The sequence below is a fragment of the Rhodamnia argentea genome, chromosome 3, assembly GCF_020921035.1.
Source record: "Rhodamnia argentea isolate NSW1041297 chromosome 3, ASM2092103v1, whole genome shotgun sequence".
In the NCBI taxonomy this organism is placed as follows: Eukaryota; Viridiplantae; Streptophyta; class Magnoliopsida; order Myrtales; family Myrtaceae; genus Rhodamnia; species Rhodamnia argentea.
In genome coordinates, this window is record NC_063152.1 from 3,938,005 (window position 1) to 3,998,952 (window position 60,948).

At 39.1% G+C, this 60,948-nt stretch overlaps 5 protein-coding genes and 1 pseudogene across 7 annotated transcripts in view; 3 read left to right on the top strand and 3 right to left on the bottom strand.

Annotated features, from left to right (window-relative positions):
- The window catches only part of LOC115728107 (inositol transporter 4), a 5,541-nt gene extending 3,553 nt beyond the window's left edge, over nt 1-1,988 (top strand). For all 3 annotated transcript variants that reach the window (XM_048276148.1, XM_030658440.2, XM_030658441.2), the window contains exons 6-7: nt 620-1,225; nt 1,331-1,988. In XM_048276148.1, coding sequence (XP_048132105.1) covers nt 620-1,225; nt 1,331-1,804 — 1,080 coding nt within the window. In that variant the 3' untranslated portion in view covers nt 1,805-1,988. The remainder of the gene's footprint in view (nt 1-619; nt 1,226-1,330) is intronic.
- A 10,135-nt stretch (nt 1,989-12,123) lies between these two features.
- Nucleotides 12,124-14,915, top strand: LOC115728115 (cytochrome b561 and DOMON domain-containing protein At5g47530). The gene is made up of 3 exons (XM_030658450.2): nt 12,124-13,104; nt 13,754-14,008; nt 14,282-14,915. Exons 1-3 carry the CDS (start codon nt 12,487-12,489, stop codon nt 14,615-14,617), a joined length of 1,209 nt encoding a protein of 402 aa, XP_030514310.1. The 5' UTR covers nt 12,124-12,486; the 3' UTR covers nt 14,618-14,915.
- A 575-nt stretch (nt 14,916-15,490) lies between these two features.
- LOC115728116 (inositol-phosphate phosphatase) lies at nt 15,491-19,606 on the bottom strand. Its single transcript, XM_048275909.1, has 13 exons — nt 19,588-19,606; nt 19,487-19,551; nt 19,322-19,377; nt 19,146-19,196; nt 18,644-18,724; nt 18,418-18,521; nt 18,222-18,306; nt 17,925-17,979; nt 17,803-17,846; nt 16,359-16,427; nt 16,168-16,268; nt 16,022-16,078; nt 15,491-15,740 (listed from the first exon to the last, which is right to left on the bottom strand). Exons 2-13 carry the CDS (start codon nt 19,497-19,499, stop codon nt 15,644-15,646), a joined length of 813 nt encoding a protein of 270 aa, XP_048131866.1. The 5' UTR covers nt 19,500-19,551; nt 19,588-19,606; the 3' UTR covers nt 15,491-15,643.
- A 4,076-nt stretch (nt 19,607-23,682) lies between these two features.
- LOC115728112 lies at nt 23,683-26,759 on the top strand (annotated as a pseudogene).
- A 16,677-nt stretch (nt 26,760-43,436) lies between these two features.
- LOC115728106 (putative MO25-like protein At5g47540) lies at nt 43,437-49,035 on the bottom strand. The gene is made up of 11 exons (XM_030658439.2): nt 48,597-49,035; nt 47,890-48,051; nt 47,636-47,754; nt 46,929-47,003; nt 45,872-45,965; nt 45,289-45,348; nt 44,785-44,853; nt 44,363-44,461; nt 44,080-44,124; nt 43,889-43,991; nt 43,437-43,802 (listed from the first exon to the last, which is right to left on the bottom strand). Exons 1-11 carry the CDS (start codon nt 48,714-48,716, stop codon nt 43,726-43,728), a joined length of 1,023 nt encoding a protein of 340 aa, XP_030514299.1. The 5' UTR covers nt 48,717-49,035; the 3' UTR covers nt 43,437-43,725.
- A 5,332-nt stretch (nt 49,036-54,367) lies between these two features.
- On the bottom strand, nt 54,368-54,954 carry LOC115732943 (cysteine proteinase inhibitor 1-like). The gene has a single exon (XM_030663628.2). The coding sequence runs from the start codon at nt 54,812-54,814 to the stop codon at nt 54,446-54,448; it is 369 nt and encodes a 122-aa protein (XP_030519488.1). The 5' UTR covers nt 54,815-54,954; the 3' UTR covers nt 54,368-54,445.
- Between the last annotated feature and the right edge of the window lie 5,994 nt (nt 54,955-60,948).

The following is a 60,948-nucleotide window of genomic DNA, read 5'->3' on the forward strand; positions in this document are numbered from 1 at the left end:
GTTACACAGCATTTTCTTGTTTGAAGAATGGTTTTGCTATCTATGCATCCACAAAATTGTGGAGAATAGTTAATTCATATTCTTCCAGGCCGTGTGACGTCCCTATTGCACACGACATGACCTGATATAATTATCTTGACTTCCATTTTGTTTTCCTTTTGCAAGTCTTGGAGTCCTTGACTATCAGTTTTCAGTTTTATGTACTTTGTTGACTTTTGCAAACATTATCTAGACTTGATCTTGCATAAAAACATTTGTATGTTAGACACTTATTTCTCTACATGGAGCACGAACCCAAATATTGTTCATCTTGTGTTGTTTGATCTATTTTGATAAATATGTATTATCTCAATTATATATGGTTTATCAAATTCGGATGCTGATTCTTTTACATAAGATGCACAAAATGATCGAGTTAAGAGCTCGTCTTGGAACTATTTATGATGCAAGTCATGTCTATATTATGCATACGCATAATACATTTTAGTCAAAGTTAGGGGGAACATGGGGGATGACCCAATCCAATTTCCTATTTTTGTATTCTGACATATAGTCATGTGACTGACACATTGGTTGGTACATTATATTGTCTCATATTGATATATCCTGTATAAAACAGAACAAGATCAATGAAGCTAGGAGTATCTTGGCCAAGATTTATCCTGCCAATGAGCTTGAGGACGAAATGAGAGCCCTGCAAGAATCTGTTGAAGCTGAAAAAGCTGATGAGAGCATCGTTGGAGAGAGTATGATCGCCAAAGTGAAGGGTGCTTGGAGTAACCCAATAGTCCGAAGAGGATTATATGCTGGAATTACGGTTCAAGTGGCTCAGCAGTTTGTGGGAATTAACACGGTCATGTATTACAGTCCGACGATAGTTCAATTTGCTGGGTTTGCTTCGAACAGGACCGCTTTGGCTCTCTCTCTCATAACTTCCGGCCTCAACGCGGTTGGTTCTATTGTGAGCATGGCATTTGTTGATAGATATGGACGGAGAAGGTTGATGCTCATCTCCATGTTTGGCATTATCTCTTGCTTGGTCGTATTATCTGCCTTATTCTGGCAAGCGTCTGTACACGCCCCTGCTATTGGTAAGCTGGAATCTAACCACTTTGGTGGAAACACTACGTGTCCCGCTTATTTGTCGGCTCCAGATGCAGCCTCATGGAACTGCATGTCTTGCTTGCATGCTGATTGTGCATTTTGTTCCGATGGTACAAGTAAGGTAAGTTTGCTTCAATTATTCTTTTTGCGAATTTGTCCGGAGTATTTTTGTCCCGTTATATAGTGCATAAACTAAACTCGTGTATTTTGTTCGTTTGTTATTTAGTATCAACCTGGAGCATGCCTGATTTCTGACAAAGGAATAAAGAGCATGTGTCGAGACGACCGAAGGATATGGTTCGAGCATGGCTGTCCAAGCAAATTCGGAATATTTGCCGTCCTTCTTCTTGGGTTGTACATCATTTCTTATTCGCCTGGGATGGGAACCGTGCCGTGGATCGTGAATTCGGAGATCTACCCACTGAGGTATCGAGGCACCGGGGGAGGAATTGCAGCGGTCGCTAACTGGTGCTCGAATTTAGTCGTGAGCGAGACGTTCTTGACCTTGACGAAGGCTCTTGGCTCAGCCGGCACCTTCCTCCTTTTCGCCGGGTTTTCCTTCCTCGGCCTCATCGCCATCTTCCTCTTGGTGCCGGAAACCAAAGGGTTGCAGTTCGAGGAAGTTGAGAAGATGCTGCAAGAGGGATACAAGCCCAAGGCTTTTAAGAAAAGGAACTCCAAAGTTGAAGGGTCTTCTTGAACTGTTCTCTTCTTCTTTATTAAAGGCAATTTGGCTTGACTGCATTGGTGTGGATCTCTTAGGAGAACTCTCTTATCTTTCAGTCAGTAAATAAACAACTGGTTTTGATTATATGGTAATTTAGCAAGTAAGGTGTAAAATATATACCTTTAGTTGAAATAATAATATTTTGATTTTATGGTAACTTAGCAAGGAGGTGTAAAATCTTGATAGCTTTAGTTGAAATGATAGTTGTCTCATAATTACCAATGCAGATTTTTCGGAGACTAGTTCTGATTATGTGGTTAATTTACTTCTTTTTTTTTACCATTAAAGGGTCATTCATGTTGTTAGTCATCGCAAGCATTTCGAGATTATGTGTTTCTATGAACGCATGCAACTTTCGACGAATGGAAGTTTTTTAGGCCCATTTCCCTTAAGAATCATAAAAACGTAACAGTATTAATCCGAGTCTCACTTCTACTCTATTTTTATTTATTTTTGTCTCACAAAAAACAGCAATTTTTGCTTTTTTGTCTCATAAAAATGGACAAACTTTCGATCGATACACTAATTTAACCACGTGAAGTTTCCCTTCAATGATGCCGTTGATGATTCGACGGTGTCGTTCCATGTATACTAGGCAAGTCACGGTTGTTGCCGCCGAAGCTACCGGCTAGAATCTAAACAGTTTTGAGTCAAGCAACGGGAGGGAACTTGAAAATTTAAGATTGGATTTTGGTGACAAAAATCGAAACCGACTTCAAGAAATTTGACAGGAGTCGAATTTTGGGTATCGACTAAAAATTGATGTTTCTTTTATGAGACAAAAAAGCGATGCATTATGTTATGTATCAAGCAATAGTTGAGCTTTAATTTAGCGGACCGCATGTGACATCCCACATAATCTGCTAGATAACTTTGCAATATACATATCTTCATATGTCTAGCACTTTATGTATTTAAGATTGGTTCATCCTTTCGAATTAATGTCTTTGTCCGAGAATAGTGTCAAAAAGGTTCTAAATTTATGCATTGGTGTTAATTCAGTCCTAAACTTTTCATTTTACATTTGTGCCGATTGAGTCCATCCGGTCAATATTTGGTTGAAAATTGCTAACGTAGACGCCGGTTATCTCACGTGGCATATCTAGCGCCGATGTGAACATTTTTAATATAAAAAAAAAGTCATCAAAACCCCCATTGCGATACATTTACCCTAATTTTTTTTAGACATGAAGAGTCCCAAACTATGCCTATTGTGACACGTTTAGCCTAATATTTTTTTTTACACCAAAAATCCTAAGTTTATACCCGTATAACACATTTACCCTATATTATATTTCCATCAGAAATCACCGTTAAAAGTCCTACGTGGCCTTTGAGTTGGACGATCGACTTCAAACGTCGCTGATATTTTCCATCTATCTTTCTCCCTTCTCCATGTTCGAAAGCTCTCCGTGCTCGAGTTCTCTCTGCCGAAGCTCCCTGCTCTCTCTCTCTCTCTCTCACTTGGTCCATGTTCAAAGCTTCATTGCTCCGTGCTCGAGGGCTCTGTCTGAAGATCCATTTGTCCACACGAACGAACGTCGTTTTCCTCTCTTGCGATTGCTCCACAGAACTCGTTTTGGGACTCTAAGGTTAGTATTCCGCCTGATCTCTCGGCTAAGCCAGAATTGGCGATGCCGATCCATGTGACCTCCTTTGTCGCCGTCGACACCAACCCACGACCTTCGTGAATGGTGAAAGACAGAATGGCGGGACTCAACAAACGGCTCAAGTGACGTGGAGCCAGTATTTGACGGTGGCTGGAGGCGCGATAGCGAGGCATCATCGCGGCCTTGAACGGGGACGGCTCTCCCGGACGGCTTCGGCCAGGCGAAAATAGCCTCGCTGGGCCTCGTCCTCGCGCAAATGATGCTCAATGAGGTCACTGTGGCCTGAACGTGACAGGGGGAGCCCTCGCCGGCGCTAGGCCAGCAGTTTGGGCCGTGGCTGGCCACCAAGAAATTTGCAAAACAGGAGGAAAAAAAAAAAAAAAGGAAGAAGAAGAAAGGAAGAAAAGGAAAAAATTTATACAATTATTTAAAATTTAAAAAATATTTATAAAATGTCATGTTTGTGCCGGCTGTGCCACGTGGGACGATCGGCGTCCACGTCATCGATTTTATGCCAAAATTGATCGCATAGACTTAATTTGCACAAATAGAAAAATTTTAGGACTAAATTGACACCAATAAAAGATTTATGATCCTTACCAAAAAAAAAAATTAAAAGATTTATGATTGAATCGGGTATCAATGCAATAGATTTATGATTTTTTTGGGCCTAATACAAAAAAAAAAAAAAAACCTCTAACTTTAGCATTTGTGATAAGTATATCCAAATTTGTTTGTCTCATAAAAAACTTCTAACTTTTACTTTTGACCCAATTCTACCCCAAACTTTTACTTTTATTCAAATTCTACCATTCTAGTACAAAAAAAAACCTCAACTTTGGCATATGTCCCAATTATATTTAAAACTTTTTTTTGTCTCATAAAAAATCTTCAACTTTTACTTTTGTCTCAATTTTACTACCGTTAGCCTTCCATCTATAATCACAATTAGTTAATCCTACGTGGCATTTTTTCATCATTAATGAATTAAATCTCAGGAAAACCGACATGAAAAAACCCTTCAAATTCTCTTCTGTTGTTTGCGTCCTCACATATTATCGAAAAATACAGAGTCACTCAAGACAGCGCGTTTAGTAGTCTCTTCGATACCAAACAGCCCAAAAAACGGTCGGACACGGAGATATTTGGATGAACGATAAAGTTACTATTTCTAAATTTTGAAGATTTATTAGTAAGTTTAGCGAGAAAATTCGAGTCACGTAGGATTAAGTAATGATGATTATGGACAGAAGGCTGGCGGTGGTAGAATTGAGATAAAAGTAAAAATTGAGGGTTTTTTAATAAGACAAAAAAAAGTTTCGGATATAATTGTCACAAATATTAAAATTGGGGGGTTTTTTTTTTGGGTATTAAGTCGATTTTTTTTAGACCTTTCTCGTCTTTATCCGTCTGTTTCAAAATTGTTACGAGGCTCCAGATTCCTGATTTCTTGAGGTGGGCTAGAAAGGCCAGAGAGAGTTTATATGCTTTCAATCATTGGGCTTTTGATTCCTCATAACTTCGGCTTGTACTCTCTCTCTCTCTCTCTCTCTCGATCTCGAAAAGTGCACTTAATTAAATATTTGCAAATTTTAATGAGGTTTGAGACTTTGAGTTAGCCACAAAATTCAGTTTAAGACAAAAAAAAAGTCAGAATTTGTGATCGTAGCATTAATTTTATCTAGATGCTCTTGAAGAGTTACGATATATATAGTGTGTTTGTTCCCTTTCATTCCAAATTTTGAGTCCACAACCAATTTGACTTCTAAGGTAATTATGTATTTTCCGATGTTCATTTATGTATTCATTTGTTTATTTACTTTTGTTTGTTTCCTATGTAATAAATATGTTTAAGTCCAATTTTTCTTTTATTTCTTTAGAGGTATTATTAGCTACAAAGATAATCGCCTTTAATTAGTTTGGTATTTGTTTTTGCTTGGTGGCAACCCTTTTAACCGGGCCGAATATACAATGTGAACAAACTTTGTCCATACAACTTGAGGGAAAATTCCAAATAAGAACTCAAAGTGCTTTCATTTTTTCAAATAAGAACTTGAAATACCCTCCTTATTTCAAAGAAAGGCCTGACCGAAGGGCATCTTCGTCCTTTAGTTTACTTACAATATTTTCATTTTTTTTTGTTTATTTGTTTTCCTTTCCTTTCCTTTTTTCTTTTTTCCTCTCTTCCCTCTTTGGCCATTTTTAGGCGAAAGCCCTTGCCTAGCCGGGGCAAGGGCCGCCATCGCCCGAGGCCGACGATTGCCGGGGAAGTGCGAGAGGAAAAAGAAAAGGAAAAAGGAAAAAAAATTGCAAAAAAGTAAAAGATGAAAATGCCCTTCGGCCATGCCCTTCCTTGAAATAATAAGAGTAGTTCAGGTTCTTATTTGAAATAAAGTGCATTTCGGGACTTTATTTGAGAAAATGAGGGCACTTAAGGCCCTCATTTTTTGACCCAAAAAAAGCCCTTATTTAAGCAAATAAGGGCATGATTTTTTACAACTTAATCAAGTACTACATTAAAAAAAAAAAAAATCAAGGGCTACATTGAACAATCGATAAATGTTTAGGGACTGATAGTGCCTTTACACATTTGAAAAATTGATTATCAACCTAGAAAACGTCGCACGGATGCTCTAAACCGAAGCATACCATTCGGAAAAAAGTTAACGAAAACGAAACCTCGGTTAAAAAGTAGGAAATGGTAGCTGAGGAGTTGAATTGCAGTTCGGATTAGAAATGGATTGTTGAGGACTTGCTTGACGTTCCTAAGCTAATTGACGCAATTTGCAGGTCAATAGGTAACCGGAGTGCCAATGAAACAAGTCATCCCGTTTCGCTCCCCATCATTCATCACCTAATTTAACATTTATATGTAGATGAACCCTTAGACACGTACTGAGATTCTCAAAAGTCATGATCTCACCAACCTTTGATGATGTCGACAATGTATCCTATTGAGATGATCAATTCTAGCACGTCTGCATAATGCACAGTTAATTGTATTCGCCTTCTCCGGCCGAAGCCGGCGTACCGAGCGATCATCTCGCCGAGTCATTAACACTATCTAATAAAAAGGTTTCGGAAATGTTGTGACCGCAACGAATGTTTCCGTTGATATCAGTCATCACATAGTCGCTCCTTCACTGAGAAACCTCTGCGCTGAACGGGAGGCGTTAGGGTTTGCCGCGGGACGGGTTTTTAAATTGTCGTTAATTTGTATGTCTTTGACTCGTTGCTAGATTGTCTCACCCATCGTTTTTCACATACTATACCTCGAGTCTAGAACTACGTTGCTAAAACGAATCGAGTGCAATTCTAAAATCTCTCGACAAGGATTATTTGGTACTGGTGTTGATTAGTTAACCAAGTTAGAATATACTAAACTATACCGGTTTAGCCTACACGGGCATCACTGCGCCACCCCTGTCCATGGCCAACCTCGCGGCTCTCGTTGGCCTCGCCGTGTTCTCGTCGCTCTCCGACCTTTTACTCTGCCGTCATCGAACGAACAATTCCCATTCTCTCTCTCGATTACGTTCTCCCTGTTTTTTTTTTTTTGGTCACTGTGCAGCCTCATATCGTGGTCATTGACCACAGATGGATAGGGATTTGATGTCGCCGGAGGGCCACGGCCCACCTCAGATATAACACCGTTGGCCTATCGAGGAGAGAGAGAGAGAGAAGAGCGGGAAATCGAGGCGGCGGGCAGCGGTTGGACGGACCGCTAGAAATTATGGTGCATGACTATGGTGCGCCGGTGGCGGAGCCACGGTGCAATGGACGAAGGAAAATATGGTTTTAAAATTCGGCATTAGGTTCGGAGGAGAGTGAAGTCAAGGCTAAAGAAATCAAATTTCACTCCAAATTGTAAACAAAAATAAAGCAAAAAAAAAAAAAAATTGTTTCCATGACGGCGACGATTAGATTTTTTTTTTTAAATTTTGGTATTTTGACACTAACGTATACTTTTTTTTTTTTTGGTCCAAACACTAACGTATACTTAGGCGTCATCATTTGGCGCAATTTACAAGCAGCATGCGTATAATCCAAAGAGTCAAAAAAGATAATTTAGTCATTCTAGTTATTCCTCTTTATGAAACAATTAAGTATGATGATGGAGCGTCGCGAGTGACGCAAGGATGACGTCATTATGACGCGGAGTTGACCCAAGACCCTAGGTTTCAGTTCAGTCAAGACTCCCCACCAATTATGCTATCAAGCTAATGAATCAAACTCCGTACATTTTCCTTCTTGGTTTTCTTCAAGAAGTTAGGTCTTAGGGGCCAAATTTCATATGAGGATCTAATTTCGAAAATAGATCGAGATCCTCTTAATATCCTGCTTTATGGTTGTATGGCAGAGCTAAATTCGAATCAAGTTGTCGAAATTTCCGATTTGAACCGACCCGGTAAAAGTTACGAAGTTGCAATGTTTACAGGGATAAAAATTATAATGCAACATTTTTCTGACATAATGAATATGCTACGATTGTGATAACACAATGAGAAACATCATATGGAAAAAAAAAAAAAAAACAAACTCATCTTAGCACATTGAATTCCCTATAGAACTCGATATGAATTCCTGACTCAATTTCGTTCAAGTGCTGTTCCGTTTTCTTCCATCGCTTAAGCCCCGAATCGAATTGAAATCCGACCGAAACCCGACTCATGCACACTTCGTCCAACACGACCCGAACTCTTGACTTGTAAAATTCAATTCGACTAGCGAAAACCGACCTAGTTTCTTGACTCCTTGGGTTATTTTTCAAATCGATGTCGGTCAATTCCAAGAGGGTTTAAGAAACTTCCCCGGAGAGCTGGACCGGTGACTGTAGAACATGTCTGCAGCTTCTTCAACGTTCCAAAAGCTTGTTCTTCTCTGAGAGAGAGAGAGAGAGAGAGAGGAAAATCCATGGCGACTGACGTTGCCAAGTTTTGTTGAGTTCTGCATGTAACTTTCAGGGTACAAACGAAAAGGAAACACGCAACCTCCTCCCCCTCTTTCTGCATTTCTAGGGTTTCTACATTCGATACGCCGCAACTCTTACGGAGAACTCCAAGCTCCCTCCAAGAGTACGATGATGGTGATGATGTCCATTTTCATTTTTTGAATACGCAGAGGTTTGATTTCCTTTCCAATTTTATCGTAATTGAAACTCCTAGGCGGAAAAACGGTCACGTTTTGTCCTCTAATTTACCCTTTTTCCGATCGCCGTACGAGAGGTCATTCATGCGCTAGCACGTGCATCGCAATGGCTTTACTAACATCAATGTACATATATTCGAAATCTGCAAAATTTTATGGGATAACCGCCAATCATTCTGAAAATTTAAACCGTTTGATGAAGGTATGATTTGATATATAAATACTTTAACACTCCCCTCTCCCCCCTTCTCTCGAGTATTCTTGACTTTTGCTTAAAGCTAAGGCGCGGAAACGTATTCTAAGGGGGATAAATAGAAGCCCGAGAAGATTCGAACCGAAGAACTATCCGAAAACTTCTATGGCATTCAAGCAAAAAAGTAACGTGCCGAAATGATCGAGGAGGAGGCAAGAGGTGAACAATGACGTGTGGGAGTGTATTATGACGTCACATTCACATTTTTTGTTTAATCTTTTACGTGGGCTTACAATAAGCACAAGACCTCGTAATACGGAGAGCTGTCTTCTTATAATTGCCCAAATACGCCGACCAAATAGGTCCAATTTACGACATCATAGAGACATGTCGGGAGGATCAATCGACCTAGCAATTAAAAAAAAAATAAAAAAGAAAGCCAGATGTTCCAACCCCCCACGAAAAAAATTAAAAATAAAGAAATTTAATATGCATAACTTCTTATTTTATTTTATTTTTTGAGTTTTATTTTGTTAGAGCAGACATAGCACAATCGCACTCGTCCGTGATCCTGCGGTGTTGTCGTCTTGCATGAAATAATATGCCTCAAGATGACGTGCTTATAAAAAACATATATATGATAATCACTTGATTAAATATTGAATTAATGTTAATCACGCATTATTATAATTATCGTCGTCGAACGCTTCTCGGAAAGTTGTCTCTTTTGTTTTGTTGTTTTTTTTTTTGGGCACGCACGAAGGTTCTCAAAACGCGGGGTCGTCTCTCGCGACACGTGTCGCGAGAGCGCGGGGACGAGGGGGACGAAAACGACAATGCGTGGCAGGTGAGGCTTTTGCTGCGACGGGTGCGCGTTCTTAGGATAGGGACCCATTTATTTCCCTATGTCTACGTCATTTAAGACTTTGAGACTTTGGTTACAAGAGTTGACTTTAGATGCAGAAGACCCGACCCGCTTGAACTCGGATTAGGGGTGTGCATCGCTCCCAATTCAACTCGGGAATCGGATCGGACCGGATCACACCGGTGGATTTTGAGTGGTTTCTATGGGAATCTGTTCCATTTTTTGTTCTTATGAATGAGTTGTACTAACCGAACCGACGAAATCAGCCCTGATTATTAAAAAAATTGAAGCTAACTTATTTATAGAAAAAAATAATAATAATATTGCTGGTTTCCCGAATCTGCATGTCCAATCTGATCTTATTCTGGAGGGAGGAGAGGGTGGGAAGGCTGGTTTCCGATTTCATAGGATGGAAATCAATTCTGTCTAATTTGATTTCAATTTCAAAATGAGTCGATTTCCACTTTGAAATCAATCGATTATGAAACTAGTTATGGTAGATTTGATTATCCGTGATCGAGCCGATTGTTGACGTAATTGATGCTTATAATCTTGGATTGGGTCACACCAAGTTTCGATTCCAAATTTCTACCTTCGGCAAATTCAACTTTGTGAGTTCGTAACGATGACGTAATAATTATTGACTCGATTGGATGGAGTGGAGCCGATGCGTGTTAATTCCTCTATTTCAAACCGCGTTCGAGTTCCAAAAATTCCAAGACGTGCCACGTGGCATTGGACCAGGCTGGTGGCGGATTTGGTTTGACCAAGTGGACGGCCCTCAATTAAGCAGGCCAACCGTGCACCTAATCCCCCGCCCCTCTCTTCTCGTCAGACCATCCTCTCTCGGATTGGCTCATGATTAGAAAAGCGGCGCCGTTTGGCGTTTGGTCATTTACCCTCCTCAGTTTTGACTTGGCCGATTACCAATTATTCAGGAACAAGATCTGAATGTTTTCTCTTGTTGCATGAAAAATTGGACCACGGAACAAAAAACAAAAACAAAAAAGACAAGATAAAAATATTTTTATTCGGGGAGTCGTGCCACGTACAACGGCCGGCATCGACCGAATCGCATCGTTTTCATTATTTCCAACCAAAATTGGCCGTAAGGGATATGCTGACAAATTGTCAGAATTTTAGTATAAAATTGTCCACATCCTTTTATTGGGTTTAAGATTATTTTGTTTGTCCGGTGATTAACGCGAGAAAATTTACGTGTTGAACACTCGACATCTAAAGCGCCCTTTTGCGTTGAAATTTTCGTTGAAATTTAACGGTGAAGACGGTGATTCACCAAACGCTTAACCCGACGTCCCCGTATACACACTTCCCCTTCGTATCATCACGTGGCCAATTTCTTCCATATACTTGTAGGAGTATTCAAATATTTTCAAGTCTGAACATCGTTTGAATAATTTAAATCGCTTTGACTAGGTACGAACATTGACTTCGTATCCGGTCGCTCGTTCAAGACGTACGTTTCGGGGTCCGTGCTCCAGGCAGACCCGTGCAGTACAAGCTCTATTGAATTGAATTCTAGTTGTTATCTTGTCTATGTCATACATTTTACATAAGCCCCTCGGATTTTCAGAATCCTAGGAATATTAGTATTTTAAGGTAAATCCCTATAATTTTAGAAGAACTGTTTTTTTTTTTTTTTGCGAATTTATGTGGGTTTTTCCTAGGAATCCAAAAAATTCTTTTATTTATTTATTTATTTGATCGAAAGAAAAATCTCCATTTCATATCTAAAATATTCGGTTTGAGCCGGTGCTAAATTGTTGGGAAATCTAGTTCGCGTCCAGGTTGTGATTTTAACAAGAATAGGAGTGTTGCGTATTATAAAAAAGAGCCCGACCTTCTTTTTTGGGAATTTACAACACATTTACCCAAAAAAAAAAAAAACCCAAGAAGAATTTCCAGTGAGAGCAAGGAGGCGAAGAGACAGTGATTCGTCCCAAGAGATCAAGAAGTTGCCTAAACAAGGTAATTTTGGAAGGAAAAAAAAAAACATAATTTCATTGTCAGAATCGAGACTCCTTAAACTCGGAAAACTTCATTGATTTGTTGTTGGTCTTGAATCGTTTTGTACCTGGTTTAGTTCTAGGCTGGTTTTTGATTGACCCGTGTCGGTTCCTAGCTCCTATAACTAGGAACCATTCCTAACATGATAGGTTTTGATAGGGTTTTTGGAACCTACCACCATGGAATCGATCGCCTTGCTTCCGACGATCCGAAAAAGGAAAGAAAAATTTCTCGGCAGCTGCGTGAATGAAAAGATGTCAAAATCCAATTCGGTCGGATTTACTTCCTAATTTTCAATTGGTCACCAACCGAAGTTTTCCCTAGCAGGGATATGAACTAAATTCTTGGTGATCTCTCGAACTTTTCCTCTTTCAGGACACCCCTCTAGGGTTGTGTCACGAAAGTCTCAATTCCGTGTGGAAAGTTGACCTTGGCCCCATTCCTGTGCTCTGTTTTCATAAGAAGTTTGGGCAGGGGAAGGGCTTGAGAAGAAACAGAGTAGGAAGGTGGTTGGTCGTGGAGGAGGAGTTCCAAGATTGGATTTTCAACGAGTCTTCCACATGAAAACCCCCATAAATCTTTAAAAAATTACAGTAGGGAGAACCGCCAACCACTCCCTCCGCCCGCTTTTTCAAGTTGGAAACATTCATCAAACAGACCACCCAACAACCTACCCCCCCCAAACCTTCTCCTTATAATAACCTTCCCTCCTCGTCAATCTGGTTTCATCCCCATTGCACTTTGCACTTAGCTCCACCGGAGAAAGAAAACCAGCACGAACCCAAGAAGAAGACCCGCGATCTGACCAGCCATGGATAGGTCTTTCAAGCAGCAGCAGCTTCTGGCTTGCGCCGCCCTGGTCATGTCCATGGTGGTGCTGTCCTCTGCTCAGACGTGCTCCAACTACGCCTTCTCTGGGAACAAGGTGTTCAGCTCCTGCACCGATCTGCCTTACCTGAACTCGTTTCTCCACTGGACTTACGACTCGTCGGCCAACACGGCCCAGATAGCCTACCGGCACGCCTCCGTGGCCGCGTCCACGTGGGTGGCTTGGGCCATCAACCCGACCTCGACCGGCATGGTCGGGGCCCAGTCGCTCGTGGCTTACCGGCAGTCGAACGGGACCATGAGGGCCTACACGTCTCCGATCAGCGGGTACCAGACCCAGTTGACGGAGGGGGATCTGAGCTTTAACGTATCTGGCCTCTCCGCGACTTATGCGAGCAATGAGATCATCATCTTCGCCACCATAAAACCCCCGAGCAATGGCTCGGTGAACCAGGTTTGGCAAGATGGACCGCTCTCCGGCGGGTCCCCGAGCGTACATGCCACTACCGGCGCTAATCTTCAGTCCAAGGGGACTCTGAATTTTGCCTCTGGTCAGGCTGGGGCATCTGGGGGTGGCAACTCTAAGACAAGAAAGAGGAATGTAAGTGACAGTCTTCCTTTCTTTCTTTCTTCCTCGTCTTGTTTTTCATGTTGGTTTCTCCTTATTTGAGTTTGCACATTCTGTTTTGGTAGGTGCAGATCATCTATCTGATTTGAAAGTAAAACAGAACATGTCTATTGATTTTCCCATGATGCTGGGGATAAATGAGCAGCTTTTGAGCTCTGGTTCTTCCCCTTTTAAATACTCTTTTTCGCCCATGTGGATACACATTAGACATGCCCTGTCTTAATATTACAAAGGGTAAAAGAGCAGGCGTAAAGGAAGGGAAAGAAGCAGGTGCCTTGTAGATGAAGTTCTTGTGTTCTTACATGCTGAAAGTCCGTTCCTTTTTAGCAGGAACTTTAGTTGGTATCTCAGAATTCCTTGAATTAAGACAGCCTTGAAAATCTGGCATAGAACTTTTGACTACAGGTGCAAACTTTATATGTTCTAGCTGTCATAACTGAAACTTTTGTTCCGCGGGGATGTCTTTGATCAGAAGATAGAAGTTTTCTTTCATATGATATTCCAAATCTTCCTGAGAGGCCTAACTGAGAACTTCATAATTTGAATCACTCTTCAGTAGCAGTTGAAGTTGTATAGTAGTTGCAACTTTACTCCTGACCATCATGAACATTGAAAATCTCAGAGACATGGAGTACTAAATGCTGTGAGTTGGGGGATTTTGATGCCTGTTGGTGCCATCATAGCCAGATACTTGAAGGTGTCAAAAGCTGCGGACCCAGCATGGTTTTACCTCCATGTCACATGCCAATCCTCGGCCTATATCATTGGCGTTGCCGGATGGGCAACCGGTATCAAACTCGGCAGCGAGTCGCCCGGCATAACCTTCACCGCTCACAGGACAATTGGCATTATCCTGTTCTGCCTCGGCACACTTCAGGTATCAAAAGAATTGTCAATTCACGCAGGCATGTTTCGTGCTCACGTCAAAACCTATGTGTCCTCGCGCATTAGTTTACATACAGCTTTTTTAGCAGAACAGGGGAAAATACGCTTGTTTTCGTGTAAAACAGATGCAAACAAACGAAGTGGTACTTGTTCTTGGTATTTGATCTTGGAGTTGAAACAGAACAATAGTATAGTGACATGATATAGGTAATGGAGATCTTAAGGAAGGAAAAGAAGTCGACTGATAATAACTTTCGACTTTCAGGTGTTTGCTTTGCTTCTAAGGCCCAATAAGGACCACAAATACAGATTCTACTGGAACATCTACCATCACTCCATGGGTTACACGGTGATCATCCTCAGCATCATCAACATATTCAAGGGGTTCGACATCCTGGATCCAGAGAAGAAGTGGAAGGACGCTTACATTGGAGTGATTGTGGCCTTGGGCTGCGTCGCGGTGGTTCTAGAGGCGTTCACTTGGTACGTGGTTCTGAAGAGGAGGAAAACGCAAGGTGGGTCGAAATCGCCTCACGGCATGAATGGATCGAATGGTTATAATCACAATGGATATGGCGCGAGGCCACACCAGGAGGCGTAGAAGAATGATCTATGAGATCGTGGCTGCGGGTCATTTTTGGCCCTCCTTTCATCTTTTCTTCTCTTTCGCTGTATGGGTCTTAGACTTCACAGTGATGCATACTATGTAAATTTTATACACTGAGTTACATTCAGTTATATGTTATGTTGTTGCGAGGAGTTTAGGACATGGCAGTAATTCTTTCATAGCTTTTCTAGGAATGTCTCCTCTGGATTTCGGGTTTCCCCAAGTTTCCAGGGAGTATGTACTTTACCGTGTTTATTACTGAATCCTCCATGCCTTTTTTCTTTGCTTCTAATTCGCATCTTCACCGTTGACACTTTATTGTGACTCGTTAGTCCTCGTCAACTTGAAAGTATGAATGGTTTCAAGCTGAAAAGTTCGGTTTTTGCTCGAGTTAAGCTCAAATGTGAGCTCCAGACACAACTCATATCTGCACAGCTACAGCTAAAACTCTCTAAGTTTCCCGCTCATTGGCAAGTCCCTGTGAAAGACGATAATTCAGAGAGGCGTATGCCAAGAGAAAGATCAAGCTATGTGAACAACTAAAAGGGGAGTGGATCAGCATTTCCAGCGACACACCGGAACGACATGCTTAGCTCAACAGATGTAATCTAATGTCAGTCATTCAGCAAATCATCAATAGACCATTTCCCAAATGCTATTGTCATGCTTAAGTTAGGGAGAAGATCAGGTGGAGAGACATTCTGGCGAACATATACTAGATTACGACTTGCTCTCGTCAGCGGCCCCATAACTTGCAAATGGAGGCAATGATTATGGGAACCATGTGAGTTTAACACAAGGGTTTCTAAAATAAACGAACTCTCAAGGGCCACAAGTCAAGTGGACTAATCATGCAGACAATGAATATTAAAGAAGCAAGATTTCCTTAACCCATTGTCAAGGAATTCAGTATCAGAGAGCTTGATGTTGTTCAGAAGAACAAGTAAACTATAGTTTCTATATCATAATAACAAATAATTGAGCTCCTTTTTAGATTTCACTCGACTAGTTGGTCCCATCTCATTCTGTTTGCTGCAAAACCTCCACGAACGCATCCTTGATGAGAGGGTTTGAGGCTGCAACCCGCTGAGATGTGATGTCAAAATCCTTACCAGATCTGATGCAAAACAACCACCACCAGTATCACCGTGTAAGCAAAATCTCTTTCACTAAACTTATGAAGGTTTAAGATTTTGACATTGCCGTTCATAGATTATATGTAGTGGCCCACAAGTCATGCGGTCATAAACTCTTGTCCATAAAGCACCCGTTGATTGAGTCCATAGAGTGAGTTAACCTTCTAGGATCTAAATTTGCAGCCACAAGTCATGATTGTTCCATGCAGTCTCTTTCTTAGAACTGAAAGTGAAACATATAGGTGAGATTTTGCCTACTTACGGATCATAAACAAGACCTCCAGCTTCTTTCACTATCACTGCTCCACCTGCCACATCCCTAGGAAGAAGAGCAAGACACATTCAACCGTATTGTCCTTAGTAGTAGAGTATTACCTCTACTTTTCTGCTTACACCATAAAACCATACCAGGGACCTCCGAAGCCGGTTTCGTAGAATAAATCAAGTCGTCCACAAGCAATTCCACAAAGGTTCAATGCACAGGATCCACACATGCGAACTGACCTCACCTGACCGTACATTAACAAAGAAAAGTTGACATCAGGTGGTGGAGAAAACAGAAGTCACCATTAACACATGCATGACAACATTGGATTTACTTTGAAAAGTAGACTTTTGATTCTATCAGTAGATGCATCCAACGTTGCCTTATCACGCTTGGTACCGGCCTGCAGTTCCAGTAGGCAAAAATAGTCGATTAGTGAATTATTTTTCTGCTTCGCTCTTCTAGATAACCAAATCTACAATTTCTGAAGTACATCTAGCACCCATTGCCTTAGGTGACTGGTACTCGTGAAAACTTTATTCAATGAGAAGCATAAAGGTTTTTTGCACGGTTTTAAAATAAACCTCCTTGATAGCAATTCTGGGTGCATACACTATTTCCAGAGGAGGTGGACAAAAATTAACATCACAGCCTCACAGACTGCTGATCAATTGTAAGATATGAGGTTTGGAGGTAGGGATGGGATAGTAGTGATGTTCATAAGGCCAGATAAGATTATGCCTCAATTGGGACACACACACACACACACACACACACACACACACACATGCACGTTTGCACGCACATAGTTTTCCTAAGAAAAGGAATCTGCTCTTCTTTCTTTGAGAGTGACATTCTGCCCCCTTATATATGTCGAACTCTTTCAAGGACCATCTATAGCAAGTAACTCCAGAATTTTGACAAAGTTTTGTGAGATGATATTCAACATGAAATAACATAAAATGTGTTTAGTTAGATCTGGAATTTACTATGCTAAAATGATTGCGAGTTTGCACTAACAAAGTAAGTCATCGAACACAGAAATGAAAGTGCAAAAGCTCCTTAATTGAGGATTTAACATGCAGTTAGTCTAATTTTCAACTCATAAAGTGGCAAAATCAAGGTTTTCAAATTTGAAGCAACCGAAGATATTCGCATTTAAGGAAGGATGTCTTTCATGAAAGACGTGTTGAGTTTTCAATTGAAAAAGTTGAGTTACTAAGTAAATTCCCCCTGTTCAATCATTGTCAAAGATTAAATTCATGAAAGATGTGTTGATCGTACTGTGACTCATAACAAATATGTTACTCTCATATGGACAAGTAAAATTGATTACTCTTCTGGGATTATGTCAAGAAGTTGGTAACATCGGAGCTGGTGGAATACGAAAACATGGTAGAGGAACAAAGGCAAAATAGGATAAATGTTCTTATGACCTATCCAGAAAGCCATCATCCAACCTCAGTAGATAGTCAGAAGTCCAAGTCTACTATATCACTTTTGGGAGAGCGAAACAGGAAGCAAGCCAAATTTTATACATATCCGATTCGGATATAATATAAACAGTCGACGGACCAATTGTTTCTTCAATCATCTTGTATTCTTTCAAATTCAAATATAGGAGTACTTATTTATCATTAGAGTGAATCTGTATTATCCTCATCAATGCACTAAACTAGGAGGAAGAGATCAAGATAAATTCATACAACAGTCAGGTTAAAAAGGTATTATTTTCAAGCTAGCAAAACATAAATTCTATAAAAAAAAAATCAGCATACCTCGGTCGCAAGTAGGCACTTCACAAGTTCCGATTGAGATGACACTGGCAATAAAAGATGATTTTACGACCTTCTCAGGGATTAAGGAATTTCCAACTGAGAATTGATAAAAGTGAAATCACCTTTGATGGGGTTCCCATTCAGAAAAGCACCTTTCCCTTGAACACCAGTGAAAAGCTAAAATTCGGAAGCCAAAGTAGTACATTTATTAAGCACTAATACGCATCCAAAGAAAGAGCAGAAGTAGTTCAGCAGACATCAATAGTAGGGTCACGGGATTCCAAACCAATGATCTCAACTGAACAGCTACAATGAATTAACGGCGATATGTTGCATATGAACCTTCAGGACGTTAATGCATACTATCTTCTTAAATATATTCACCTTATATTCACTTATGTGGGCATGAGAATGCTCACCTCCTCCATAATTGGATTATATACTACGCCAACTGTAGGAACTTTTCCAATCGTAAGCCCAATAGAAATGCAAACAAAGGGGAATCTACAAGTATCACATTAGGCATTACACAATTAGAAGATATATTCTTCCAAGAGATGACGATGATGCATGAATCAAACAAGAAACAAGAATATCCGGGAGGTTGATCTTCACCCATGAACGAAGTTGGTTGTTCCATCAAGAGGATCCACTATCCACGTTGGTTCATCGGTCAGCTCAGAGATCCCACAAGCGGCAGTAGTTTCTTCACCAATGAACTGTAAGCACCATTAACAGAATGACGTCAAGAAACTAAGACGACTTTGGGCAGACGAGAAGCCCTTTATGCGTTATCTCCACTGATCAAAATGATAGCAAAGAAAAAGAAGCGAGCATCAACCTTGTGCGTGGGATAGCGCTGCTTGAGATGGTTAAATATGAGATCTTCACATGCCTTATCAGTCTCAGTGACTAAATCCACCTGTGAATCAACCAGATGGGTAAAATTAACCACAAGATGAAGAAGCTACATGAGTCGTCTTCGTTCACAACTGACGTTCATATTCTTCCCGCGTTAGTTGGGAGGCTCCCATCTGACTACAACAAGATACAAGCAGCCACTGCAAAACAAGAAATTTCTGACTAGTGTACAAAAACTAAAGTTGAAAACTTCCTTTTTCCTTCCAATTACGAGCCTATAATTATGAAGACAATCGAGGCCACAGAACTTCTGCAATTGCTCACCCGCTTTGGCAACACACCGTCACGTGAACACGAAATTCAACAATGTCACCACCATGCTTACGTACAAATCATTAGGCAAATCTATAATTCACTCAATAACTGGAATTGAAGCGTCGCGGGGCGAGCGAGAGACAGAGAGAGAGACAGAGAGAACGAACCTGGCCTTTGTGCTCGACATGCTTGGTCTGGTAAAACCCTTTGCGAATAACCTACAAAATTCCCAAAAACCCACAAATGTCGATGACTGCGAACTGGAGCAGCGGGATCAAATGAAAAATTCCAACGACAGATGAAAAAAAAAGAAGAGGCATTTTGAAATCGAACAGGAACTCACCTCTCCAGCCTTCTGCGCGGCCTCAATGGCAGCCTCCAAGTAGCCCGACAGCAAATCTGAGAATTCCAAGGACATCGGAGACCCAACATTAGGACATCGAGATCAAAACGCGATCAAGATTCAAGAAACGAACGAGGAAGCGACAAAGCTTCCACGAGGCCCTACCATTTCCGGCCATTTCCTCTCCCCAATGACACGAAGAGAGAGAAAGAGAGAGAGAGAGAGAGAGAGAGAGAGATTAGAGAGAGAGAGAGATTAGAGAGAGAATGACAATGGCGAGGAGAGTGTGGGAGTGGAGCTTTTCATGGAGGCAATGGAGCACATGATGAACGGAGAAGAAGACAGGCCACATATATATATGGCACCCCCAAGGACACTTTTTGACCCTGACATTTTTACCCCTGCATTTACTTGGGTTCACTTTTCTTTAGTTAATTGAAAAAAAAAACACTTTTTATATGTGTTTATTAAGTTATATAGTATATTAGTATCGGATTACTGGCTAATATATGAATATATACATATATATACATGTATTGTCGCTCTGAATATGTGACGCTTCTTTACGATACCGTTCCAAAAATCCATCTTTAGTATGTGATGATAAGAAAGATATCGTGATTCTCAACGTCGATTCTTGTAGGGTTCAACTAGCGGACAATAGCCTCGCTTTCGATTATACTTTTACTTTTGTTGCCTCTTCCTGATTAATAGATGAATTGTTTCACCTCATGTTTGATTCACCTCGTGGACATCTCATTAGATCCAATCTTGTACTTGTCAAGCAAACCGTTAATTGATATAGACCCGGAACTCTCGGGTCGGGTCCGTCGTTGGAGCAAGAATTGATAAATCGAGGCGAAAATTGGAAAACAAAAAAAAAATAAGGACATTGCGAGAGCATGAATGTAATTGGCATGCCCTTGACTTCTTATCAGGCGAGGCTTGTTGCTAGCTGTTTAAAAAACGAAATGGCAGCAAGTGCCAGGACAAATCCGAAAAGGACCAGAGCATGCCAACATTAGGTTTTTTCAAATCTGAAAGGAGATTCGAATGCGTGGAATATGCCGTTCGGTCAGGAGCATCATTCGGATTCGGATTCGGATTCTGACCGTCACATAGTAGGAGCACCGAAACTGAAAAAGATTGAAAAGCTTTTTTGTTCGGAAGTTTCGCGCAAGAAGACAGACAGTGTTGAGGCCTGGTGGCCTTCTGTGGGTATAGATAGCTTCTTCTGCTTGGAAGAGGATCTGGAATGTACGGGTGATCGGTTTCCGGTCCGATTCGATTCCCTTCAATAACCGAGAACTGGACCGATGGTTCCGGTTCTCAATTTTTCGGACTGGACACATGCCAAAAAAATAAATACACCATGCTTGGCAGGAATGATGTAGTTTCTGGGACTGTTGTAGTTTTTTTCTGTTGTAATTTTGGACTGAAGCCATTAAATTTGAAAATGTTTCGATCAAATCAGCAGGAGCTTAGGCTTTGGAATGGGAACCAGCAAGGTAAAAGAGAGGTTCCAAGAGCACTCCCTTAACAAGTAAAGAGAGGGTAACTTTTAAAATAAATAAAAAAAATTCGATCGGTCCGGTCCGGACGGTCCGGTTTTAGGATCCTAGAACCGAGAACCGGACCACTCCCTCTAGAATCGAGAACCGGACCACTAGTCCGGGTCCGGGCGGTCCGATTTGCTCACCCCTATTAGAATGGGATGACTATTTGGAATCCTTCAAGATGCTAAGGTAAACAAGAGGCGCGAGTGGGTTGTGATGCCAAAGTCGGATAAAGATGGCACGGAGGTGTCCTCCTCCGCCGTCCTTGAAAAGCCGCCGGGAACCTTCCGATGAATACAATCTCCAAGGCGGTTCCTCGATTCATGTTTGTCTATTTCGATCGCTTTGTTTCGTAAGAAAGGAAGTGTTCGATTTTGCAATGTCGAATATAGCTGGGCCTTTGTAGCTTTTGTTCTTACAAATGACGTAATGAAGCAATTAGCTGATCAAGGAGTTGATTTTGTTTCTTTGTAAGGAATCGAGAGAGAGAGAGAGAGAGAGAGAGAGGTCCTTGCCAATATCTTTCTCCCAACATTATATTTTCAGTCCTTTGATTTGAAGATAACACTCCAGTGTCAAAACAATTATTCATTATGTATCCATCTAATTCTTGGTTCTAGACCGTAACCTCTATAACATAAAGAATTAGATTGTTCACCAAAAGAACCGAAAGTTATAGGGAAAATACCAAAAAATATCGTAAATCTATAGCATCGGTACCAATTCGGTCTCAAACCTTTCAATTGGACCAATTTGGTTTTAAACCTTTTGTATTTGTGCCAATTCAGTTCATCCAACCAATTTTGATTGGAAATCATTACATGGACGTCGATCGCCCTACGTGATATGACCGGTACTGATGTGGATAAATTTTGTAATTTTATAATATTTATAATATATTTTTTTTCATTTTGGTCAGCAAGGGTCGCAATCCTTGCTCTGTCGAGAGGGCAAACCCTCACCTTGGCCGCAAAAGTAAACGATCGTTAAAAGGAAACAACCAAGGTAACTTTTGGGAAAAGTACTAAAGAAGTCATAAACCTATTATATTGGTAATCTTTGGAAAAATGATCAAAAAAGTCGTAAACATATCGCAATTGTCCCAATTCAATTATAAATCCTTTTTTTTAGCTTGACAAAAAATTCATAAACGTTTTTATGCCAATTTAGCCCGTTCGACCAACTTTGGCTGGCCGACATCGACATGGACAATCTTTAATAACATTTTAATATTTTGCATTTTTTATTTTTAGTTTTTCCCTTTTTATTTTCTTTTTATTTTTTTCTTCTCCTTCTTACTCTAGCCGTTCACTGATTTGGCCGCCAGAGTAAGAAGGAGAAGGAAAAAAAAGAAAGAAAAAATAATTTGAAAAATATTAAAATATTATTAAAGATTGTCCATGTCAGCGTCGGCCAAGGGAGTAAATTGGAAAAATGGTAAAAAGTTTATAATGAATTGGCCAAAAAAAAAATTTAAAAGCGAAGGAAACCGATTTTCCTAAGATTAATTTAGAAGGCTCTTTTTTTTTCGTGATGATTTATTCGGATGATATGGTCGCGATGGAATGAGGATTTTTCGCGATGCGATTAGATTATTCAAACCAACAACCAACTTATTAAGAAAAGTTATAATATAAGTCTCTCGTCGGTTCGATTTGTCAAGCCCCCTCCCCCCCCCAAAAAAAAATGCCGAGTTTTCCGTCGTGTTAGAGTTATCTGTGTTTTTTTTATTTTCGTCATAAAGAAAACGGTTTTTCTTGTTTACAATATGTGAAATTAAGCAGCTAAAGATTGGGAAACGAGGTCAGGTAATTGGGCAACGTATTATAGTTAAGCAATATTTATTATGAAGGAGTGAGTGAGTCTTGGGTTTGATGGGCTCGAAGGAAACATTCGGCCTATTCCTAATCTTTTCAAATGGGCTTCATTTCTATTGGATATTATCATGACACGTGGAATCATATTTCTGGCTCACATCCTCACGACACATGGTTGGTGTCCGTGGAAAGTGTGTTCATAACACGTGGCAATTATACCAACCGTTGATTTCACTAAATGTATATATCCATATGGAATAATCACGTCTTTGATTGTTTTAATCGTTTCACTATAAATAGCCAGATTGAACTGCTTATTTGAGATACTCTCATAAGAGATTTCGTTATTACCGACACCTAAATTTTGATTTCTCATTTAATCGTTTATCGCATAAAAAATTAAGGACTAATGTTAGTCCCTAGCAAAAATGTTAAAATCATTTTCATGTAGTTGTCACATAGGATAGTTTTAATTTCAGTATTTGTACATCACATTTTTTGTATTTTAATTCGCATCGACGGTGGATGAACTCGAGCATTCGAGCTTAATCAAATTAATGGGACTAAGCACGATAAAAAGGAGTTTAACCCAAAACCCCACTTCACCACTGAACTCCTAAGATAAGAGGATTATCAATTAACGAAATTGAAGAAAAGGATTCGGTTTCGTATAGAAATTTATTTAGATTGATCGGTTAGAGATTTTCATGCATCCAAGAAACGGAAACGAAGGGAGCATCATAACCAAAAAAAAAAATAAATAAATAAAAAAGGAAAAAAAAGAAAAAGAAAAAATTGCAGTCTGATTCCTTTGTACCGAACCCATGCCTACTCGGCTATAAAAGAGACCATGCTTCACGATTCTCGTCCAAACTAAACTGAGCAGACGTCAAGGCCCGGGAAACTACCAAAAACCCTAATGGGAAAGCCCATCCAATTATCGTTGCTGCATCTCTCATCCGCCTTCTCGAAGCTTGGTGGCTCACTGGAGCTCGTAACCCGGAGTGACGCCACGCCAGGGCAGCTCTTGTCGTCGCCACTGGACCTCAGGTGCCCCGGCAATCCGATCGTCTCTTTCTTTCGTGCCCCTATCTCGTCGTTCTCTCTAGGTGTAGTGTTTGGCCGATACTCTGTGTTTGTCGTGCACGCGTGTGTTGAAACTCGGGGATTAGAATTTGTGGCGGGATTTCGAAGCTTGACATGTGGGTGTGTGATTTGTCTCTCTAAATTTTGAGAGATTATGAATGTTGAACGATGTTTCTTCGGTGGTTAGTTGTACAGTTGGTTTCTGAGTCTCCGTCATAGTGTGAAACAAAAGGCAAGAGATATGAAATGAAAAAAGGTATCCTTTGCTTAGTCTCCGTGATAGTGTGAAACAAAGGGCAAGAGATGAAATGAAAAAAAAAAAGATATCCATGAAGCACCATTGCACTAGGGCAGGATCAAGGGACTTTATCCCTGTCCCCACTCCTCCCCATGCCCATCGCTTGGTAGGAAAGTGATTTTCAAGAACAGTACATTATCCGTGCATTTTGAAGATTGATGTACAGTTCGTGCATAAATGGTCATCAGTTAGATGACTAAACCGCATTCTTAGATCTAAATTGTGATATCGTCGCTGTAATCAGTAGTTTGACATCTTCATTTATATGAAATGATTTTATGTTATGTTGCGAGTTACGTTTTGGGTTTCAAGCTACCTGTGAGTTCCTTAACATGGAACTTGTTAATCTGACAGTATATAAGTTTGTTTCCGGCTGAGAAAGGTAGTTTTGGGGAGGCAACATAAATGTCTTCTATACAATGTGGAAAAAATGCCATTAGGCAGATTGCCCAAGGCGCTTCCGTCCGGAGTTCTGATGGCGTAGTGTATCCACTCTTCCATGCCTGTCAAGGAGTCAGATACAGGAAGTTGGAAGTTATACTCACCACGGTGAGAGGGTTGAAATGTGGAGTTATTGCCTTTTCTATTACCTTCCTGGCATCTATATGTGAACTATTTTTGTGTTTTTTCAGAACATAGAGAAGCTTGGAAAAGCAGGTGAAACCGTGAAGGTTGCTCCAGGATATTTCCGAAACCATCTCATGGCCAAGTTTTTGGCTGTCCCGAACATTGAGAAGTATGCTTATCTCATTAGCGAGCAGCGCAAGGCTCGTTTGAGTCATTCTAGTGAAATTGATAATTTTAGCTGGTTGCAAATACTAATGTGTTGAGTATAGATCATGGTTCTTCCAGTGTTCCCTCATATCTGAATAATTAGCAGTTTACTGATATATATTTTTTTTGGCATGAACTTAGGCAGATCTGAGTAATGTACTATTTGCTATTTGAAAATGCACTAATGTTGTTTCTCTTTCATTAATTGGCAGATTTACCAGCCTCAGGAGTAGAGGAGGTGAAAGTAGTCATTGAGACTGCGGAAAAGAAGATGAAAGAATATGAGGCAGCCGCAAAACGTCTAGACAATGCACGGCTGGTTTGTAACTGATCTTTGATGCTCTTTATTGTGGTGATAAACGACACTTATTATTATTTAGAATTTCGGATTCTATTTAGACGGCTAGACTTTTATCCAAATGCTCAGATTGCATTTTTAGATGATTGAAGTATGAAAAAGCCTTGAGAAATTTTGGGGGAGCATTGTTTAATGTATAGGTGTAAGTTCTGGCATGGTGGTCAAATGTAGATCAGATTCAACAAGAAATTTCAGTATAGATTGTGTCCGGTTGACTTATGTTGTGTATGGAAGATACACGATCATCATCTGTGAATAAATTTTGGATCTCTTTCCATAGTGCTATAGGATTATTTGCTTCGGACTTTTGTTTCCCAGATGGCTTATTTGTTTGGCTTTGTGTAGGTACTAAGGAGGTTCATTAATGTCGAGAAATTACGTACACGTGCTACAAAAGATGAGCCAATAGAATTGAGGTCACCTGTAATGAAAGAAGAGCTTGTCTCTGAGGTATGTCACGGATCCTCTGTCCTTTCTACAAAAGTTTCTTCGTTGTTTGAAAAGTTGTTTTCATCTTGTTGTTCATTTGGCATAACCTTTGGCCAAAATTATGCCTATTGAAGTGGTATTTGGAGCGATGCTCGTCGTATTCTATTAAGGAATATAAGATTTGAAAATGCAGCTTTCAGTGCTCTTAACTTGTTCATATCATGTGAGAAGGCCTGGCCTGTTGAGTCATGAGCCCCTTGTGCCATTGGATTAATTGTTTTAAACCAATGCTAGGTGTACTAATACCGGTATTCAAAATTGGTATGCCAAGTAATGTGCTAGATTTGCAAGTTTTGATCGAACTGAGCCGGCCATACTTAAGACTGAATAGCAGTCGGTCACCTCCATCACTTAAACTAGTTTTGCAAATTAGTCCTGGTTTACTGAGCATTATTCAGATGTTTCATCGTGTATACTGGCTTGTCAAGCAAAACAGGGAAAAAAGGACGCAATGGACGATGTTCTGTTTTCATTCACTGTGTACTGATGATTATATGTGGAACAGCGATCATCGTGCAATTTTAATTTAGGAAATCCGTTATACATGATTGATCGTAAAGACTAAAGACACAAGTGGTTTCATCTCATTTCTGTTAGCATGATGAAGAGTTGGGAGAACTATTGCTCGTTAGTCTAGCCAGGATAGAGAACATTGCAGTTATGTTTATTGGTTGACTAAGCAGGGAAATTCTGAGATGACCTTGAAGCTCATTCTTTTGGTGCTCTTTGATCGTAAACATCCCCGCCGAGTCTGATGAATTTCATTCGCCACTATCTGTATACCTAGTTGTATGTTGATATTTGTGATTGGAAAGAATATCACCATAAATGAGATGCTTGAAAAGTAGATTATATTTTTTTGGTTAGACTCTGTCCCCCCACTTGATGCAACCGTCTGTACTTCTCTCAGGTGGCGAGGCAACTTTGCATGCAGATTGACCCTGAAAACATTCATTTGCCGAATCCACTGACAAATGTGGGTGAATACGAGGTACCCCTCCGTCTGCCAAAATCCATCCCTCTTCGAGAGGGGAAGATCTAGTGGACCCTTAATGTCTAAAATCCATCCCTCTTCGAGAGGGGAAGATCTAGTGGACCCTTAATGTCTAAGTACGATGCAAATGAAGCCAACACTCTCGATTTACTGGCATCCTCGGGCGTTTTCTTTGTGCCCCAAAATTTGTATTGGGAACAAACACCGTGAGAAAATTATTTTGTATCATTTGTTTATTTGCTGCTGGCTGCGGATGAATTTCTCTGTGATCGTCAACGGGTTATTTCTCTCTCAGTATTCTGGTTTACTTCACTTTTTTCCCGCCTTTTGGTTCTTGCTTGTGCTTGTTCATCGTCTGAGAGTCATTCATCATCATGACCCGTTTTCCCACCATCTAGCAGGCGGGCAACGCCAAATATTTTCAGCAAAGTGTGAGAATGAAAATCACACAGAATTTGAGAAATCCAAATTCACTTATGGGATGATGGCATGACGTTCTTTGTGAGATGTCACGATTGAATTTTACATCCCAAAGTTTAGAAGAAGCAGTTTAAGGACTTGCACAGGTCTAAATATGCCCTGTGAAACTAGTATCGTTTCCTTGTCTATATATTGCTCTTTTCCTTTATTGAGATTCCCAGACTGTTGGTCAATTGAGCTAGTCAACGGGGACTTGGATGAAGGAGAGGTAGGTTGGATAATGCAATGGGTTATTAAACTCCCCAAAAGTATAAATACTATTTGCAGTAAAATATGTTGGGGTATTAAAAATCTTACGGCTTCAAAATACGTTTCCAGGAGAATTATCGGTTTTCCGTCGCTCATTCATTCAAGATATTGGCCGGGGAACACCCTGCGTTTCGTTACGGGCCTCCGGCGAAGGAGATTCAGGGGCAGGATCATTGTATGTCCGAGTAGAGTCGCTGCTCGCTCCGGTGTGACGAGTCAAGATCGAGGTGCTGGAGCAATCGCTGACATGAGGAGGTAGGTCTATCTCCTCCTCCTCGGCTGTGATGCTATGCCGACGGTTAGAAATATTTGTGAATGGAAACTGTTTTGAGTATGCGTAGTTTGGGATCGCTCGAGGCATGATGAACGCGGCCATTGATGTTTGAAAGACTTGCAGGACTTCTTTGGGATTCCTTGGGACGCATGCCCGACTGTGACAGGGAGTTGTGGGAGTTGTTCAAAGACATAAAAAAATACGGTGGTTGCGAGGAAGAGAAAATTATCATAAGAGTTTTAAACTTATTGTATTTGTACCAATTCGACTTTAAAACTTTCAATTGTACCAATTTATTCATGAACCTTTTTCATGATTTGCCAATTGATTCTATCCAGCCAATTTTGGCTAAAAATTGCTGACGTGGATGCCGATTATTTTACGTGGTACGATCGGCGCTGACGTAAACAATCAGATTTTTTAGATTTTTTAAGACAATGTTGCATAGTAAGAGTTATACATGTTATGGGTGAAATTATTCGTTAGATTCTTTAATAATGTGTTTGAGAAAGAGAATGAGAGAGCTCAGTTTTGGAAGAGTTAGCATCAGACCTAAATCAGATTCGTTTAGTATTAGTGGCTCCTCAATTGCAAAACGCTTTCCTCTTGCATAATTGGGGAGTCATTTTCCACTTTTGTACTATGGTAGTTTCCTTAGATCGAAAATGGTTTCAAGTTAGCCATTGATTTACCATGTACCAATTACTTAAAATCAACTTACAATATTTTTCGAAAAATTCTTTCGGCAAAACAAACATATCCTAATTGTAACACTTGATTCTTCATTGAAAAATTTTCATGGTTTGTTATTTTAACGATTACGCTCGATTCGCATGGCCCAATCAATCAAAAGGAGTATTCAAGTGTCATCAATTAATAAGAAGACCATTTAGAGTTAAATAGTTATAAATCACTTTCTCGAGCCATTTTCCGATGGTTATGGAATTTAGAGCTGTAAATTTTTATTGGTAATATTCTTCAGTACAGGGAATTTCAAATTCCATCATGTGCAATGAAAAATAATAATAATAATGCTTTCGCTTTGGAACTGCAAGAGCAAGAATCACAATGACTGCTTTTTCTCATATCTTTATTGAAATCATACATTTATAGAGTCTCCCTTTCACTATAAAACTACGCTAAAGTGTTTATCACTTGTTTCAAAGGGAAGATACAGCCATCCAAGATGAAAACTTGGTAAGAGGAGGTCCAAGCTCTATATGAAGAAATAAATATTTTCGTATCGGATTTTACAATATCTCAATTGCACTCGAGACCCGATGCTATACGTACACTCCTAGTATATCCATTGCGAGGCTTCACTAAGGCATTTGGTGCAATCTGGATGAGAAATCGCCGCATTGCATGTCGCATGGCCGTAACAATTGGCATTAAACAATGTGGACTGACGGTACTTATTGTAATCCAAATCTGCAGTAGAAACATATAAGCAGTGAAAAAAACGTCATAGACGTTATCATGGTAGAAACTCAATGGCGAAAATGTTCATCTGTTGCATATTTTGGTCACGAGATTTGTGTCGAGCTTACCGCTAACAACATGAAAAAAGAGAAAAATCGTATCGAGGATTGCTGCAATCATTTGAAATGCGGCCATTTTGTTTAGTCTAATTTTGCGTCTATAGCTAGTCAGCCTGGCTATATAAAGGGAACGTTCTTGGAAATTATCTCCATATAGGTTAGTCAGCAGAGCCCCAGCAGCCATTGTTCTACATTTTTCTGTTGTTTTATGCTATTGATTGTGAGCACTAGCACTTCCCATTTCGCCGATATAAGAAATGCTGCCCTAAACTTTTATCGAGGTTCGACTTTTCATGCTGAACTTATTGTTGACAATCGGCTCGGAAATTTTAATGGATTAACTAGCAGTCAATGCATGCCTTTGTCACAACGACAATCACAATTGCAACATATAAAATTATTTCCGTGTGCAAAAATATTTCTTATTTTGCTACAACTAACATTAAAAAGCCTACTTCCTATCAGTAGAGGATTAGGTAGTTTGAGTCGGGGGACAAACATAAATGGTCCTAAAATCATGAAATATGGGATATCGCTTTGACAATATAGCATATTCGAATGAAAACCACCATGTCCACGTATGTTAGGTAGAAAGGTCCACCCACAACGTTGTAGACTGCACCTCTCAAGTTACTATGATCTTTGTTATGCTTAGATTCTGGAGAGTCCAATGTTATCCTTTCCGATTATGAATGAAAGTAGCATGTTTTTCGTTAAAAAGAGATGTTACTATGATTGTGTTTTTTTATTTCAATTCGCCAAATGAAAGTTAGCCCCCTTGAGAAAAACTCCTCAATGAATATCAAACTCGGAATTGGCAAAATGAAAGAAAAGAAACAAGAACTTGAATAACAAATAGCCTAATTTTGCTTTGAGTTTACGTGTCTTTCTTCTCTCCTATGACGCTCTTTTCAAAGTCATGAATTCTTAGGATGAGAGAAGCAATAAAGAGAATTGGATGGGCTTAGCCCACTAGGGTTTTCTCTTCGGTGTAAAACTGGTCGTTACCCAAGTCTGAAATGCCTGTGATGACAAATCTGTCCGATGGACAATCAACATTTGATTATGGTTTTAACCAAACATTTCAGTACCCTATCTCTATCGGGAGCACACTGCAAAAGCTCGATACCTTCACTCAGGGGAGATTGCCAAGAGGGAGCTCTAAGTGCAAGCCTATCAACTAGAGGTGTCAAATGGGTGGGTCGGGTCGGGTTTGGGTCGGGTCGAATATGGTCCGACTCATATTGACCCATTTAACCCGTTTTGACCCATATTCATCCAATACAAATTCAATGACCCATACCCGACCCAACCCATACCCGACCCGTATTTCTTAAACATTCTATATTTAACCAAATCATACAATGCTTGTTTTTTTTATAATTCGATAAAAAAAATGATATTGCTAAAAGTGATATTTAATCAAACTAGGCTCCCCCTATCCCGACTAGCGAACTCGAGGCCGGATCCCGATGAGCCCCGAGCTCACCTAGGCTCGTTCGCCTAGGGAGAGCTCGGGCTCGCCTCGATCGGCCGAGTCTCGAGGCTCTCCAGAGCTCGGCCGATCTCGAGGCTCGCCAAATCTTAGCAAGCCGAGCTTGCCCTAGGCTAGCTTGTGGCCGTCGTCGACTAGTGGCGGCCAAGGCGGGAGAAAAAGGAAAATAGAAAGAAAAGAAAGGAAAAAAAGAAAAGAAAAGAAAAGAAAAAATTAATGTTATAACAAAGTAATAAAATATTAAAAAATCATATATTTTTTAAAATATTCATAAAAAATTATTTATGACTCTCTAGTTATATTATCTAACTCATTTATGCCTAACCTATTTATGACTCATTTAAAACCCATTTAAAACCTATTAGATTTTTAAGTAACCCATTTATGACCCACTAAAGCACATAATTTAACTCATTTTTGACCCACCATCATCAAATATGGGTTGAATATGGGTTCTAGACCCATTTTGCCACCTCTACTATCAACATATCTAGTTGGATCCACGTTAACTAAAAAGATTAAGCTAAGGAGTTATGGGCCAACTAGGATATATTAACTGCTCAACACAATACCAATTATTTCTCTAACACAGCTTACACTATATCTCAATAATCTCTCACTCATATGTGAGCTCATGTTCGGTTTGTTCCCTCTTAATTCAAGTATGCATATTGGGAGTGGCCCATCAATCAACCATCAGCTCTACCATTTGTTGCGGAAGTCCGATACCTTCAATGGGAAGATCGCAAAGAGGGAGCTAAAATCCGAACCTGTCAAAATATCTAGTCGGACCTACCTTAACTCAAAAGCTTAAACCAAGGAGTTATAGGCGATATATTAACTACTCAGCACTTTACCAATTATCCGATGTGGAATTTTTCTAACACAACTCACACTTGTATCTTGACGATTTTGGTGTTCTCTCTTGATGTTAGTTTTGGTAAGTTGGCTAATTCTCTTTGTTTGTTGGGTTTGAAGTTATGCTCTTTAAACTGAGATATTTTTCTCTTGTATTTCGACATAGAAAGTGAAGAAAACAATGGTCATCCATCAAATATGATAGCCATGGGATCGCCCTTTGGAAGTCATGCATATCCATTTCCCGAACCCATTTTCTAATTAACTAGTATTTATATATTAAGATTAAGGAAAATTGGCCACCACTTGTATGACTGGACAACAGCATTAATCCCTAATTAATTCTTATCGATCATACATTAAGCGAAATCATTCATCTAGCAGACACATGCATAAGGCACTAATTAAACATGCATTCAGGTCAATTGAACTTTTCTCACAATCATCGACCAAGAAAGAAAGTGAGCCACCCTTACCAAAAAAAAAAAAAAGAAAGTGAGCCACGAAAGATCACTTATTCGATTTTAGTTCAAATTTGGACTGATTAAGTTTTGACCCAGTTAGCCTATCCGACGAAGTTCGGTTGAAATGGTTAAAGCATCAATAGAAAGCTTAGAATATTTTAGATCAAAGTACATTTCGACCACTTGACCTAGTTCTGACTCGAAAAATTTGAAAATGACCGAATTGACCTAGCTGCCCTAAATCAGACTTGATTTTGACCCGAAAATTCGAAAATTTGGAAAACTAAAAAACGCACCACAATCGGTGGACAGCCGTACCCACACCTTCTCTACAACTTTCATGTTTTAATTATTTCTCAAAAAAAGTCCCTAAAAAAATCTCAAAATGGCCGATTTTCTTGTGAATTCAATTGAAAATATTTTTGTAACTCCGGTTTTCCATCAAATTACCCCCCTAAAATTTTGCTATCTAGTCCTCAAAATTTCCAGTCTACCACTTCAGACCCTAATGAACAACCCTAGAACTTAGATATTTACAAAAATTATATCACTAGCAAGATGTGGGTCTCGTCTACAACTTCTATTTCACAATATTTTTCAAAATTGTAACTCTAAAAACAACTAAAAATCATAGAAGATCTAAAGGTCACTGGAACTCAGAATTTCCAGCTTTGCACAAACACATTCTAACTTCAAATTAAGTAATCCGAAGCATCTAGGAATCAATTTCCAGCACATGCAAGACACATTCAACTTTGTTCTTCAATCTTCAAAGCATTTCCGGCAACTTCAAACTTCATTCATCCTATCATACATCTTTTTTTTTTGGTTGAAAATCCTAACATACATCTAAACATGCACAAGACATCACACATCAAATTCTAATCATATAATCTCTATCCTATTATCATCATTTGACAAAATAACATCAAAATAGGACCTAATGCTCTATCAATAATCACACGGCCAGAATTGAATAAAGTCGTAAACATGCAATTGATTTTGCTAATTCGACTATTCTAAGCATATATAGCTTTATTCTATCATATCCTAGCCTTGGTCGATCATAGATAAAAAAACGGAAATAGATTTTATACTATGATCGACTTTACTTACTTCGGATGATCGTCTAGAATTAGCTAACTACAATGTAATAAAACTTACCCTGATTATAATCCTACCTTTGATTAATCACAAGTAGCGAACACCGGAGGAATTCAAGAACAATCCGGTGGCCAATTGATGAGCACTGACCACCACAAGGTCAGGGACGGGCCGAGGATGGCCGTCACACGATTTGCACAATGAGCCAAGGCTGGCGTTGTGACATCCTGAAAATTCCTACGTTACATTATGTTATGTAGAAATTCATAGATGATATTTGTCACACGTGAAAATTTAAGTTGGGTGATTTGCGTAGTTTAGCGGTGTCGCGAAATATATTTCCTTGTCCAAAATTCTCAAGAAATGTGTTTGATTGATCGATATTCGTTTTTGTATTGATTTTATGGAGTGGTGACGAAATACATAGTACTACGTTAATTGTTAATAGAGATTGATACGCTCCGAGTTTCCGTATTAAATAAGTAGAAGATTTTAAATTTACTGAATATATTTATCTACGTTCGGTAAATTTTGCAAAACATTTTGATAGGTTTAAAATATTTTTTCTAACGTATCTATGTCTGAAACAGACACCAATTTCTTGTTTACGTAATGATCGTTCTTTTGCTACCCGGTGAATACTTCATCCCTTAGCTTGCCTATGAAGTTTGGAAGAGATGAGGTCACTCATTGCCTTAACAAATTTGGCCTTAGTACATAAATGCACATAATGATTCATCCCAAAACTTGGCCAACGGAGAACCATTCCTTCCTGCATTCATCAAAATACCCCATCTTGTAGCAAATGAAATGAAGCCACATGCCCAACCTACAAACTTAGAGGCCACTTGAATCAATTCTATTGGACCACCTGCTATTGCAATCATCATTTTAACTCCAAGACAATTAATTCCTTTAATTATGGTTGAGTTTCCTTCATTTTTTATACTTGCCAAATGGGCAAGAGACTTCCTTTAAAAGGCAGAGGTCCCACTCCATTCACCGCACTCGTTCACTTTCATACACCCTCTTTCATCTCTCGCTTTTAATTCCGTGAATAAAATGAAGGTCCCATGATTGTGTTATTAAAAGTTTCTGCCATCGTCGTTCGATTTCGGACGAGATATATTATTGGTTCTTATCACTTTCTATTGAAGAGTTTTTGTCCTTTTTGAAATAAAGCATACGTTGATTTTCGATTTTGTTTGATTTGAAGGAAACTAAAGATTTGGTTTTTGGCTCAAGTTATTTTCAAAGTAAGTGAAAACTCTAAGAGTTAAATTATAATGATCTACTCGGTGCTCTGGACTTGGTTGTTTGTTGTTTGCTGGTTTAAGTTACACGATGGCAAACATAAAAGAAGAAGAAGAAGAAGATATGATAAGTAAAGTTAACGCACTAAATTGTTATGTTTTGATTTGTTAAAATGGGTGTTGGATTATTTTTCTATGAGAATCGGAATTATGTAGGATGAAAAGGAAGAAAAAAAAAAAATCAGTGTTAAACGAAGTCACCAATTCGGTGAAATGTTACCGAAGATCAACTCTATTCACCGACCCCATTTCTGTGAAGTTACCGAAGTGTGTGTTGCTGATGATAATGTAATATAGTAATATAATAAGTAACTTTTAGCTAAATAAAAAGAGAGAGAGAGAGAGAAAAAAGTTACCGACAAAATAGAGTTACCGAATCTGTGGGATATCCGAAAGTCAACAGTGTTGACTGAACATGAAGTTACCTTGGGCATTACTATTAGTATTATAATAATATGATAATAATAATAAAGTACTATTTTAGTTTTAAAAAAATGAAAATGATGATGAGTTACCGACTGATTTGAGTCACTAGATTTCGTCGCTGACTGATCAGGGAGCCCGTCGGTCAACTAAGTTGACCAAGGCAGTTTATTTATTTATTTATTTATTTATTTATTTATTTATTATTATTATTATTATTATTATAAGATAATAATATATTTATATACAAAAAAAAAAGAAGTTACAGAATAAAGGGAAGTGCTGATTCTCCGTGATGTTATTGGTTATACTATTGGTATTGCCGACTACGGGTCTGATTGTTAAAATAAAAAATAAAAATATTATATTAAAATAATTTAAATAATATAATATAATATAATTTAATTTAATTTAATTTAAGGTTGCTGATTTGATGAACGTGATGATTGTTGTGGGTGTTACTGATCGTCTGCTTTGGTGTCGGCGAATAGGGAGTTGCTGATTAAAATAATATAACGATTAAAAAAAATTAGTTCATGAAGGATTGAGTTGTAGCTCTTGAAGTGCTCATTTCTTGAGGTTGCCGAAGCGATGTATGAAAATGCATATACTTAACAAAGTGATGCATGAACATACTTATGCATGATGATTTGAGAAACATGATGTGAAAATGTTGAATTAGAGCATTTCATAAGCATATCCCTGCACGATAATTAAGTAAAAGACTATGTTCCGTCGTCCAAGTGATGGTGATGACGATGCCACGGAATTGCGATGCCCCGTGTGTTAGGATGCCTTGTGGGCGGATGTTGCGAGATGCCTTGGAGTTGAGATGCCCAGTGTATCAAGAAGTCCCGAGAGTTTCGAGATGAAAGATGAAGTAATAAATAATAAGATGCATGTTCACACAAATACATTTAATTGCGTGAATAAGACACTAGGTGATATTGGTGCATTGTGACATAACGTGAAATTGGCCTGCATCATATACACAATATTATAATATGTCATTATGGAAGAGCATCATGCAAATGTTCATACATTCATATATTTTACTTTGAATACTTATGATTGTGAATCCCAGGCTGAGTGGTAAGAGGATCACCTACCTTAGGCTTAGAGATTTCATTTATTGGGTTTCGGCTCACCTCATTATTTTTCAGATTTGTAGGATGGATATTGGCCACCTCTGTTTGGAGCCGCGGTGCATGTAGAATATATATCTATGAAGATGTTTTTATTCCCAAACAAGCCATAGTGTATACTAAGTGTACCTCTCACGTATGGATTGACATAGGACTTGCGGAATGGGTTCCTCATCTCTACGTTGCCTGGTATTTTAATGTCGAGGGTGAGTTAGTAGGACCGATTAGAGGTTTTGATGGTCCTTTAGGGTTCGGCAATGATGGCCTATCGCCGGGTGAAGTTATCGATCCATCGTTGTTAACCGACGTTTACACAACTAGATTTTTGACAATGGAGGAGTGAAGTAGAGGAGATAGTGGTACATTTGGTAAACTAGTGGTACAACATAAATGATGCATATGTATTTCGTAAACTCATGTGAACGCGTGTCGGGGATAATGATGCGAATTGAAAAATCTTACTACACTTCCGCATGCAAATATAAATAGAGATGACACATGGAGTGCGTGACGTTCTGGGGGCATCACAATCTGTTTTGGTATCGGAGCAGGTTTACCCATGGAGTGATAAGGTGCGCTTAGGAGTTGAAGTAATAAGGTAGACCGCGTGTTTAAGACACTAAATGCATGTGCTTGTTTTGTTTGTGTGGTGCAAGTAACATTTGTTACTTATTAGATATATACCAAGTTAAGTGATAATTGTAGTCTTTATAGGGAAAATGAGCTCGAGTGGAAATTCGGAGTTGGATCCTCGAATGGAAGGAATTCTCCTGGCCGTCGCAAATGTTTGAACCTTGATGGAAAGGTAGGCACTTAAGCAAGCTGCCTCTAATTCAGAGAATGGTGGACGCCATTTGCAAGGATTAATCGAGCAATTCCTGAAGTTGAAACCACCAAGATTTGCTGGAGTAGGAAATCGTAAAGAAACAGAATCATGGATTGATGGAATGGAGAAGACTTTTACTTTATTGGGATGCAACGATGCGAATAAGGTAGCTCTTGTCGAGTTTCAACTTCAAGGAAACGCCATCCACCGGTGGAGAGCATCTAAAGGGACAGCGTTCCTAGCTGATGCTACAGTGACTTGGGGTGGTTTTGTCAAGGCATTTTTTGGGAAATAATTTTCAGATTGTGCCCGAGACAAGAAGGTGATGGAATTCATGTAGCTGAAGCAAAATGGCTTAACAGTGGACCAGTATGAAGCGAAGTTTGCGGAGTTATCAAGGTTTGCTCCAAAGTTGGTGGAAGACAAGGAAGACAAAGAAAAGAGTTTTCGGGATGGTTTAAGGCCGGATATAAGGAGCATACTAGTGCCTTTAAACCTGAAGGATTATAATGAACTGTATGAGCATGCTCAACTTGTGGAGAAAGATTTGGCAGAAGTATCAAGAACGATGACTTTTCAAGCAAAGCCTAACCCTCAAGGCTTTCGATCTAACTTTCGTTATGATAAAAGGCCCATGCATTTGCGAAAACGACCATTTGTCCCAAAGAAAATGAACAATGTTGGAGGATTTGGATTCGCACGAAACAATCAACGAGGAGTACGAATGCAGTCTCAAAATAGTGTTTGTGGCACTTGTGGAAAATAACATGGAAATGCACCGTGCTTAGCCGGGATCGGAGTTTGCTTTGGATGTCGACAGCGAGTTCATATGATCATAGAATGTCCCATGATGGCGCAACGACAGCAAATGGAACAACCGCAACGGCAGCAAAGTCGAGCCCCGCAGCAAGGGAATTTCCGAAGGCCGCTAGCTCAAGGTCGAGTTTATGTTGTAACGTAGGAAGAAGCCGAGGCTTCCAAGACAATCATAGCAGATATCATCTCGATCTGCGACAATAATGCTTATGCATTGTTTAATATGGGTGCCACGCATTCATTTATATATGCACAATTCGTACAACTAATCGGAGTAAAACCTAGACCGCTTGAAGTATCTCTTAGTGTTTCCACACCGCTAAAGGATGCAATTTTGTCTACTCTGATATGTAAGGGCTGTAAAATATCCATAGGTGACAAGAGCAAATGGCAGATTTGTTCATACTATCTATGTACGACTTTGATATCATTATAGGAATGGATTGGCTTCGTAAGAAACGAGCCAATGTGGATTACTATAGAAAGATAATCCAGTTTAATCCCTCGGATCACCCTAATTTTGAATTCTTCGGAAATGGACAATGTCACTTATTTCTGCACTTGAGGCAAATCATCTTCTTGATGATGGTTGCCAAGGTTACTTAGCAATTGTAGTGGACCGGTCGAAGGAGGAAGCAAAGCTTGAAGATCCCTATCGTATGAGAGTGTCCTGATGTCTTTCCGGAAGAATTACCGGGGTTACCGTCGGAGCGTGAAATTGAGTTCGTAGTTGAATTAGCTCCGGGAACGGAACCTATTTCCAAAGCTCCCTATAGGATGGCACTAACGGAGTTAAAGGAGTTAAAGGTGCAACTACATGAATTACTTGATAAAGTTTTTATTTGACCAAGTGCATCACCTTGGGGTGCACCGGTGTTATTTGTGAAGAAGAAGGGTGGATCGTTACGCCTTTGTATTGACTACGGGCAATTAAACCAAATGACTATCAAGAATAAGTACCCGTTGCCTAGGATCGACGATTTGTTTGATCAACTTCAAGGAGCATCAATATTCTCCAAGATCGATTTAAGATCGGGGTATCATCAATTGCGGATCAAGAAGGAAGATATTCCTAAAACGACTTTTTGAACTCGATATGGTCACTACGAGTTCTTAGTCATGCCTTTTGGTTTGACTAACACACCAGCTGCTTTCATAGACTCGATGAATAGAATATTTAAGTCATTTTTTGATCAATTTGTGATAGTATTCATTGATGATATTCTGGTGTATTCGAAAAGCTCGGATGACCATGAACAACATTTAAGACTTGTGCTTCAAATGCTTTGAGAGCACAAATTGTATGTTAAATTTAGCAAGTGCGAGTTCTAGTTGGATCGCGTGGTATTCTTAGGCCACATGATAACAGGTGAAGGAATATCCGTTGATCCCGCAAAGGTCGAGTCAATGATAAGTGGCCGAGACCAAGGATGGTGACGGAAATTCGGAGTTTCTTGGGATTAGCTGGATATTATCGAAGATTCGTAGAAGGATTTTCACGTCCCCATTGACTCACTTGACAAGGAAAGATGTGAAGTTTTAATGGAAAAATAAAATGCGAGCAGAGTTTCCAAGAACTAAAAAGAAGGTTGACTACGACGCCAATTTTGACGATACCCTCAAGATTTGGAGGTTTTGAAATTTATAGTGACGCGTCTTCTAAGGGACTTGGTTGCATCTTAATACAACATGGAAGGGTTGTTGCATATACGTCGGGGTAGTTAAAGACGTATGAGTTGAATTATCGACGCATGATCCTGGAGCTTGCTGCAATTATGTTTGCATTGAAAATATGGACGCATTATTTATACGGAGAAAATTTTGAAAATTTATATGGATCATAAGAGTTTGAAGTATTTGTTCTCCCGGAAGGAATTGAATATGAGACAGAGGCGTTGGATGGAATTATTGAAGGACTACGACTATGAGATTCTGTATCATCCGGGAAAGGCAAACAAAGTCGCGAATGCTCTCAGTCGGAAGTCTACTCAAATAATTGCACATATGATGGTCAAGGAGTGGACGCTACTTGAAGAGGCTCGAGAAAATAATAATCATGAATTTAATACAAAGCCATAGTAAATGTTTTCCACATAGATTGATTAGAAAAATAAGTCTCATTCTTTCGGAGGATTGACGAACTTATATTTTTGTTATATAATTGATTTGTTACGATTGATAAAATGAATAGACTTGTTCAAGGGCGTACTCTTCTTGAGAGCAAATCTCCATCTAGTTAGAAGGGATAGGGGAAAAATTAGTTATCTTTGTGGACTGATGAAACCGTAAGCTTATTTTCTAGGTGAAACCAACGAAAGAAACATGAATGTCTTCTCGTTTTGATTAATTCGACTTTGCCGGCACAATTTTAACTACTGATTTTGGGTAAGTATCTTTTCTACCAAGGCTCCGTTTCTTTCGTAAAAAATTAATGATTTAAGAAAATATTTTTCCTAAAAATGATCTCTTTTATCACCTAAAGTAATTAGTTCATGTAAAATAATCTATGTCCAAATATTTTCATGGACCATGAAAAAGTTTTCGTTTATTTATTTATGTAAGAGTTACAAGCGATCATTATTTTAAAAATAATTATCACTCATTTTTCGCGAAACAAACAAAAATGTCAATTTTTTTAGCGTCCATGGTTGAATGGGCACTCTATTAACCAAGAACATGCCAATGAAGAGCAAATATATTTGGAGTTCAAGCTTGGTTTATGAAGGAGATTTTGGTTTTACGTCGGCCCTTTGGAGCCGAATCGACCCATTTCTTGCTGAAATTCCACTATTTCTTGGCCAAATACTCATCTCGTGCTAGCACGCTCGGCTCCATGTCATTGCAATTGAGGAAGTATTCCCCGTCACACCTTTGAGGCTCGAATGGAGCGTGACATAGCAAGTTGTGACCGCAGCCTAAGTCCAATAAACAAATGGTATAATGAAATCGAGCTAGTGAGCGTGCGGTGGCAAACCCAGAACCTCCCTTGGTGGCAGGTCCGTCGGCACCCTCAACATGCCCTTCGGGTTAGGGCCACCGAGGCCCTTCCGATGAATACGATTTCCTAACAACTCCCCGATTCATGTATGTCCGCTTCAATCGCTTCGTTTTGTAAGGGACAATGTGTTCGATTTTGCAGTGTTGAATATAATAGGCCTTTGTAGCTTTTCTTTTTACAAATGACATGATGAAGCAATTAACCGATCAAGGTGTTGATTTAGTTTCTTTGCTAGGAACCAAGAGGCAGAGAGAGTGTGTGTGGTTCCCTTGCAACTTGTAAGGTAAAGCTCTTGAGTCTTGGGCCCACTAGACGTTGATTGACCGAAATTCCAATACTCGTCCCACGGTCAATAATGTTGTACCTCCTCGCCAAGATCTTTCTTCCAAAATTATGTTTTCAGTCCTTTGATTTTGAAAATGATACTCCAGTGTCAAAACAATTATTCATTATGTCTCCATCAAATGCTTGGTTCTGGACCGTAACATCCATAACATAAGAATTAGATTGTTCATCGAAGGAACCGAAAGTTATCGGGGAAAGTATAAAAAAAATCATAAACCTATAGCACCGGCACCAATTTAGTTCCAAATATTTTGTATTTGTGCCAATTCAATTTATCCAACCAATTTTAACTGGACATCACTACATAGGTATCGGCCGTCCTACATGGTACAATTGGCACTGATTTAGACAAATTTTATGATTTTGTAATATATCTCGCTTGGCCGAGATGGCAACCCTCGCCCACGTCGCGAAAGTAAACAATCGTTAAAAGGAAAAAGTTGTGTTAACTTTCGGGAAAAGTACTACAGAAGTTATAAACTCATTGCATTGGTTCCAATTCAATTATAAATCTTTGAAAAAATTATCAAAAAAATCATAAACTTATTGCAATTGGGCCAACTCAGTTATAAACCCCCTTTTTTTTTGTCAATTCAGTCCTAAATCTTTTAAATTTGTGCCAATTTAGTTTATCTGGTCCATATTAAAGATTGTCCACTTCAAAACTGGTTGGACGAATCCAATTGGCACAAATACAAAAGGTTTATGACTGAATTGGCCAAAAAAAAAAAAAAAAAAGGAGGCTTTAGGACTGAATTTCTGCAATTCCAATAAATTTAGGATTTTTTTGATAATTTTCCCCCATAACGATAAGCTCATATAAATAAATAATTCCTAAATCACGCTTACGTCGAGGCCATACAAATCCACTAGATTATAATTTTAACTGTAACGCATATTGTAAGACTGTCACTGTAACTATTAAAATAATTACACTCGTTTTATTTATAATTGCCAATCAAATTTTGCCCCCACTTACAAAAATTCTAGAGCTATCCCTGCGCATTATATGAACTTTATGAAATGATTGAAACGAAACAGCACATTACGCTTTATAAAAGTCACAGGATCTTTTTGTTTTGTAGGTCAAAAATAACTTTTTATCGTTAAGGCCCAACAATTGCTTGATCCATTTCCGATCTGGGCTTTTGCAACCTGACCCGATTGTTTGCTTCTGGCGGGTCGTGTAACAAGAAAAAGGCATAAATCAATTGTCATAAATCGGATTGCTCAGTCATTTTCAGGCTCTTTGAAAGAGTCAAAACGAGTCGAAGACAATTTCGTGCACTCTATGCATCCGCGGTGACAAACATTTTCGCATTCATGATTTGGAAGATGAATGTATTGAAAACTCATTGTCGTGCTCGAGTATCAATCAGCCTTAACTTGTATCGCATTATGATGTCATACTTTGCACGTATTTCTGTTGGTCATGATTCATCTTGGAATATTTGTTCTAAGAATAACAAATGGAAGTTCGGTTAAGATTCAACACAAATTCGAGCCCAAAAAAAAAAAAAAAAAAAAAAAAAAACGGGTCATAACTTTCAATCTCTGGGAAACCGATTTTGCTAAGGTTGCGATTAGATTAGTCAACCAACACCCAACTTCTTAGAGTGCCAACAGTTCGGATTTTTTGAAAATCCCGCGGGATTTTGCATTTTTGAGTAAATTTTGTGGTTAAAGAAAACATATTCCGCCAAAATCATCTTCAAAAAAGTGATTATGTTTCATTTGTTTGATGAAATAAGGAAAGTAATTTCTTTCCGATTAGCAAGAAAGTAATTTCCTTCATATTAGAAAGGAAATTCATTTTTGCTCAATTTAAACTTATTATTTTCAGTTCATGAAAAACGTTTTCTACACATCAATTAGTTTTCCATTATCCAAATATTAAAAAGTCGAAAACCGACTTCCCGAGAATATATATATATATATGACAAACAGACCTTATAGCATATATACTAGATTCATGACATACTTGGACGCTTGGGGGCTTAAAAAGCCTCGTTGGAGCTCGGCAAGAAAACTTCACCCTGGCATCCAAATTTCCATAGGGTGCATTTGCTTCACGAATAATTCAGGATTTAGGCAACATTTTCTGAAAAATAATTGCACGTATCGCTTACAAAAATAAATAAATAAAATATATTTTCATCATTCACGAAAATAACTAGACAAATAACAATTACCATAGACTAATTTTTCTAATTCGAAAATTGTTTTCCAAATCTTGCCACAAGCACACATCACAAGGACTGTTACTATGGTTGCGAAACACAGGAAGTCGCAGCGACCGCAAGAACTGGGGTCCGACAGTAACAAGATTGTGAGCTGCAAACCAGCCGGCCTCGCTGCGCTTTTCGACGTTAACAAAGCAAGGAGAGGAAATGCAGGAGAAGGAAATATCGATTGCTTAGAATGTCAAGCGCGAAAAGAAGCACCACGCAAGTGATATACAGATGTGTCTTACACGAGTTGTTCCAAAGATTGATTAGGTTACAAAATTTGCATTCTGAAAAGACAGCGCGAGCATCTGAATAGCTTGCGAGAAAATGGAAAGTATTAATTTACTTGAAGGACGGGGCGAGATTCTGGAACTCTTACCTTACAGAGGATGAAGAGCCTCTCATAATTCACAGTTATATAATTGCCAGGACGACGAAGAAACTTATGGACATAAAATACAAAACGGACTTGTTCATGCACTTTCCCCGGGTTCGAGCGCCGCTATTTCTCTGACTATTTGTGCTTTATCTGCCTCAAACTGTTCGTCCGCTGCAGCAAAAAAAACCAAGCATGTTATTCAAGTCCACAGCCAGTACCAACATGAATTTATGAAAGAGAGAATGACTTTCTCCTACCTTTATCAAACTTAAAGTCCGCAAACAAGCGGAGAAGCTTGCTTCTGTTTGCTATGAGTATGCCGACGATGTCGGGAGGTTTATTTTCATTGGCAGCAAAGAGCTGCAAAGGTTAGAAGCATCTAGAATAAGAAAACTGTTGCAGCAACAGTGTATAGATTCACATTCTTAGGAGCCCCTGAAGATAATACCTTGAACACATGGAATGCCTCTATCTGGATGCTCTTACTTGACTCCTGCAGAAGGGTAGCATTTAATGCAGTAGATTCAGTTCTCATGGCCATGAACGCAGAAGAAACCATTAACTTTACAATCCAAAATCTAAAACTTTAGTCATCTTAAATCAATGAGTTCACAGACTCTAAGATGAGGGTTAAAGACAAAGTGGACATCATTATGTCCGCTGAGATTCAGATTTAAAAAAGGAGAGAAAAGAAAGACACAAACTATCAACTGATATACATAAACAATTACCCTGAGAAGATTCATGAGAATCCTCAAATTATCCCTTGAACTCACATAACGCATCATCACCCCTGAATTTGAACGATCAAGCAGCATATCTCCCAGAAGCTGTCACAAGGGAGAATAAAAGCCAGAATAAAACTAGGGTCCACCATAATCACAGAGGTCGATGATTCAAGGACCTATAATGGCAACTTCATAGCAATGTACACAGAAAACTCCAGGAACCAGATTTTTTTTTGAAATCCCTACCCATGTTTCCATTAGGTTCGCGTTTCAAATCAAAAGGAACTTAGTGATTCTACAGCATCTCCAACACGCTATCTCTGGGTCGAAAACATGCTCCAGGGGGGAGAAAAGACCGGGTGGGGAGTATATCCGCAGGCTCTTTCAGAGTATAAGCTTGCAAAATCCATATATAGATGCTTTACCTTCACAGCTTGTCGCCTGGTGATGTAGTTGGTTGACTCCAACAGCTTTGAGTTATACTCTTCAAAGAACTAGCCACAGAAATAAAGGTGAGCCAATCACTTCAAATGTTCTAATATCAAGAACTCGAAAATTGCAAAATTCTACGATTAGGTGAGATTTGTGAAAGCAAGAGCAATGAAACAAGAAGACAAATGTTTTTTCAGCCAACGAAAAAGCAAAAGAAATGATTGCACAAATAGTTGCACTTGATCATGTAGACAAGAAATTGGACAATATGAAGTAGAATTCCAAAGTGGATTACTTCCCCAACCAAGTCTCAATGTTGCAAAGCAAAAGTTTTCAAGGACCTAGAACAATGAACTGTCATTGTGTCATTATCCCGTGGGCTGTTCAGCATAACTTCATCTAATAACGTGGATTTTTATTTTTCAGTTATCTGGTGTTCATGTGCTCATGCACATGCCACACCCAAAGAACAACTTGGCCATAAAAATACTGCTTACCCAGTCATAATTCTTGTTAAGAAAGTCAGCTACAGTAGATTTATGCCTCGTCAAAAGTTCCTGGAACCAAATGTAGATAGTGTGAGGTATTCGCCAATGCATACGTACTTGTCAAACATGATTGACGAAAAATGATTTGTTCTTTCTCCTGTTTGGTAAGTTGCAAAAAGAGATTAGCAACTTCATTAACTGTGTATACTGTTAATCTTGTTGACAGACTCTACACCAAAGAAGAGCCAGAGCCATAGGACTCCTATAAGTAATATTTTGGGTAGATGGTGGTGTCAAAAGGTTGTGGCATTGAACATTCCATGGATTAATAATGTAAATAGAAAGCCTATGTGCAGCGAATGTCACAGAACCAACACAATGTCCAGGCTACCAAAAGTTAGGAAAAAAAACCAAATTAACTTACCTTCCATCTCCCTCATTGTTCACAATGGGAGAATCCCCTGGTCAGAACACCAATCTTAACCACCGAGTATCCTCCAGTTAGATTTATGACTCTCATGTCAGGCTAATGTTTGCTACTATTAGGTGTGCATGCGGGGGTAATGTGTGCAAGAAAGTGTTTGTACTTGACCTTAAAGGTTGCAGCGGCATCTGCAGCAATGTCAAAATTTGGGAGTTGGATGTAGTCGAAAAATTTCTTCATGTGCTGTGATTCCAACACATACCTACAAATTGAGTAAATGACATCAAATTATGACCAACACCATGCAAAGTAAACTGTACACCAAAATTTAATTCAAAGTATAATAATATCTCAAACTTAGTTTCCCTAAGGTTCCCTGATGCCACACATTGATGAATCATGAATGTTTTGTAGCATCCAAATTTCTTGACAAACTGGGCAAAAAGTCTTATGCTCGATACACTGAAACAGTACTTACGATTTCATTTTCATGTGAACTTCCTCAGTACAAATACTTATCCTTACTCCTAAATTATGCAGTGATATAACAAGCAGTAATCATGTACAAGGGTCCTTGGGAAAGCAGAAATGTCGATATGTCTTCATACAAACACATATATGATAATCAATGATGCAAAAGGTTTCATTGGAAATACAGAACGTTATATACTAGTTATGATGATTATACTAGCACTTAAACAAGCAATATCATATGCCCATTGTAGACATTTTTCGGGCATGCTCAATCTTAAAAGCACTAGTCCTGCAGTGTTCCTTGACAGATATATCAGTACAACTTTTCCCAGGTCTTCACTTTTAGTTGACTAAGTATATAACCATGTTGTTATCTGAATTATAGGAAACAACACAAGGGTATAGTAGTGATAAAATTAAGAATATCAAAAGTACCTCAATCCGCTAATATGCAACAAAAAAAGTGGCCATTTAACTAAAAAATAAAAATTAGACAAACAAAAACCTAAAAAGAAAAACTAATGACAAAAAGAAATTAAAAAAGAAAATAAGCAGAGAGAGAGAGAGAGAGAGAGAGAGAGAGATCTACAGATTACAAACACATATTATTATTGGCAAATTTCTTGAAAGAGCAACAGGACCACATGAAAGCAATGCGACAACCTGATACTACATTTTACAACGCGGGAAATCAGAACAATCAAATTAATGACAACAAAAAAAAAAGAACAGTCCTAGTTTATTGTCTCACTTTGCAACGACCTGATGCCGTATGCACTCCCTCAGCATTGCCCCATAGTGTAAAGCCATTTCCGTGTCCTCATAACTACAAGAGACGACATTAGCCAAGTTATAAGATGCTGAGAAAGTGCAGGAAGTACCAAACAGTACAATTTAGCAAGAAAACTCAAACCAGCTTCAAAATATTTAATTTACCAAGAAACTGATTGTAGAAAGTAAGAGATCAGTCCTCTGTATCTAAAAGATAATTTTTCTTAAGCTTTTTATCCAATTTTCTTTGATGTTTCTCCAATGGTTAAACAAGACAGTGGAGGCAATTGATGAACAATAATACCAGTGGGAAAGGTGGACTCTATCAACCAGGCCAATCTTGGGTGTCTCTCCTCCATTGTTCTTGCACTAAAGATGCTAGTAAACACAAGAAATTGCAGCAAAAGCCAACCAGTAACTTCAAACAGTATTTCATTCTTTGAAGGGCTTAATAAAAGTTATTGTCTTACAATGCAATCAACAAACCTTCAACCCTTATTTGAAAGAAATAGTGTGAACTAAAGAATGACAAACAAAAATACAAGAAGGAAAAATAGAAAGATCAATAGTGAAAAATGAAACAAGGGGGTGATCCAAAATCTAAGCAGGACATAGTTTAAATGGTCGCATAGTTGACACAAAGTTATAAGGTCTGATTCACACCAGATACTTTAAACGGCCACTTACCCTGCCATCAAAATATCCATAAGGTCGAGATTCGCCTCAAGGTAATCTGATGCGATCAAACGCGAATGAACTTGTTGCCTTTGTAAGTTTGCAACAACTTGAGTAGCATCCTTACGAGCCTGAAGAAAAGGTAGATGCTTATCAAACACACAAAAAGGCCACCCCAAGACTTTCTTACTAATCACTTAAAAGGTAGAAAAAAAATTGTCTTGTGTAACCAGCCAATTGAAAGGAAGACTCTTAGATAAGCTAACCTCTAAGTTCAATTTTGGAAGACAAATTATCAGTAATCTAAGAGTGTTCTCTCTGAAAAATTCCTGAGTCAACTGTGCACAAGCTTCCGCTACCGGCTCAGCTTCACTACTCCCGTAGAGAATCGACTTCATCTCCCTTATATTTTTAAACAAATCTGCCATCTGCATGAGGAAAAAGAACAGTACGATCGATGTCATTTCGACGGACCGCAAAGAATATTGCACAACTCTGGCTTGTATAGTCAAATGCTAAATCAATATGCTAAACTACCAGAGAATTATTATGGCAAGCTTCACAAGAGCCCAGTTTGATATCAAAGAACTATCTACATCCTGAACCCAACATGGTAATCAAATTTCAGTGGAACCACATAACTGAGTAATGATGAGATTCTTCAGCCAAACCGTGCGGAATTCCTCAGAAGAAGAACCCGTAAATATTTGAATACTTAATGAAGCAGTATAAGCTAAAAGCGCCAAACTATAGATGAAAACCGGAATTAAACTTCTACTCCGGAGATTTTGCAGAAATTTTCAAATTCAACTTTTTGCCTCCATCGAAAAACCAATCACCACCCAAATAAAACTATTTCCAGTTTCTTCCAACTCCCGGTCCAATTCAGTCATTACATCCAAGAAACAATAAAATCTGGACAACGGACAACATCATGCGAGCCGAAAAAGGATGAAATTAGAACTAATCGGACCTTCTCCTCGCGCTTGCCCTCGCGCCCATCGCCGTGGATATCGGCGAAGATGAGGAGATCGCGCGTCTGGCGAGCTACGTCGACCGGGGTCCGGGGCTTCGACTTGAATAGCCCCTTCATCTTCCCGAACCTCCGATTCGGGGATAGGGATTCCCTGCCAAATCAGGCGCAGCTCTCCGTTAACCTCGGCTCGGCTCGATCGGACGGGGGGCCAACCGGGGAATCACCGACTCTCGCACCCTCCCGCGCAGTTGTCCATGGAAAGAGCTCCGCCTTCGCCTTCGCCTTCGCCTTCAGCTCCACCTGCTAATCCCTGCTAGGGTTTCCCGCTCGAGCGCCTGGAATTGGCGAAGAACAGATCGGTCATGGCGGAGATAGGATTCAGAGAGGAGAGAGAGAGAGATAACGTGATCTTCTTCTGATTTTCATGCAGTCCGTTTATTTATTTAAATTTTTATTTTATTTTTCGTTTTGTTCACAGTTTATTACGGAAGTGACTCGTGATAGATAGATTCAAGTTGGGCCCCACCCCACCCCGCCCCGCGCCACCCAATAAAACAAAAAAAAGTCGTCTCATCCAACGGTCGTCACGTCGTGCTGGTTCCCGCACAGAAACGGTTGGCCGTTCGGGGCTTGGGGAGCGATTCGGTAGTCACGTGTGCACGGTAAACCGATTGGGTCCTACCTCAAGTCCGTTACACTTGTCGCTCTCCCCACCGCCCTCCCCTTGTCTACTCTTACATCATGCATTTATCCTAATAGTAAATCCCTTTCGCATCATAACTCCTTTGCATTAAAGAGATCTCGTGCCCCGATATTAAAAGAATATTTTTTTTACATTGGTGTGCAAATGCGTTCATTAAAATAAAAATGCATAAATTACGCGTTAGGACGGGAACAAAAAAATATATAATGTGTCCAAATATCACGACAAGTATTTTTATTAAGCGAGTTGCTCGAAATGATTAATGTCATATTAACATTAGGATCTCATAGTAATAAGTACCATGGAACGGATGTTTCGTGCTCACATGTTCATATAAAATTTTATGAAACTGTCATCGGAAAGCAAGAGTTACATCTGATGGAGGAGATTATGGAGATTCGTGGTTGACCTCAAAACTATTCGACCGGGTTCATCAAGGTCATAATCATGTGGGTTCAACATGCGCCTGATCACAAAGATGGAGCTAGAACTTAGAATGGAGGGAGGAGTCAAAATTTTAAGGGAGGGGTAAACTTGTCCGAAAATCCATAAACCTATTGTACGGAGGGGCCAATTTAGTCATAGATATTTTAATTGTGCCAATTTAGTCCTAAACTTTTTGATGATTTGTTAATTTAGTCATAAATTTTTCAATCGTGCCAACTTTTTTTTTTAATCAAAAGTAACAATTCATTTCATTCACTTCCTTTAGATACAAGAGAGAAATATAGCAATTCAACTACAAACAAAAATACATCTCAATCAACTTCAAAACAAAACAAACTCTAGATAACAAGAGAAATCATCAGAATAAGACTATGGGTTACACGCTCAAAGAGCATATCTATGCTTTTTTTCATACCATAATCGGCGGCCAATGACTGAATTTGTTTTACGTAATAAGCACACACCGATAACTCTATCTGTTGCTACGGCTTTGTCTTTCGGCGGTGTGTGCATAAGTTTGGCGTCCCCCAACACCATCATTAGGTGAGTAAAAAAGGTTGAACGAGCATAGATTTGACATGGGCGTAACCTTCACGAAACTCCCGTGATCTCTTTCGAAATTGGATTTGAGAGCGAAACCCCGAAAACATACCCACAAAAATCCCCAAATCTAGACTAGATCGGGATAGAAATCTCCCAAAAATGAGAAAGAAAAGCTTTCGGATCTAGACCAAATTGGAAGAGAAAAGCTTTCGATGATAATGTAGTCATAAATCTTTTGATGATTTGCCAACGTAGTTTTTCCACAAAATATCCAAATAATTGGTTTAGGATTAAATTGACATATTGTTTAAAGGCTTAGGAATTCAATGGTCTATGACTAAATTGATCTCAATATAATAAATTTAGGACTTTTTGGATAGTCATCTTAAGGATGGGCGGGATTTTTTTTACCTTTCTTTGCCACTGCGAGCTCGATACTTACGAAGGGTGAGGAGAGAGAGAGAGAGAGAGAGAGAGAGAGAGAGAGAGAGAGAGAGAGAGAGAGAGAGATTTTGTGTGTGTGTGTGTGTGGGTCGACAATAGTGGCTAGAGGTGGCTGCAGCTTGGTTGGGATTTCTGTAAGTTTTAGCAATGGTTTAGTTTTTCTAGTAAAATTTTGCGATCATAATATTAAAATAAGAAATGCTTCCCTAATAGTCTGACGGTACTATCATTTATTTATAACTGTAGATTCACATATCATCACCGCGTATTTTGCATAAAACACTCATTAATTGAAAAATCGTAAGATCAGAAATAATGACAATCTTGTTAGGTTGTCAGAATAACAGCTCTTTATTGAAATTTGATTTTAATTACTTGATCCACCAAATTTCCCCTTTCTCCTACGATAGGATTTCAACCGAAATTCTTAACAAGCTTTTCTGAAAAAAAAACTGCTTAGGTGGAGGTTAATTGGCAACGATATGGGAATTCATAGAATTTACCACGTCTCTTCCATGTTAGCATTTCATCAAGAAATTGCTCAATTAAAGGTACCAATAGCAACAATATGAAATCTTAGTACGTCTGATGATAGAAATTAAAAAGTTTCGTAACTCGATTACACAATGATTTTCTGTAATCAAGACTAGCATTCACCCTCAAATCTCGTGCTCACGTATAAAAAAGAAAATTTACACTTTTTTGGATCACACATGTAGTATGCTTTAAGAAAGACTAAACTACAATATCGTGATGATATCATTAGATGGTAAGGTGCGCCCACATCATATATGTCCGTGCACTATGTCCATCCATCGTAAAAGCATGTGCATTGCTTCTCTTGTAACCTAATAGAGTTATTTTTTCCAAGCAAGAAATCACCATCCCAGTTGATCTATGTACTACCCACTTTCTCTCCAGAGAGAAATAAGAAAGAAAAGGAAAGCTCTACGGGTGATTTGTATATTTGTTAAGTTAGCTTTGGAATTTCCATTATTCAGAAGTTAGAACCTTAGAGGATGGTCCTCCTTCGCCAAATAGTCTACACTTAATTGCATTACAAACTTACAATTGAGTACATTTCAAAGAAATATGCATCGATGTTTTTTTATTTGTATACATAATTTCTGTAGAATTGAACGTGCACATAAGATGATAAGATATCCTGGATGTATGTCAAGTGTATTTTTAACTTTATTTTATAACGTAGAGTTGAATATTTCGGATTCAAATGCTCGTAAATCATGTGCAAAAGATAGTATAAATCAAAATCTTTTATCGATTGCACGGTCTATAAACGTTCATGCACCAAGTGAAATGGCCTTTGAAGGACCCAGGAGTCGGCTACTTTTCCATTAAATGAACCACAACTTCTTTCCAACTTCATTTTCACATGCCTTCACCCCTCATTTAATGCACTGCCCGCCCCACAATCTAGGGTTTCGTGTTCTTGAATCATCTTGAAGAATAAGAATACCAAGAACTTAAGAAGTCTTTACATGATTTCGAAGGGCTAATTTCACAAAAAAAAAAAAATCCTCAAATTTAGGTCCAATCTCCGGTCTATACGTACAAATATTTAACTTCCACTCTAATTTCAAATCTCTCCGAGAGTCTAAAAATCGCCATTGATTTCTTCGAGGTTAGTATCATTGGAAGACTATAGTTATTACATACGAAGGGGAGGATCTTGATGAAGATGTAGGTAATGATAATGGGCTTTAATTTATCATGATGTTGACAATTTAAAAGAAATTAATGGCAATTTTTCGATGCATGAACTAATTTGAGACTAGAGTGAAAGTTGAAGATTTATTTTTAGATAAAAAAAAATATTTTGGGGTTGAATTGAGGTTGTGTCTAAAGTTGGGTTTTTCTAAAGAATGAGGCCAAAGTAAGGATAAAAGTACTACGGACTTTTTTCTAACACTTTTATATCCAATGACTTGCTAATTGGATTTTCGGGTAAGTGCGAAAGCAATATACACACTAATCAACATCCAATATAATCTTTGCCCAATCGTTTAGTTCTAAAATTTTAACGAAAAATTATTTTTGTTTCATAATCAAGTAGTCTCGTTAATGAGGTTCGAGTCAATTTTGAATTTTAGTGGACGTTTTTATTTTCAGGTCGCATTTCTATATTAGTTTTTACAAACCATATTAAATCCATCTCTTGGATCCGGCGGAAGTATATTAACCATGTCGAAACTAGTTAGGGAATTCGTGGGGAGACAGTACTAAAAATTACGTTATTAAATGGCTCGAGGATGTAGATTTGATGAGAGGAGTGTGGAGTGAAAATGTCGTGTACACCATTTCGCCAAAAGCTCATCTAATTGACACGTGAAAAATTCAATTAGGTCAGTATCTATAAGCATACGTGCCAATCATCTAGTGTTGAGTGTGTAAAGATTTCGTTACGCTGGCGGTGGGCCTAATAATTGTCAAACAAAGTACCCATATTTAATCTTATCCTTCTTTGTTAAAAAAACATGAAACCTATTATTAGACATCATAGAGCATGCCATAGATGATTTTATTCCATTATTCATTTGTTTGCAATGTAATCATTATTCGACATCAATATCCACGAGTCCTGCTACAGCCCATGAAAGGACACACACGGGTCGAACATGTGAACACATATTGCCAGTCCACAAGAAATTGAGGACGATGGTTCTTGAACAAGGAGGTAGTCAAGCTACGCAAATTGGATTCAAAGTCCAAAATAAACGAAGGAAATAGATACGCGCCCACTTGTGTACAGTGTTGAAAATTCATTTATAGGTACATAGAGTAGCCCAATTCGCCTTATCCAGATCCATCTAAATTATACGACCATCACATCTTATCCAAATCCGTCACATTTTATCCAGATCCATCTAAATAATACGATCGATGATTAGCAAATATAGTCGAATAAGATAAGATAAAATATGATCGGTAGCTAGTGAGCATTGTCATATAATATAAGATAAAAAACGATGACACCCGATTGCCACTGTCGGGGTTGCGTCTCCACGATGACCATCGTGATGATTATGGTGGTCGCCTTTGCTGCCATCCGCAGTGACGGAGGAAAAGTAAATACGGAAAGGGGGTCGGAGGGAGAGATGGCAGAGAGACATTTCGCCAAAAAAGGGCGGACTGCAACCACCACAACTGTCTCGGGCGGCCGCGCACATTCGGACCGGAGATCCGGTGCGGGAGAGAGAGGAATCGCCGGAGAGCTGGCGGCGGCCACCGTGCGGCCGGTCGACAACGAGGTCGTCATGGTGCTGCTGCGTTGCAGAACAACGAAAGAGTGTCCATTCTTATCTGAGTTTCCCACCAAACGCGCATCGCTAAACGCCAGAAGTCTAAGAACATAGGTCTGTTCACGTGAGCATATCCCAAAGTGATATCCCTTAAATCTTCAGGTCCCACGGTGCACGGTGATTTGATCTTTCCCAAGAAAGAAAAAAGGGTTATCTGCAGATTTCTCGTGTCACGAGATTCTTGCATGTTGCATCAAGCAAAGATCAGACCCAGAAAAGCAAAAGCAGAAGCAGAACAAGAAAAGGAAAGGGTAAACTTAGGATCCCTCAACTTGCACCATATGTTTCAGATCAGACGAGAAACTCCATCCTAAAAAGAAAACCAGATGTCGTTTTATTCTCAGAATTACTGGAAAAGGGTCGATGTCGATCATTCACAAGCACGACCCTCACGCGTTGCCCTGAACGGCCTTGAACGACTCGAGACGCCGGAAATGCTCCCACGGCTTGTCCCACACGACGGCCTCGAAGCTCCTCGTGTCGGCCCCGTCCTCGACCTCGACGACGAGCCTGTAGTTCGTCCCCGACACGACCTGCTCCTCGCCCCTCACCACCTTCTTCAGCACCAGCCCCGTCCTGGCGTCGTCGTTGTGTGCCTCTACGGCGAACTCCGCGATCTCCCTCACGTACGGGTCGCTCAGGTTCTTTATCGGCTTCCACCCCCCAACCAGCGGCCCCCTGGGGGCGGCGGCCCCGGCGGCCGAGACGTGGAGGAGGAGGACGGCTGCGGCGGCGAGGAGGAGGATGAGGAGTCTCATTTCCGGAGGTTTTCTGGTTTTCGGTAACTGTTCTTTCTTGGGTCTTTCTCTCTTGGAGCGCGGCGGTTTGAAGATCGTGGATGTTTGTTTTATGCTTTATTGTTTTCTTTGGTGCGGTCTTCGGATAATCTTGATGGTTTCTATGGGCGGCGGTAGGCGGTGGAAACGTGTATTTATAGGTCTTGTAATTGAGAGAGAGTCCCGGACACTTGTCGTGTGGTGTGGGAAAAATAAAAAAGTAATTTCTTTTGGGGTAGCTTCGAATTTGTGGCAAGGTAATTATTTCATGGATTACGAAATGAATGACTTGTGATTTAATGGAAGCCACGATAGGATTAAGGATGTGAGTGATACGGCAGCTTCAAATTCCATTAAATAACAAGCAAAGGCGAAACATTTCGAGTGCAAAATGATTGGGAAAATTACCCAAAAAAAAAAAAAAAAATTCTTCGATCTATTGTATTTTGGCTAATTCGGTCATAAATTTTTTAATTATGTGAATTGAGCCCTAAACTTTTTAACGTTTTGCTAATTGAGTTTATCGGGCTAATTTTGGTAGGAAACTGTTGACGTGAACGCCGATCGTCTTTTGTGACACAGGTGACGTTGACGTGAATAATTTCTTAAGTGCTTTTATTATTGTTTATTAGTTTTTATTTTCTTTTTCTATTTTTCTTTTTTACTCTTTTCCACCTCCTTTTTTTGTTTTACTATGGCTAGTGAAGGTTACCAACAACGGCCATGCAGACTATCGTGGTTGCAACCCTCGCGACCCATAGTATAAAGAAGTAAAAAAGGAAAAGAGAAGAAAAAAAATATTAAGAAAGTATTAAAACTTCTCTACATCAATGTCGGCTGTCACATAAGATGGCCGATATTCACGTCAAAAATTTTCTGCCAAAATTGATCGAATGAGCTCAATTGACAAAACATGAAAATGTACAATGAATTTAGAATTTTTTTTTTGTAATTTTACCCAAAATGATCCATAAGTAATATCTATAAGTTGAAGAGTAAAGAATCAGAGTAATTTTCTTATTTAAGTTGATTTTCTTATTTGATTATTTCCTAGGTTAACGTTTCTTAATTTTTTGTTTCCTATTTAAGATTTTTTTTATTTAGCACTCCTAGTCTAGCGTCATTGTCGCTCAATAAAAAAGAGGTGCATCCTCAATTGTATGCATGCAAATTTTTGATTTCGTAATACATGAGAATTTCTTTTAAGTGAGTGACTCATTTGGTTCTTTGTCCAATTCATTGGCAACGAACCTTAAAATTATTTATTCTTGGTTAGTCGAACATTCCTTTATGTGTTGGAGGTGAACTTTTCTATCCCAAAGTTCTTTTTCCGCAATCACATTAAACGTATCTATAAATTAAGGCTTGTATAAACCTGAACTCTCTTAAGCAACATAGGATGAGCGTTGAGGAGTGTGTTAGGGAGTTTGAAACTTTGAATAGCTCCTTATGGAGTGCGACCAACCAGAAATGCAAGCGCAGTAATAATTTGAAACCAAAACAATCACTTACAACCGACCGATTCCATCTGATTCAATCCAAGTTTCTAGATTGGACTAGGATCGCTACACATCCCTAACCAAAACCCACTAAATAAGATGTGAGTTTATCTGTACTCGATCGATTTCATCCAAAAACGGTGTGTGGAGAAAAGACATGGCAGCAGAAGTTCTGGCGGGCAGCCGGGGACGAGCAATAGCGACGGGAAATGACAGTGTTCACGACAGATGGATCGCACAAACGTTGGAATGGGGCACGTGAGAGTACCAAAACATGGAGCTTCTTTCGAGCGTCGGAAGATTAGCGGACGTGGTTTGTTTTGTTGTCCATTGTCGATGAACAAGTGGCAAGTGGTCGTGGAGAGGATGGATCTGGAGCGTCTTCGGTGCCGCTTCCTCTTTACAGCTTGAACTCTTATCCATTTTAGGGTTAGACACTCGGGTTTTTTTTTCTTCCTTTTTGGGGCGGGGGGTGGGTGGATGGGTTTCGATCGACACTTGGTTCTCTTGCTTGGACTTGACGTTTTGATTTTGTGCTTTGAACGAGCCAACTCTGATTCTGTGGAGTCGACACTTGGTTCTCTTGCTTGGACTTGACGTTTTGATTTTGTGCTTTGAACGAGCCAACTCTGATTCTGTGGAGTCCAATTGACGTGGCGTTTGAGAGCAGTTTGCAATGATTAGAGGGTTGAAGATGAGAATTAGCAAAGGTGTCGTGAGGTCAAATGTAGGTACATGATACAAGGTGGGAGCAATCGATTTGAGCCGAACCAAGCAAGCACTTGCTAGTGTTTGGGTTTGTGAATTAGAAGAGCTATGAAAGGCGAAAAGGAAATTGTCTATAAAGATATAGAAACAATAAGATTATCTTCATTTAATTCCAGCTCAAAATTCATAATCCATCATCCGTTTTGTTTTCCGAAAGGTCTCATTGCTTGTCGCTTAACCATTCCCGCCGACAAATTTACTTATGCGGATAAAACGACACTAATTCTATTAATCTATCTAGGGTTCATCGAAAGAAGATCTAAAATACTTGTACTTTTCTAAAAGCTTCGGAAATTTGATATTCCTTTTTGCCAGAGTAGTTTACAGCTTGATGATCGTTGTTGCCTTATGAGCTTTGAGTGATATATAAGTTATGTAATATACTGGCGTCAAATACAATATTTGTGAAATAATAATATGCACTCATAATTTACCATCGAACTCAATATCTTGCCAAAAAAAAAAAAAAACTCGATATTCTTGCCGAACAAGTTCAATAGGACCAATGGATGAACATACTTTAACAACTGCAAGGACCATTGGTGCAAAAGAAGAAGAAGAAGAAGAAGAAGAAGAAGAAGAAGAAAAGTACTGGCCCCGTTTTGAATTTTGAAAAAAAAAAAAGGTACTAGAAAGGACCAGGTTATCCGAAATGCATAAACAGAGTTATCATGAACAAATTTGTGTTTCAAAATATGCCAAGCACCGGCGTTAGACAAAGAACAATCAATAAGACGATTCTCCCAAAAACTAACTAAACAGTAATTTTTTAAGTACTTCCAATTGGACCTACCCTCACTATATAATTCGAGACAATGAGCCATGAGCACAAAAAAAAGAACGTAAATTACCGCTCAATGCTCCATTAAACATCCACCGCGAGATTCCACGGGTCATACCACTAAAACTTGTGCACATCCACGACAGGTTTTTTGTGTGTTATGCGTAATTAATACTTTTGGTGATCGAAATTTTCTTTATTAGTCATGTTTACTATGTACTCCGAAGAACTTTATTCAATGAAATGAACAATATTTACCACATTATACTCAAACTTTGTAAATTTTGTTCTCTTTGGTGTAATCTAGTTTTTGAATTCAAAGAAATACACTCTCAAGTTCCATCTAACAACGAGATCAATCGGAAAAAAAAGGGGAAATTATAAAAAATGTTCTAAATCTATTGTAATTGTGCCGATTCGACCCTAATTTTTTTTTTGGCCAATTGAGTCTAAAAATTTTGAAATTGTGTCAATTCGGTTCATTTAGCCTTCTGATGCTCAAGTGACAAAATTTTAGTAATATTTCAAAAAATTTTCAAATTTTTTATTATTTGTAATGATTTTTGTTTGTCTTTTTTTTTTGGTTAGGTTGCCGGGTCCTCGGGCGAGGGCTTGCCTCACCAAGCCGCGATGAGGGTTCGCGGCGCTCACCACTAACGATCATGAAGAGGGTCGCTACCCTTGCGTCAGGCTTTCGCCCATTGTAGAAAATTCCCCAATGCTACCTCCTCGTAGAAGTCTAGGCCATGTCTTAGTCCCAGTGTGGCCGATCATCCTCGCGGACTAGCTACTGATAATCGCCTTGGTAAGCTATTGCCTCACCGATCATTCATAATTGACTAGATCATTGATAGAAGTTATATCCAAATACCAAATCTGCCCTCTATTTAACCTTTGTGAAGTAGAATAAGTTCTTGGGAAGATCAAAGAAAGAACGGCCCCAACAAAAAGACACAAAATATAAAAAAATTTAAATTTTTTGACAAAATAGTAAATTTTTTTTTAAAAAATTTGCCACATCAGCACCATCCGACAAAATGGATTGAATTGACACATTACAAAAGGTTTAGGACTCTGTTAAAAAAATATTATATGACTGAATTGGTACAATTGCAACAGGTTTATGACTTTTTGTGTAATTTTTTTTCCAAAAAAGAAGAAGAATTTCAGCCGAAAATTAAAATGACAACATCTCTATTTCATAAGGAGCATCAAACAAGTTATTCCCCTCGATTATAAAGCTAATTACTTGCCCGCACCATGTTCGGTAGTTATATAATGCAGGGTGTCCTAGAAAATTCGAAATTGTCCAAAAAAATATTAGCGGAGAAGAATTGCTAAGAATCGGATTCGGATTGGCTCTGGGATAAGTATGAGTATGTGAATAGGATGCTAAAATTGCATCACATAAAATGATTTTATATTGATTAAATGAGCCAATTTGAATCGGATTGTTTTCAAATAGATTAGATCCAAACTCGACCCGATCAACCCATTTGACGGGCCTACCACAAAATTGCAGAAGAACCATTCTTCTATATATATAGATTTCTTAGTGTTGATTTTTCCCAAAGCATATGTCAGTAATTTGACTTTTCACCCAATTGTCCATCACCCAACGTCGCTCTTAATTTTTGGGATTTGAGAAGCTAATAGTGTGATGGTATTACGGTGAAATCTTAATTGCGAGTGCTATGCGTAACATGGCCAAAAAAAAATATAGAAGTCATGACGGACCATCTCTAATCTTATACCTGCCCTTCCACCATGACACTCTTACACCGTGTAACGAAGTCCTTAATTTTTCGTTCGAGTCTTTACAGTCAAGAAACTATCTTCTTCTTTTCGACCAAAAGTCCAACGAAAGAAACTAATTTATAGTCGGTCCGTAGATCTATCTCTTCCCTAACCCCATCCTATCTTCACAAGATTCTTGCACGTTGCATCAAGCAAACATTGGACCCAGAAAAGCAAAGAACAACACAGAAAAAAGGAATTCAAAACATGGGGTATCCCTCGAATTGCACCAAAGTTCCCCAACTGAATAGACTAAAGATAAAACGACCAGATCTCCACTTCTATGGACTCTTGTTTTATTCTAGTAAAGATAAAAATTTATCTTTACTATATCAAAATGCCCTTTGGCCACGCCCTTTTTTGAAACAATGAAGAGCACTTCAGGCCCTCCTTTGAAATAATGTCCACTTTAGGCCCTTCTTTAAGGAAATGATGACACTTGAGACACTTATTTGAAATCCTCCCTAATCTATGAGGTACCCCGCTAACTACAAGAATTCCCTAGAATTACCACAATGGCCCTAAAAATATTTCTATAAAACTAAGAAAAACCCTTGGCTTCTAGAAACTGGAAGGCATGCCCAGAAATCTCCTCCGTCTATTGTACCGAGAAAACCTCTTGTCTTTGACATTCTTTTCCACTCAATTGAGTGATGCTCTTTGGCACTCTCGACTTGAAATTCTATGCTTACCCACTCGAATCCTTCTCTTGGAGCATTACCTTCCTCGAGGAAGTCCACTTAGTAAGCATTCCAAGTATCAAGTTATGTGCATCGAACCAAGTCGGACAACCGGTTTGGTTGTTATCGTAACATTGATAAGTCTCTTGCCGAGCGGTGTGTGTTGACACCTAAATTTTGATTTTCAGAAATTCATTCATTATTATCGCATAAAATGAGGATTAGTCATAGTTCTCACAAAAAAAATAATTTCTCACGCATAGGATATTTATTTTCTATTAGTCATGCATTTTCATTCGGGCCATAGGCAAAGCGATTGAACTTAATTTGCCATGCGACTGGACCGGACTCAGTTGGAAGTTTCCAATCAACCACAAGGAGGTGTGCTGAATTTTACAAGAGGGCTTGAACCTATTTTTAGATTTAATTCAGCCCATTTATGCTCATTTAAATGTTAAAGGCTCTTAATTAATTATTCATTTAATTAATTAAAGCCCAATTTGAGCCTAGGATTGTACAGTTAAGCCTGCAAAAGTGGGAAATTGAGCTAGCCCATGACAATTCCTCTAGTGGCGGAAATTATTGAGAAGT

What these genes read in the sequence shown, in the direction of transcription:
- LOC115728106 (XM_030658439.2), bottom strand. Translation starts at nt 48,716, where the DNA reads ATGAAGGGGCTATTCAAGTCGAAGCCCCGGACCCCGGTCGACGTAGCT. An exon ending in TTCCAAAATTGAACTTAGAG is followed by an intron (nt 47,755 to 47,889) that starts GTTAGCTTATCT and finishes CCTTTTCTTCAG; the next exon opens with GCTCGTAAGGATGCTACTCA. An exon ending in ATGGATATTTTGATGGCAGG is followed by an intron (nt 47,004 to 47,635) that starts GTAAGTGGCCGT and finishes CGTCTCTTGTAG; the next exon opens with TTATGAGGACACGGAAATGG.
- LOC115728116 (XM_048275909.1), bottom strand. An exon ending in GAATGGGAACCCCATCAAAG is followed by an intron (nt 17,847 to 17,924) that starts GTGATTTCACTT and finishes TTTTATTGCCAG; the next exon opens with TGTCATCTCAATCGGAACTT. An exon ending in GGAGGTCTTGTTTATGATCC is followed by an intron (nt 15,741 to 16,021) that starts GTAAGTAGGCAA and finishes GTTTTGCATCAG; the next exon opens with ATCTGGTAAGGATTTTGACA.
- LOC115728115 (XM_030658450.2), top strand. Translation starts at nt 12,487, where the DNA reads ATGGATAGGTCTTTCAAGCAGCAGCAGCTTCTGGCTTGCGCCGCCCTG. An exon ending in CTAAGACAAGAAAGAGGAAT is followed by an intron (nt 13,105 to 13,753) that starts GTAAGTGACAGT and finishes TGAAAATCTCAG; the next exon opens with AGACATGGAGTACTAAATGC. An exon ending in TCTGCCTCGGCACACTTCAG is followed by an intron (nt 14,009 to 14,281) that starts GTATCAAAAGAA and finishes TTCGACTTTCAG; the next exon opens with GTGTTTGCTTTGCTTCTAAG.
- LOC115732943 (XM_030663628.2), bottom strand. Translation starts at nt 54,814, where the DNA reads ATGAGACTCCTCATCCTCCTCCTCGCCGCCGCAGCCGTCCTCCTCCTC.